At 37.4% G+C, this 65,482-nt stretch overlaps 4 protein-coding genes across 4 annotated transcripts; all 4 read left to right on the top strand.

Moving 5' to 3' along the window:
* Nucleotides 1–5,797: 5,797 nt before the first annotated feature.
* LOC142342283 (mitochondrial GTPase 1-like) lies at nucleotides 5,798–16,601 on the top strand. The gene is made up of 3 exons (XM_075393569.1): nucleotides 5,798–6,180; nucleotides 6,254–6,430; nucleotides 15,331–16,601. The coding sequence occupies exons 1-3, from the start codon at nucleotides 5,826–5,828 to the stop codon at nucleotides 15,909–15,911; spliced, it is 1,113 nt and encodes a 370-aa protein (XP_075249684.1). The 5' UTR covers nucleotides 5,798–5,825; the 3' UTR covers nucleotides 15,912–16,601.
* Nucleotides 16,602–26,359: 9,758 nt separating this feature from the next.
* On the top strand, nucleotides 26,360–30,879 carry LOC142342862 (uncharacterized). Its single transcript, XM_075394496.1, has 3 exons — nucleotides 26,360–27,027; nucleotides 27,408–29,170; nucleotides 29,633–30,879. The coding sequence occupies exons 1-3, from the start codon at nucleotides 26,865–26,867 to the stop codon at nucleotides 29,798–29,800; spliced, it is 2,094 nt and encodes a 697-aa protein (XP_075250611.1). The 5' UTR covers nucleotides 26,360–26,864; the 3' UTR covers nucleotides 29,801–30,879.
* Nucleotides 30,880–35,721: 4,842 nt separating this feature from the next.
* LOC142342282 (uncharacterized) lies at nucleotides 35,722–48,626 on the top strand. The gene is made up of 2 exons (XM_075393567.1): nucleotides 35,722–35,986; nucleotides 47,472–48,626. Exons 1-2 carry the CDS (start codon nucleotides 35,840–35,842, stop codon nucleotides 48,342–48,344), a joined length of 1,020 nt encoding a protein of 339 aa, XP_075249682.1. The 5' UTR covers nucleotides 35,722–35,839; the 3' UTR covers nucleotides 48,345–48,626.
* An 8,500-nt stretch (nucleotides 48,627–57,126) lies between these two features.
* Nucleotides 57,127–63,897, top strand: LOC142342281 (uncharacterized). The gene is made up of 2 exons (XM_075393566.1): nucleotides 57,127–57,440; nucleotides 62,878–63,897. The coding sequence occupies exons 1-2, from the start codon at nucleotides 57,306–57,308 to the stop codon at nucleotides 63,760–63,762; spliced, it is 1,020 nt and encodes a 339-aa protein (XP_075249681.1). The 5' UTR covers nucleotides 57,127–57,305; the 3' UTR covers nucleotides 63,763–63,897.
* Nucleotides 63,898–65,482: the final 1,585 nt, after the last annotated feature.

The raw sequence follows: 65,482 nt of genomic DNA, 5'->3' as shown, positions 1-65,482 counted from the left end.
CATTCCCTTGATTCAGTTCCTTTTCGGATGTGACTTACCTCACTCATAATGACCTTTTCAAATTTTAGTTCGAGGTGATAAAGTCACCTGACGGCTTGCCACTCTAATTGAAGGTTATTTGAGAGCGACTAATAGAAGCAGCAATAAGTTATTCAGATTCTTAATCAGATAATAGCACGGGAATTCTTTCTTTCGGTCTGTTTTATTATGCGGTTAAAACTTCAGATCTATTGCGGCTGTTTTATGACAATCTGCCTAATCTGTTTTTATATTCAATTTGCATGATCAGTTCCACTCAAAACGAAGTTTATTAAATCATTTGGCTTTTTATTTTTTGCAATGATATTGCCTCATGTTTGACTCCGATTTAAGTTTCAGATGACGTTAGTTTTTTATGCACTTTGAAATGATCATGCTGGTTGATTACAAAAACAGAGCAGTCCGATTGCCATACAACAGCCACAATAGATCAGAATTTTCAAAAAATAGTAGAACAGAACCAAAACAAATCTAGCTTTTTACTAAATGGTGAGATGCTATATTCTGATGGTAGGGGGTACATAGGTGCCCAGGGGGTAGACTTTGTGGCGAGTTGAGTAGGTGTAGGGGCTGAATGTACGGGGGTAGATGGCGGTATTGTTCGGGGGGTAGGTGGCGGTATTGTTCGGGGTTAAGTGGCGGTATTGATCGGGGGGTAGGTCGGTTGGTCTGCAGTTGAGATAGGTAGGAGGGACTTAAATGGTATCAAAAACTCCCAAAATACCCCAATTGTTGCTCAAGCAAAGCATTTCTGTATTGACGTAACTGACTAGAGGTCAGTATGTGTTCCATTTGAATATTTACTGAAGATTTCTCAGGCTCGTTTGATTTGAGAGGCTTGAGATGCCTAATTGAACTTTTTATTGCTCTTAAATGAAGTTTGTAGCAATTATATTAGTTCTAAGGTCTTTCTACGGCTCGAAAAGGATTATTGGTGTTAAACAGGTTTTGTTTTCAGCTGAATCAATTTTGTTAATGGCGTGAGTTTTGACTTCTTTCTTCTCGAACACGAAGTGAAGGTTCGAGAAGAAAGAAGTCAAAATTCAAATCATGAACAAATTTGCTTCATATGGAAAGAACCTGTTTAAAACCAATACTCATTTTCGAGTCGTAGAAAGAGCACAGAACTAATATCATTGCTACAAACTTTGCTAGAGAGCGATTAAGAAGTTCATTTAGGCAGATCAAGCCTCGTAAATGTTCGAGAAGAAAAATGTCAACATTCGAATCATGAACAAACTTGAAAAGGTTATTATGAGGGTATTGTACTCATTTTCAAAAATTGCAGGTTGACAAAAGGTGAGCTACTTTTAAAAATCATCAAAAGTCGAATGATTACATAAGGAAAAAACCGACATATTATGTAATGGCCAAACTTAGAAACCAAAAAAAAAATGAAGCTTGTGCAAATTCCAAAAAAAAAATTCTGCTGGGAGACGAAAACTCAACACCAAAATTCACGACTGGCATTAACTCCGCATCAGCTCAAACTCGTTCAACACATTTTCATCTCAAACGATGAGAGAAAGATAGCACTCAAAAAACATTGGCGATTCAACAAATCTACGCCACAACTACTGAATTTAATCGCTACCAACAGGAAAAGCTTTAAAAATGTATTTATAATTTCTGCTGAAAACGTTATAATTTACAAAACTTCGAAAAAGGAAGTAACACAAGCATTGACGCAGAAACTTAATAAAATCTGGGGGTTAAATTCTAAGAACCGCCCTTCACACTATAAATATATATCACTTCAACAGATTCAGTGAATCGCACATTACCTGTTTATCCCGTTCCTGAGGACGAAAAGTCTAATGTCGGGCAAAAATGACAGACGAAAAGTTACAAAAGAAAACCAGCTTGTGTGAACAACGCCATTTCACGGTCAATTCAAACCTGATTTTTGTTCATTCATTCATTCATGCGATTTTGACTGAATTGCGTGCGCGACGTCATTTGGTAGTCTGAAGGAGCGAGTTTTTATGTTCATTCCCTTTATTCAGTTTCTGGTCGGATGTGACTTACCTCACTCATAAGGACTTTTTCAAGTTTCTTCGATTTGAATGTTGACGTCCTTCTTCTTGAACATTTACGTCATATTCGAGGAGAATAAAGTCAAAATTCAAGCCATCAACAAAATTGGTTCAGCTGAAAAGAAAACCTGTTTAACACCAATAATACTTTTCGAGTCGTAGAAAGACCTTAGAACTAACTTAATTGCTACAAACTTTGTTTGAGAACGATAAAAAGTTCAATTAGGCGTCTCAAGCCTCTCAATCAAACATGCCTGAGAAATCTTCAGTAAATATTAAAATCTGATACACACTGACGGATAGTCAGTAACGTCAATACAGAAATGCTTTGTTTGTGTAACAATTGAGGTCATTTTGAGAGTTTTTGTTCCCATGTCAGTCCCTCCTTCCTATCTTAACTGCAGATCGACCGACCAACCCCCGAACAATCCCGCCACCTACCCCCGTTACCTTCACCCCTACACCTACTCAACTCGCCACAAAGTCTACCCCCCGGGCACCTATGTACCCCCTACCATCAGAATATAGCATCTCACCATTTAATAAAAAGCTAGATTTGTTTTGGTTCTGTTCTGCTATTTTTTGAAAATTCTGACCTATTGTGGCTGTTGTATGGCAATCGGACTGCTCTGTTTTTGTAATCAACCAGCATGATCATTTCAAAGAGCACAAAAAACTAACGTCATCTGAAACTTAAATCGGAGTCAAACATGAGGCAATATCTTTGCAAAAAATAAAAAGCCAAATGATTTAATAAACTTCGTTTTGAGTGGAACTGATCATGCAAATTGAATAAAAAAACAGATTAGGCAGATTGTCATAAAGCAGCCGCAATAGATCTGAAGTTTTAACATATTAAAACAGACCGGAAGAAAGAATTCTCGTGCTATTATCTGAGTAAGAATCTGAATAACTTATTGCTGCTTCTATGAGCCGCCCTCAAATAGCCTTCAATTAGAGCGACAAGCCCTCAGGTGACTTTATCTCCTCGATTTAAAGGTTGAAAAGGTCATTATGAGTGAGTTATTTCACATCCGACCAGAAACTGAATCAAGGGAATGAACATAAAAACTCGCTCCTTTAAGAGTACTAAATGACGTCGCGCACGCAATTCAGTCAAAATCGCATGAATTAATGAATAAAAATTAGGTTTGAGTTGACCGTGACATGGCTTTGTTCACACAAGCTGGTTTTCTTTTGTGACTTTTCGTCTGTTATTTTTGCCTGACATTGGACTTTTCGTCCTCAGGAACGGGATAAACAGGTAATGTGCGATTCACTGAATCTGTTTGAGTGACATATATTCTTAGTGTGAAGGGCGGTTCTTAGAATTTAACCCCCAGTTTTTAATAAATTTCTGAGTGAATGCTTGTGTTACTTCTTTTTTCGAAACTGTGTAAATTATAACGTTTTCAGCAGAAATTATAAATACATTTTTGAAGCTTTTCGTGTTGGCAGCGATTAAATTCAGTAGTTGTGGCGTAGATTTGTAGAACTGCCAATGTGGTTTTTTGCAGTTCCTCCTATCTCTCATCATTTGAGACTATAATGTGTGTTCAACGAGTTTAGGCTGATGCGGAGTTAATGCCAGTCGTGTATTTTGGTGTTTTAGAGTTTTCGTCTTCGAGCAGATTTTTTTTTGGAATTTGCACAAGCTTCATTCTTTTGGTTTTTATGTTTGGCCATTACATAATATGTCGGTTTTTTTCCTTATGTTGTAATTCGACAGTTGACGATTTTTAGAAGTAGCTCACCTTTTGTCTACCTGCAATTTTCGAAAATGAGTAAAATATCCCGTGCCTTTAATAAAAACTGAATTTCCATTTTAGTATAATTAAGCAGTGAACCTAAGATTTACTTGTGGCAGTGTAAGCAACAAAGTTATAAAATGTTAAAATATGAAAAGTTCAAGTTATGTTCGATGCATAACCATATTCATGGACCGATTGTGAAAACTTCAGGAGAACGTAAAGATCTTCACAGAAAAATAGGCGACGTTTTTTGCCAATTGTGTCTTCTTTAAATTATTGAAAGATTTTTTTCTGAAATAATGCTTTTCTAATAATGCTTTTTAGCTTATAATCATGATCTAGATTTCTCAAGCAAAAGAGCTGGAGTTAAATAAATTTTGTAAAACTTATAAATCTGCAGATAAGACCTGAAGGTCTTCTGAAAGCCGTTTTTAATCTAGAAGCAATTGTTACACACACAAATAAGTTCGGTATATTGACGTAACTGACTAACTGGCTGCATGTATCTTCTTTGAATATTCATTGACGATTTCTCAGGCTTGCTTGATTGAGAGGCTTGATCTGCCTAATTGAACTTCTTAATCGCTCTCTAGCAAAGTTTGTAGCAATGATATTATTTCTGTGGTCTTTCTACGACTCGAAAATGAGTATTGGTTTTAAACAGGTTTTTTCCAGCTGAAGCAAGTTTGTTCATGATTTGAATTTTGACTTCTTTCTCGAACATTCACTTCGTGTTCGAGGAGAAAGAAGTCAAAATTAGAGCCATGAACAAAATTGCTTCAGCTGAAAAGAAAACCTGTTTAACACCAATATTCCTTTTCGAGTCGTTGAAAGACCTTGGAACTAATATATTTGCTACAAACTTCGTTTGAGAACGATAAAAAGTTCAATTAGGCATCTTAAGCCTCTCACTCAAACGAGCCTGAGAAATCTTCAGTAAATATTAGAATCTGATACATACTGACAGCTATTCAGTTACGTCAATACAGAAATGCTTTGTTTGTGTAACAATTGAGGTCATTTTGGGAGTTTTCGATCCCATAACAGTCCCTCCTACCTATCTCAACTGCAGACCAACCGACCTACCCCGCGAACAATACCGCCACCTACCCCCGTTACCTTCACCCCCTACACCCACTCAACTCCCGCAAAATCTACCCCCTGGGCACCTATGTACCCCTACCCTCACCCCACATAACTACCCGCAACCCGGATAGGTCTATACGTTGAAACGCCGCTGTGACTTCTTTTTAACGAACTACTTTTAGCAATTTTTTTGCCCCTTGAATATTACGTCAACATTTTTTTTGATAAAGCGGGTGTAATAGAAAATGGCAAACAGCTCAAGGGGTTTTCGACTTCTTTTTGGGAAAGGAATAATATTGACAATGTTCAATTTTGAAGTAAATTTGTTTAGCTTTATACTTTAAACTTTTTACTCGTTGCAAACAATGTACGCTGTTTAAACATGCCCCTAGTAAATTGAATGCCCCATTTCATTTCTCATAGTCAAAGAACGACATCTTGTATTTCACGATGATCTCTTGATGGTTTCCAGATCACATGATGAAAGGTATGAACTGAAACATTTAAGACATGATAATTCAATTGTTGTCACTAATCTTCGGGATATTTAGTTTCTCAGACATAGTAACTTGAGTGGGGCTTCCTTTGGAATGATTTTACCAGTTTTCATCAATTTTTGCTAATTTTTTGATATTTGATATATGTTAAAATAGAATCAATGGAAATTTTAGTTAACGCTTTTGCTATCCCCAAGTTGAACACAAAACATGTCTTCTCCACGACAGATGTTGGGCATTGCGCAATGGACTGAGTTAGAATCATGAGATAAAAATTCTGGACAACGAGAAAATCCGAAAACAACTATTGTTCTTCTGACAAAGATAATTCGCACGGGCGCCACTTAATGTCTTCATTTTATTGAATGTGCTCATTTTGTTTTTATGCTGGATCTTTTAACTTATTTTAGTACGTGATGGCAGCAAAGGCATTTCGCTCCTCGTTTGTGTTTCCAAATCGGGATCAACTGTCCTGGTTTCCGGGGCACATGATGAGGGGCATGAACAAAATGCAACATGTACTGAAATACGTCGACTGTCTATTCGAAGTGCACGATGCCAGGATACCATTCACAGGTCGTAACAAGACATTCAAACACCGTATCGGAATCAAACCGAGGATTCTGTTGCTATGCAAGTCCGATTTGGCGTTGTGGAATTCAAGGCAGAGAAATGTGATAAAGGAGCAGTTAATGGCCGAGGAGGATTATAAAGACGTTTTATTTTGTAATGCCAAAATGGACAAAGACCCAGTATTAAAAGGCCTAGTAGGTACGTATTTTTGATAAGTTGTTTTTTTCGTTCCAACTTGAAATACCCTATTAGTTTGTTTGTATGTCTTCAGCTCGATCAATAGAGGTGGTGAACAATGAGGACCGCTACAACCGAGAATTCGTTCCCGACTACCGCCTGATGGTGTGTGGAATTCCCAATGTGGGGAAGAGCTCCATCATAAACGCTCTGCGGCGAATTTACATGGCTAGAAAGAAGCACAAAGTAGCAGAAGAGGGTGCCAGACCAGGTGAGAGTACAAATTTGCAACATCCCTTCTAACTGAAGTCAGGTGTTGTTTTTGTTTTGCCGTTGATTGCTAACTTCCGCACCTAATACTACTTATCATTCAACACTTTATTACCCTAAGCAGGTATAGCACAGAATATTAGAATAGCTATACTTCTGTTCAGCGAATGACGTTCAAATTTTGAATTATTAACTTTAGCTCCACCAAATTTATAATTTCGTTATATAGTTGAAGTTTTTAAAACTAACTGTAAACTTTGAACTATCGTCAGATTTTCGTTTAAGTTGGTCATAATAAAGGTAGTTCGAATCTAGTGACGACCTTTTCAGCCAGAAAGTGAAAGAATTAAAAAGTTTTTGAGCAAACTAACCATGCCAAACACAGTAAAACAAGTGAAAAGGTTGATTGGATTTCTGCAATTTTTGAGAGATTTTATCCCTAATTTAGGTGAGAAACTGCTGCCATTTTATAAACTGTTGAGAAAAAACGTGGAACACTTATTACTGATGAGCATGACAAAAATCTAGAGATCTTGAAAACAGATCTTCAAAAAGCTACAAATTTAACACTAAGATTAGCAAAACCAGGCTTACAGTATGTGTAATTATGTGATGCTAGCTATTACGGATCAGGCTTTGTCCTGATGATTGAAGATTATATCCTAGACCAAAAAAACAAAAAAACGAAAATTATATGCACCAGTAGCTTTCGGGACAAAACTTTTTAATGAATCTCAGTTGAAATTCTCGACATACTACAAGGCATTGTATTTCATACTACAAGGGATTGTACTACTTCTTGGGATTGTATTTCGCCCTTGATCATTTCTCGCATTTTATCTGGGGTACAGAAAAACCAGTTTTAGTCTTGACTAATAATAAAAATTTGACGCAATTTTTTCATTCAAAAGCAATTCCACCTTCGCTTTGGAATTTCTTGGACAGAATTTTGTCATTTAACCTTGTAATTGCACATATCCCCGGCAGAGCAAATTATGCCGCAGATTTTTTATCACGTGTCCAAACTGACCCTAGTCAGACAATTCAGCTCAAATTATCAGATCGCATACCTGTTAAGGAAATTGAGATAGAAACGGTTGCAAAATCACCTGATGTTTTCTTGAGTTGTTTGGAAACCTTCGAAAGTTTGTTTAGTTCAAATTCCTCACAAATAGGTCAAAATGTGATTTCTGAACTCAAACAAAAAGGAATTTCCGATGACCTTCTTATGCAATACAATTGCAAACAAAAACAAATACCGAAACAGATGACATTTCAGGCTTAATCCGACTCAAATATTGCAAAAATGAAATCAACGCAATTCTATGCGTGATCCATCTGATCAACTCAATGACCTTTTGGAAAAACTTAACCCATTAGATCTTAAAGTGGAACAAACAAAGGATGAGGTTATAAAAAGCGTTGTTCAGTGGAAGCTTCAAAACCATATTGATGATTTGCAATATGCATCCTTTGCTCTTAAAAAGTACAAAAAACAATTTGACCGCCTAGTACTAATTGAAAACATTCTCCACAGACAATTTTTTGATCACACCGGAAAAGTGAAATACTTACAATATTGTCTACCAAAGCACCTTTGGAAAGAGGTTATATTGCACAATTCGCCTACGGCAGGCCATGTCGGAATAGTTAGAACAGTGCAAGAGTTGCGAAAAGGATTTTACCTTCCAGGTTTTGTTGAGTAATTTGATCAAATGATCAAAAATTGTTTAACATGCATACAACAAAAAGCAATTTCAAACAAAGCCCTGCGAACCTTTTTGCAACCACTATCGTCATTGCAATCGTTTCCAGGCGACTTGCTTCAGATAGATATCGTTAGCCCATTGCCATCAACACTATATAAATACGTACTAACAGGCATTGATGTATTTTCAAAATGTTTGTTTGCCGTACCACTGACAAGAATCACAGCAACAGTAATTGCAACTGAACTCACAAAAATATTTTTTCAGCACAGCTATATTCCCCATACAATCATTTCAGATTTAGGTACAAACTAAGTAGCAGAACTCATGCATGAATTAGCAAAACTGTTAGAAATAAAAATTGGACATGCAACTTTAAAACACGCTGAGTGTAGGAGTAGTTGAGTGAGCTCATAGAGCACTGAAGCGCATTCTTAAGCCAGTGGTCCAATTGGCACATGTACCTCTTGCTACTTACATTCACAACACCTCATACTACACGTCAATTGGATGTTCTCCAACGGCAATATTCCATGGAAGAGAACCAGTAAAACCACTTGACGTTAGATTCAATAACAAAGCAATTAAAACGCTGGATCCCAAATCTGATTTTGTGATTGAATTACAGGATGCAATGCAACAAAAGTTTGCAGAAAAATCTTCACTCATTGAAAGCTACCACAAATATCGCACTTATTATGACGCTAAAGCAAACGCAAATCCATTAAAACTTCATACGTACTGTCTCATTTTAAATCCTAAATTATCCCATCAATCTGATTTTGGAAGCAAATCAATGCATGTCTGGATACCATTATACCGAGTGGAAAGTTTTAACGAATTCAAATTATCTAATTCGTAAAGTTGGAACAAACTTTACACAATGCCTTCATCGGATTACACTTAGACCTTACGAACCTACAGAAGCTCCAGTTGATTTAGAAGACATCAGCCCTGACAATTTTGTATCAGATCCAGTATTGGGAAAATATCGTCAAGAACCAGAAATGTTCGATGAGGAAATTGAGCAGAACTTTTATCAGTGATGTTCCAGAACAAATTGAGCAGGAAGAAAGTCAACCTGTCACAACTACACTGAACTATCATGAACAGTAGCTGCACCGGGACCAGTACCACTACCAGCTGTACTGCTTCCAACAGCGGTTGCTCAACCAAGACAACCAGCAGAACCGAAAGAACTTCTCAATTTTCCTGAACCTCCAGAAATCCTTTTGGAGTCAGACAGTGATTTTGAAATTGAAGTTCACGAAAACCGAGATCCAGCAGAAGATGTACATCCAATGGTCAATACAGGAGGAATGCAAGAAGAGTGAACAGAATTTCCTTTCGCCGACTTTCCGGAATCAATCAACAAATATCTCCGAGGATAAGACATGAATGTACACTCGAAACCCCTATTTCGCAGAAAAATGTGAATACAAGGGTTACATTTCATCCAGACTCCACAAAAATACCAAAACTAGCCGTAACTCAATCAAAAAGGAAAACGGTAAATATCTCGTTAGGAGATGGAGGAATATTGATTCCCGTCTCCAACTTGTCGAAAGAACAGAAACGCCAAAAAATTATAGAGTCATCGAGAGACAGCACGAAGAGATTAGCCTATTAACAAGGACCTTCACGCGCTACAAAACTTCAACAAAAACACAATCATCACATAAACAGTCGTCACCCTTGCATAATTTAGTTGTAGGAGCCAGGCGAAAAAGTAAGTTGAATAAAGAAAAAGCAAACAAGGTCATCTCAGTGCTATTATTGGACCTAATCCACAGATATTCTTTACAACACAGAAAATTTCTGACTCTACGTACTCAATTGCTCAAGCGGTAACGGCTGATAATCCCTATCAGAAATTAACTGACTTGAAGCTCTTACCTAGCAACGAGTCGAAAGGACACAAAATTCAAATAACTTTTCTTTCTTTTGAAGACAAAAAGAATTACAGATCTGTTTACAGCTTAGTCACAAAAATGTCAAAAAATCAACCATTCTCAAAAAATGTGATACTCACTTGTCTCTTAAGCTTACGTCGGCATGTTCAAAACAATAAAGTTAATCAATTATCCATCTCTCAAATCGACTGTGAAAGTGATAGTAGAAATTGGCCTATCGTTTGTAAAATGATTTTAGAAACCTTTCGAAATGTCAAATTAGATATTTACATACATATAAAAAGCGAATATAATATTAGTTTGATATTAAACGTAGTCAATCATAATAATATTTTATGTTTCCATTCGCATTGAGTTCCTGATGTATGTACCTGATACAATCTAATCAAAAAGCTAAAAGACAAGAATGAGGTTAAAAAAAAAGTTATATGCACACAAATAAATTTCCACGCACAATTGAGACCCCATAAACATTCAGAGCAAATTTCATCACCAGGGTACTAGTAGTTTTTGAGTTGTTGAAAAATTTTATTTTTCCCTATGTATTAAGATACGGGATAAAAAATTTTTTCTCTCTCCGGCGACAATTTTGAACTCTAAATTTTCAAAAATTTACTAGGCTCTCCTGACCGGACGTTAGTCTTTCCTACCAAGTTTCATCACCAGGGGACCCCCATTTACTATAAAGATCGGGAAAACTGAATTCCCCCATGTATTAAGATTGGGGATAAAAAATTTTTTCTCTCCCCGGGTGCAAAAATTAACTCTTGATTTTCCAAAAAATCTCTGGGCTCTCCTTGCATGATAGCTGACTCTACCACAGCCTTTACCACCAGTGGACCCATAGTAACCATAAAAACGGAAAAAACTCAATTCCCCCCACGTATTAAGATAGGGAATAAAAAAATTTTTTTCTCTTCCAGCCAAAAATATGCTGAAATTGCAATCGATATTTTCAATATGCATTTTTCTGCAATCAATAGTGCAGCTGTACAACGTTTCATCACTAGTACACTCATAGGAAATGAGTTCCCAGTACTGAATTGATTTCAACATGTTTTAACTTAATCAAGCACTGAAAAACTAAAAGAAATTACAAGCTATTCGGAAAAACTTTGCAGTAGTCATAATACGTCTTCAATTTAATGAAGCAGTAGAAGTAACTGGGCCAGCTTCTTTTACTATCTGTCTTCGCTTCCCTAGAGGCAGATTATTTGTAACCAATTTCCAAGTAGCGGAACGACGTTCTTCTGGGACTTTTAAACCAACTGATAGTAATGAGGTACAGCCTCCGATGTTGTTAACTGTAACTACACTGTGTAACCATCCATACGGGAGATAAACGGAATCCCCAACTCGTTGCTTACAAAAAGTGATTTTGTCACTATATTGTTCAGTACATTCTTTAAATTGATAAGCAAAAATGTATCCATCTTCGAGCTGTTTTGCAACAGACCCAGGAGGAGCAAAAAACCAAAATTTTTCACCTTGGCCGTACAGCGTAGTCAGGCAATCTGTAGCTTCAGTGAAATCCGAATGCCAACGTGTAAAATTTTTTCCTTGGGTGACCAGCAAGTAACCATAAGAAAGATTGGAAATTTGGGATTCTTTTGGCACTGTGACTTTGTAATCACATGGATTTTTTGGAAAAAGACCCATATAAACATAAGGGCCGAATTCTCCAGTTCTGGTTCCCGAAATGTCATAACTATTTTTCAATCGATCAACTGAGACCAATTTGTCAATAGTTCGCTAAAACAAAAGAGAAATTTTCTGGCTAATAAACTTATGAAAATTATGAGAACAGTTGATAATTTTTTACCTGAGTGTTGTCAGAAGTGTACTTAATACACTTAACAGACTCAACCAAAGCAGGTTTTGTTCGGTCAATAGCCTCCACATTACTGACAGATAAAACCTTGTGGAGATTCGATGTGTTTTGAACAACATCATGTAAAACGTTGACACCTTCTGGTCTAACACAACCACTCTTTAAAGTTCGCTTCATGAAAATTATCTGAAAAATTTTTAGCTCTGAAAGCGTTCACCAAATTCTCTGAGATGTGAAAGTTTAGAGTCGAAAGTCAAGTTATCCACAGAGTTCTAAGCAAAAACTAAAACACCAAAGCACAAATATCTAAAACAAAGCTGAAGTATTTCTAAAGTACACTAAGAATTAAGTCCAACGGTAATCAATAGTCAGTCTAGAAATGAGTATGGACTAAGTACACTAAATAGTGAAAAGTGAAGACAGAGAATTGACAGCAGCAAACAGCTGACACAATTATTGTGATGACTGACAACCAATTCACACTTGTGTTGTCAACAGCCGGCCCACACCTTTGTGTTGTCCATCTCAATGAATGAGCCGTTGTGACAGCAATTCAAGATGTGGCCTCGCCACTCGATAACAGTACAGCACAAGCTGACTGCTAAGAGAGCAGAGGCAAGAACAAATTTCAACATAACAAGGAACTGAAAACAGCAAGATTACTTACACAGGGAGAACACACACTTCCATCTTTTACCTGTTTCCACTCAACTCAATACAAGAGGAGCTAAATTTTACATCTAAAACACAAACACAGCAGTTAATTATAATAAAGAGAAGTTTGTTTAGACGAGGCTTGCTGACACCCTAACCCTCCTAACCTTAACCTTATTTGCCCTAACCCAAACTATTGTGACTGACTACGAACACGAATTCGACGATGTTTTAAAAAAAGGAATTCTATTTAATGAAGAGTCAAAAATTCTTTTGGCACAAAAATTTATTCCTGTACAGTTTCTGGTCCCATTTCCCTCATATAATTTCACGCTGAAACCAGAAATAGTGACAATGCTTGATAAACTAAATCACATGTGGAGTCTTCCATCTTCCCATTGTCCACTTGACTTTGCTTCTCATTTTCAATCAAATCACTCATCATTCAACGTGAACTGGATGTTTCATAAAATTGAACACGAAATGAACCAATCCAAACGGGATGTTTCGGTTATCCGAATGCCAACCGAGAAAAAGGGAGCCGTGTACGACGAGGCGCTCATATAGGAGCATTAGCAGTATCAGGAATCACTCAGATGCTCTTTTCGAATCAGCAAGTAAATTTTAACTTTGATACCATGGCATTTATACTGTCACTCCTATACTCTGATGTAAAAAGTTATCGATCTGCAATCTATACATACCGAATGAACGTCTTGAATGCTATACCAACTCTTCTTCAGCAACACCTCCCGATGTCCCTAGTTCCCAAAGAATCACTACTGGCAATTCTTCAATCAGTCGGAGACGAACTTGTTCTCTCAGGCAGCAGGCTCTCACTGGTAATACCGCCAAATTCAGACATTGTCCTATTATGATGCTAAGCTGTTGCGCGATGTTGTAACGGTCAATGAAGGATTGATATTAACCCTTACGATTCCACTTGCATCTCGCCAAACAGTATTTTCAACTTACAGTGCTCGAGTGGTACCAATGCCACTGACAGAACCTCGAATGGCAATTAAATGGGTTATAGAAGACCCATATCTTGCAATTTCCGAGGATCAAATGGAATCGATGACGATCTCTCAAGCACAGTACGACAGCTGCCTAGGATCCTCCTGGTACAAAATTTGCCACGAGCCGCTAGCATCTCAAGTAAATCACCCCTCATGTCTCGCGACACAATTTCTAAGCTCTTCCCTAAAAGCCGCTGAAACTTGCGATACAGAGGTATTCTACCTCCCGACACAAGTACAGGCAGACAACTTGGGATACGGCATATGGCTGCTCACCTCTGCAATCGACACCTACGAAATGCGAGAGTACAGCCTACAGGAGCAACACAAATCGCGGAATCGACTAATTCCCGGTTGCAAAATTTGTATAATTACTGTTGCCTGTGATTTCCAAGTGATAGTGGGAGACAACATCAAAATAAGATCTGATCTGGAGAGCTGCGATAAAATTCCTGCAAAATTCCTTGATGTACAACTGCCAGACCCGCTCGAACATCTGATAGGAGCAGTTCCGGATGTTAAAGACTTACCGTACTTTGAAACCCGAACAGAGGCAGGCGTAACACTTTTGAGGAAAGTGCGAGCAGAACTTCTGAGAAGCCCTAAGATAAAAACTAGTGAAGATCTCGTGAGGATTGCTCAACCTCTGACAATGGACATGTCCAAGTTGAAACCGACTTTTCGATCTGAATTAAAAGAATATGTTCCCATCAAACTGTCATTATCACTTACCATAATTGTTTTTGTTCTGAACCTATTCCTTCATATTGCCTTCATCTGGGCCTACCACAGATTTGACATCATACGAAAATACATGCCTTCGCTCCTCAAACATGATAATGTTCGCCATTGTCTTGTAGTCAAGTCTGATGATGTCACCGAAATTCATAATGTGTATCAGCAATGGAAGAACCAGTATGAAATTTTTCATTTCGAGGACAATAAGATGAAACTGTATAAGCCATCCCTGTCTCGCCGCAGTAGTATGAATGTGCCATCATCTAAAGTCAGTACGATGCTTTCACACTCGTATCCCCAGTTTAAGGTGCAGTGTTATTGTAAAACTAAAAAGCCCTTTCGACAAACTTCTTTCTGATCAACGGCTCCAACAACTGCCAACTCTCATTTGGATTACAATCTTGCTCTATTCCATACGCCCCCGACAAACAATGACTTCGAATGGATTCAATTTTCTACAGCCAGTATATATTCGCCAAAAGACATTATATAGTTGCCTCATCATATTTTCAATTTTTCTAACGATGCCATCATAATTCTATACACGGAACAATTACATTTGGGACTGGAGTCTTGTGGCCGAATTGTATCGAAATATTTTTGGACGTCGACCAATGAATGTCGACATTTTTGGACGTCGACCAAAATGTCGACATATTTTTTCAAGTCCGGAAGTTTCCCTGAGGAGGGGGGAGTGACGCCCTATTTCTTCACTAAACACATCTTTTTTGGCTTTATTATTGTAAAAAACATTATTTTGTTGAATACTTACCTAAAAGTTGTCGACCTCGTATCTGAAGAAAAAAGAAGAACTGCTTTGCCATCCATCCGCTTGTAGAAACCCACCTGAAAAACTTAGAAAAACTGTAGTGCATGCACACGCAACAAGCAAACTTTTTGATTAAAAAGTTATTAGTATTATACCAGAACACCTTGTTACTACACACCTTTGTACACGAGTAATCTTCAGATAGCAATTTAAGAGCACTAAATGGTGTATTGCTGTTGGATAAGATAATGATCAATGATACTTTCAGGTGTAACTCGCGCTTTAATGGAACGTGTCAAAATTGTGGACTACCCTCCTGTGTTTTTGTACGACACGCCAGGAATTTTGCCACCCTCTATATCATGCATAGATACAGGCATGAAACTCGCAATTTTCGACTACGTTAAACCCTCTCTTGAAAATGAATGTATTGCCGATTACTTACTCTACCAGTTAAACAGTTATGAAGTCTTCAATTATGTCAAGTTTTTTGGACTAAAAGAGCCGACTGATAACATCGGAGACCTGCTGACAAAAATAGCTGAAGATGGTCACATGCTTATTTCGAGTGGCTCATATTTGAGACGATACGATTGGTCAGGAGCCTCGCTGAGATTTTTGTCACAATTCCGAAAAGGATATCTAGGGAAAATTCCATTTGATGAAGTGAAACCGAAAACTAACGTTAGAGAATATGAAGTGAATGAAACGTATTTCCTTGGAAATATTGAAGTACAAAGTGAACTTAATGATAGCGGTGATGAGGTTACAACTTCAAATGAGCAGTCAAAAGAAGACAAACGACGACTTATAGGTGATGTGACTAATTTAATCAGCTCCACTGGATAGTTGTCGGATTAAAGTATTTGTACAGCTGTCCGAATTATGTGTGGAAGCAATGACAGCCTCATCGTTGGAAGCTCTAACAGGATAATCGTTCTCTCTTCTTGATGTTTTGCGCTGTTACAGAGCAAAGTTGAAATAGGACTTTATTTTTTCAAGAAAAATTAAAACATTTTTCTGGAAAGAGATTTTAAAAAAGGGTCATTGTGTGCCCGTTTTTGAAAGCTTTATCATGTCAATGGAAGTAGCTCTTTCAGATTTTATCTATTCGAATGTTGGGTAATGTTGTTATCATGCATGACTTATTTAGGCCAAAAATTATGTCTGTTCAATGATATGAATTCTATCTGAAGTTCAAGCCTCCGTATTTCGGGAAAAGTCTGGGTTGGCACATGATTCGTTTCAAAGGTTTCAATATTTAAGTGAAATCGAGGCCCACATTTTACGCGAGGCCTGTTTTTCTGGAAATATCTTATTTTTCTTGGCATTATAGAGGACGTTATGAGTGGGTCCATATAGGAACTGTTCAACCGTAGCTTATAATAGCATGTTTTTGGATTTTCAAGATTTCTTTGATATGAATTATGATGTCTGCCTATCGCGGGCCGATATAGGGGGAAGTCGAAAGCCTGACAACAATTTCATATCATTTAAATTAAATGTGCATTTGCAACAATTAAAATATTTTGTCGGAAATGAAGTTTTAAGTGTTTAAGTGTGAAGGGGTTTATTCCAAATTATGCTACACTGAAAAATTTGACGTATTGTTTAAGAAACTTTCAAGAAATTTTTACAAAATTTTTCATTACGTAACGTTTTTATGCTCAAATTCATTCTTGAAATGCTGCCGGAATTTACAAAAATTGCTTTCAATTGACTCTTAATCCTGAATACCCCTTTTCGCTTGAGTGTCCCCTACACAGTTATATCTTTTCATGAGAATGATAATAATTACTCCAAAGCTGTAAAAAATACATTTTTGTGGCAAAGGATTTGTGTGCCCGTTTTCGAAAGCTTTAACGCGTAACTTGAATTATAGCTTTCAGATTTGATATATTTGAATATTGGGAAGTATTCTGATCTTACATGGATTTTTCAGGCGTTAATTATGTCTGCCCAATGGTATAGATTCTATTTAAGATGTCGAATTGAAGTTCAAGGCATGGTAAAATTGGTAAAATCTGCCTTCGCACAGGATTCGTTTCATAAGTTTCATTATTTAGAGACTGTAAAGTTTTTTTGCAAGAAGCCTGTTTTTCTCCATCAAATGTCTGATTTTTCTGCATATCAGCGAACTTTTTAAGTGGGTACAAATTCAAGCTGTATCTTATAGGAGCATATATTAATTGCTCTTGAACGAAGTTCATAGCAATTGTTGTAAACGTGCGTGTCTTTTTGTATGCAAATTTTTCGCTTGACAATTCTGCACTTTTCTTCTAGAACATTCTTTGACTTATCAAGTGACTTTTTACGCTTTCGTTCATCATTTTGAGTGATCTCTATTGCTCTCACTCCGAAGTAAAGTTTGTTGCTAATATATAATTGGTTGCAGTATAGGTATAATAAGTGACTCTTAGCGCAGTGGTTAGTGCGGGTGCCTATGGATCGGGAGGTCAGAGGTGCGAATCCCGTTGGGGGCAAGCTTTTTTTGCACACATAAAGAACAATGGATATAGGCTACAGACCCTGAATTAAATTGCCTCGCCTGTCGTTCAAGAGCAATTCTTCCGACATTTGTCGGGTTATGTTTTAAAATTTTTGCAGGCTTCAAGGTTTTTGTGCTAGGAAGAATGGTTTCTGTCGATCGCGGAGTAAATTAGCATGGGATGGAGAGCTTGACAATTGCTGGTCACTTAAATTCAAATGCCAGTCTGCAGAATTTACTTTGTTCATGGCCAAAAAAATAGCGATTTAAGCATTGCTAAATAAAGGTCTGCAAAATCTGCCATTACTCAACGGAGCCGTGGTCGAAATGGTGCAATTAATGCTATCAGATTTTATCGGTATCGGGACAATTTACCAAATGAAATTATACCCAGTGCCATTATGCCCAATGTACTTTGATATTTTCGTTCAATAATCCGACAACAAATTAGCAGTCACTATTACCCGTATGTTTTAACATACTTAATGGCCATGCCTCAGTGGCCCGTGGGACTTGATATGAAAATATCAGAACCGAACAACTGATTAAAGTATTATGCTTAATGGTCATGGCCATGCCTCAGCGGCCCGTGGGACTTAATATGAAACTATCACAACCGAACATGGGATTAAATTATCTGCTTGTTAAATCATACGTTTAAGAACTATTTTCTGCTAGTTAGTACTCGGCTTATTGAACGAAAACATCCATGTGAATTGGGTATAATTGCATTGGGTATTTTCGCATTGGATATAATGGCATTAGGTAAATTGTCATGTAACCGATTCTATCAGATTGCTTTCAATTACCTTTTAATTGCTTTAATCCTTTATACTTTTATCGCTTGAATGTCCCTCACACAAAACATAAAATCTCATTTCCTATGAATCATAATAATTGCTCCAAAGCGGCAGAAATACATTTTGTGGAACACAATATTTTTTACGAAACGGGTCATTATCTGCCTGTTTTTGAAAGCTGTATTATGTCACTGCAAATAGATATTTTCATCGTACTTTAATAATTCAGGCCAAATTAATGTCTGCTTATTGATAAGAATTCTATTAAAGTCGTTGCACGTCCTGGTTTTTCAGTTAGAGCTGCTATCGCACGGGATTTGTTTCAACATTTTCAATATTTAGAAATGCTCATATTTTTACGCAGCGCCTCACTTTTCCCAAGAATTTATCCGATTTTTCTGCTTCTTGTAGGGCGTCATGAATGGGTCCATACTGGAGCTATTTAGTCGTATTTTATAGGAGCATATCTTTTGGGGTTTTTTTGGTTTTCTCATATTTCTCTGATGCGAATAATAATTTCTGCCGATTGCGGGATAAAATAGCAGGAGAGGGAGAGCGTGAGAACAGTTTCATGCCAATTAAAATTAAATATTCGTTTGCAGAAATTACATTTTTATGGAAAGAGTTAAACTGTTTCTGTCTGGACGGTATTGTTCTAAATTATGCTTCACTGAAACATATCTTTGAGACGTATGATTTAAGCATCTCCTTAATAAACTTCTACGAGACGTCGATGCTTGAACTCGCTTAATAAACTTCTCTAGTAACCTTGTTGCTTGAATATCCCTGGGTGAAGAGTTTTTGATTTTGTCTGCCTTCTTCGTCTGAAAAAGACGGCATATTTTTTGGTTCAAACAGCACAGGTAACTTTCTCCAATTCATATGCTTTTGGATACTCCCAACGGTTTCTCTGACAGAATTTAAAAGTAGTTTTTGCAAAATTAATTTTGAAATTAAATTTAGCAATACAATTGCCTCATTAAGTCCACATCTAGTTTTTCTTAGAAAAAAGACAAAAAAAGACAGAAGATCTATATGAAAAGTGACTAACCTTGAGTATTGACCCATTGTCAAAAAGAAAATCTTTCAAATGATGTTTTGGTGTTGTTGCTTTTGTGTTTGTGACAGAATTAAAAGTTGTTTTTGCAACCTTGAGTTGTATGTTGGAACATTCTGTACTATGCACAGACTCGCAGGAACCGTCTTGTAATTCTTACACCACGCTCTAATTTCTTGGAGAAATCCTGCGTAGAAGCCCGATAAGTCTTCTGTGACGAAATAATTGTAGCAAATAGTGAAGTATTACTTATTATATTGAACGCTCTTTTGTTTTTAGAAGCTTCAATATCTATCCCTTTACCTTTTTGAAATCTTCTTCCTGACATCTAATTGCCACTGACTTTTTATTTGTTGACTGTGTTTATGATGAGTTATTTGAAAAAAAAATTTAAAAACATTAACTCACTTCCATGGATATTTTTGAAAACTGTTTGAGCCTTTGTAATGGTAATCGACAAGCAATCTTGCCTTTTAAACGGATTCACACTCTTGAACTATGCTTTTGATGTTCTGCGATTGAAGCGTGCTCTTTTGAGGCCACCCGGAAGAGGTTGAGTTTTCCGGCTACTCTTGCTACCCTGCCATCGATCATCTGATGTCGAGTCATCTGATTCGATGGCGGCCGAGCGAGATGATCTATCAGCAATGGTTGAGTTCTTCGTTGTCATGTAGGTATTGGCAAGTCCTCACTTGAGCGATGCATTTCTCAATATACAATTTTCAATATAAGTGTAGCCACCCACAAAGGATGCCCGCTCAGCAAGTCCAGATTCTCATTAAGAAGGATCTGTGAGTATTTTGAGTAACAATAATAAATTGTTCGTAGTGCAATACCATACAATAGTCAAAATTAGATTCATTGTACAGATACAATTGATTACAATGTGTGACACTACAAGGTCGCCATTAAACCTATCTGGTTTGTTTTCAGGCGCCTCGCAGAAGATGTTCAATTTTAGTTGGAAAAAATTTTGGTTATAAAAATTTATCAAATCGAATACAGGTTAACTATTGAAAAAACGGCATTTTTAACGACCAAAATTTATTTATTTGCGCCAATGTATATGAACGAAATTGTTTAGCAACTCCTGGCTACCAATTATATAAGGATCCAAAAATGTATGGCAAAATCCTTTTACGTTTGATTTTTTTTATTGTTCTAACATCTTCAAAAAATGAATTGTTGTAATTCAGTGCCAATTTTAGCATCAGATGAACTCTTACTGTCAGAGAATTACTATCGAATCTTTGTCTACCAGCTTGTAAATACTCTCCACGTTTTCTCTCCATCATTTCATTCAAATCGGAGTCCGCTATTATGGCTGAAAACATTTGGCCTAGTGGACTCGTATTTGCTCAGTGGACTCGTGCTTACGTTTCCTCAAAATTACCTTAAGATTCTTTTTATCAACTCGTTGATTGGTTTTTAAAAAAAGTTTTGTTAGTAGATCTGTAGATTAAAATTTCATATTTTACATTTGGTTTGACATAAATTTTGAAATTCCTTAGAAGCTGTGTTCTCGTAAAAATAAGGCGCAATCTGTAAAATAGAGAGCAGAACTTTATAAGCTTCTTTTTGGCGTAATTTATTTAGTCTTTGAATTTCAACTAGTTGCCTTAAAATAAAAGAGATGGTTTCTTCGATTTCTGCTCGATCGATTTTTGGTTTGTGCTGGGTCACTTTTTCCGGACACCATGTATTGTGTTAATTTTTATTTAATTTTATGAAACCCATTCGCAACTGCGTCAAATGTGGCGTCGTGTTTTATCCCTACATTCTCAATACTATCTTTATTAAAAACAGCTTCATCGTCAGCATATAGTGTAGTCCTGCTTTCTTTTGATTTTTTGGTTGGAATGTCATTGAGGTAGACCACATCTGACGCTTTTCTTTGCAGATTCAACGTTGCCTTTTTTAATATATTGAAGTCGGTCTGTTAAATTCCGAGATCAGGATTGTTGAGTACCATTCCTCCAAGTCCGTAGTGTTCACACATTTTAAGAAATGGCTCATGATTCACTATCGAGAGCTTTTTTAGATCAATAAAAGTATTTAGTTAAGTTGTTGGAAGTAGTGAGATTGTTCAATAGTTTGTGGGGTCGCTACGATCGCTGTTTTTGAAAAAAAAAGCAAAATTCTGGCTACTTTCAGGCATTTAATTCCTGGTTTACATACCTATCCTGTTGTATATTAGGCTGTTGATTGTCATGGAATGTAATGCTTTCGCTACGCCTTGATGTATGTAGTGTCGAGGTCACGACACCTGGCTCCGAGAAACATCGATGCCTCTTGCGAAGGGTATTAGCTCCCCATTTTGATCGTGAAGCATAACCGAATCCTACAAATGGGTAGGATAGTTCTCACACATATCGGGCTAACAGAATGGAGCTGGTTGTGGCAGTATAATTGTTTCTCAATGCTAAGACATTTCTGTCCGGGCCTCTCGTCATTGCCTTAAAACTGGTTCAATATTTCCGCGATTTTCAGTCAGAGACCTAATTTGCTCACTGAGCACAGATTTTAATAGACATTATGCTCAATTCCAGCTTTCCTCGCTTCGAGTTAAGCTTTCCTTGACGTCTGTCCCGAATCCCTGTAGAAACAGGCTCCTCTAACCCATGTGGTGTATAATCGTTCCCTACTTTTGTGAAGAAAATATTACGGAGTATGACAAAATATTGATAGCCACTAAATTCACCCCTCATTCAGCGGACCAACTTTATCATCAGTAGAAAGTTCTTTGATTTAGGAGAGCAATTCGAAAGGATGGGTAACAAGATTGAAAGCTACTGCTTGCTCCCATCGCTTTGCCAGCTAGTAAACATTTTATCAGTTGAACGTCACCAGTCGAATATGGGAGGGCACTTCAAACGCATTAATGTCGAGTTTTATCCTAAGAGGTTACAAAAATGAATTTTAGAGGATAAAAGACAACTTCCGAGGCTAAGGTCAAATCGTAAGGAGAATAAAACATGCGCACAGACTACATCAATTCCCGTCTAACTCAAAATCTAAACTAAAAGAAATCAACTTGTACTTCATCTCAAAGCAGATGTGACCTTACCTTAACAATGCGTTGTAAGAAGAGCACGAATAAAAGGAAGAAAAGTCAACCATCAGCTGTCAACTGCAAATACTAGATAGTCTTATGTTATTCATCGGAGCCGATAAGAGCATTCGTTAGCAGCGAGAAAATGTTATAAATAATGCCACCTTGGAGAACCGATGATACTTGTCATTGTTGAAAATAGGAGACAAGTTAAACAACAAAATCAATTAAAAAACTTATTTGCGATCAAAAATTGATATCTAATGTTTTACAAAGGCGTAATGGAAAACTGGAATTGTCAACACATAATACCAGACAAAAGTCTAAAAAGTATCAACTAAGACATCAATTAACATTTGGCATCAGCAAAATGAAACTTACATGTTTCTTGGAACATGAAACTTACATTTCTTGTTGCGGCCGGTTCTTACTGGGACTATGTAACAAGAACACAGAAAGAGTACAAAAAGAGCAAAATTTGAAAATACGTTTTAAAAATAATTTCGAAGTAAAAAAAAAGCATTAGCTCTCAACTGAAAATACTGAATATCCGCTTTTATTCGTTTATACAGGGAACCATTTATTTGTCTCATCCAGCATTTGCCATAAGACTACAATAGAGACTGACAAATGCATCTAGAAATCCAGTATTCAGTTTAAACTTGCGAGAAAACGGTTTTGAAGTAGTTGAAACCATGTGATATTCATTAATGCCATTGTATATGATTAACAGTTCTCATCATCAAAGCTAATGGAAAACGTCATTTTTGTTGCAACAAAACAACAACATAAAAACAAAAAATAATTATTGTTTGCTCTGCCCAAAGTGGATGGGAGATGTCAATAATAAAACTAAGATACACGTAGTCAGAAAGAAAAACAGAAAGGGGCAGAGTTCAAAAGGTCGACCAAATTGTTCAAAACAAAAAATTTCAGGTCATTGGTTCCATAAGCAACCAACTTAGAGCATGAAATACGGTTGTTTATGTCTCCAGAAGACGCCGCTAAGACCTACCAGTATCCAGAATGTGAGATAGCTCGTTAAAGCCGTTAAAATCATACGCTATTCACTAAAAAAATCTATTTGTATACATGCGTTTTCTTGCAAACGTTATGTGATCTGTTATCAAAATGATAATTGGACAGGGCAGCAAAAAGGGCTTCCAAAACGGCGTCCAAAAGTCAAAAAAGTATTTAGAACCCGTGGTATCGAAGCAATTAAGCCAGTAGTTAAAAGTAATAGCCTCTAGAAAGACTTTACTTTCACTCACCAGAAGGAAGTGGCAGAATTTTGAGATTAGTGGAAAAGTTTAAAAAGACTTTCTAAAGCAAATATATTCAAAAACACAAGAGCCATTACGCGTCAACTGGAAGCATTATATAGGTTCAAGTTTACCATTTAGGGAAGCCAGCTCTGTCTTTATTTATTGATACTCAGTCTTGAGATTGTAAGAAAGGCGAGTAAAACAGAAGAATTTTATTCGAAAAGAAAAAAACATTGTTGAGGACATAGAAATCATTATATTCTCTCCATTAGTATTCTTCCATTAGTAACCAAGAGATACTTTGGCGACAAAATGTCAATATATCAAAATTCAAAGATTCAGTTAGGATAATGATTGTTTTAACTTTGCAAAAAACTGACCTTTTTTGAATTGATTCAAACGTTTGTCAGCAGTTTGAGGTTTGTACCTCCGGCAAATTTGAAAAAAGTTAGCCCAAGAAACTTTTAAGGCCATTTTGGATTAAACCAAGGCTAAATATTAGAAAAACCAGTTTGTAAGCTAAAATGGTCTGATCAAAAGTGTTAGCCACTCTCCTCTGTTTCTTTACGCGAAATGAAAAGCACCATTGTTAACAAAATTAACAAATTTTAGCAAAATTAACAAAAAATCGGCAAAAATTCCCTAAAATGTGAACAAAAACTAGGAATATCATTCCAATGTCCACAAATATTTGAAACTCGATAACTGCCTAGAAAAAACGAAATACAGAAAAATCTTTTCATTTCCGTTTTCTACGCTGTACGGGCTTTCTAATGATACCAATCACAACTTTCTACGATGAATATATCGATCGGTCAAAATTGACTGAACTAAAAACCCATTTGATTGTATAGTTCTCCCCCACCTAAGTGGGTTGGAATAATAAGGAATTAACTTTCCTGCTTAATTGTCTTAGCTAATTTTTATAACCATATAGTTTTAGTTTTACACTTCGCAATCCTATACTACTCTTTGTCGTTATTTAGCTTCTTCTATTGAATTTTCACTGTATATTTTCAGCGTGTCATCGACAATCAGTCGGATACCACAGACTGAGCTCATTGTTGACTTTGATCTGCTTTTTTTCGTTTTTTGCCTTTTATTGCTGATACGTACTTATTCCTTTTTGTGGTGCGAATATGTGCAATTCAGCTGTTCAACATTAGTCGATATTGTATAGGTAAGCAGGACCTATCTTTTGGGTCAGTTCTTAAGAAAGTATTCGTTCAGCATCGCTCACAATGCGAAGTGAAATTCATAAGTTATTTGGCAGTGCTCTGTAGAACCGAATGAATAGTATCAACGTCCTCTCAACGTCATCTGAAATCTGAAGATGGTGCACGGTAATGAGATCAGTATGCCAAATTTTGTTTTATTGATGTAAAAGATTTGCGCATCTTCTTTTATGCGCCCTAGGCAGCTGTTACTGCTTGCTACGGTTGCTCACAATAAATGGACAATAATTTTAGCGCCATTTTTGGTGTGTCTGAACAGGCGTGGAAGTATGCTGCAGGTACACCTATTCACAGAAAAGTGATCGCGTGCGGGTAATGAGAAATGTCAACCAATTTGAATTCTTGTAAGTTCATCTTTAATTTTGGGAGAAGTGTTCTTCTTCTACATATATTTAAAGTAGAATATTGGATAAGCATTCGGCAAGGTCGATTTTGGTCAGGGCATTCAACGATTACCCAAACTGCTAATTTTGTACGGGATGCTTTTGCAGTTTAGGGAGAAGATGGAACAAATAATTGTTCAGTTGGGGTGGTACCGAGGCTTTTGACTCAGTGGATCACACATCACTGTTGTGTAAAAATAAGCCATTTTGGTTATGAACAAGATTCGTGGCTCTTATACAACGCTTACCTATCGGTTGGAACCCAATTTGTAAAAGTTGTTTAAAACGCAATGTGTTATTTGCTAGGAGCGGTTTTGGTTTTAGTATATTCTAACAATATTGTTTATGTTCTGTGCCCCCAGTAAATATTGCTCTTCTAATCTATGATTGGAAGAAATTTAGAATGATTTAAGTGCCCTCATACTATGGTCTTGTTCTAATTACTTGACTCTTGGTTAGGGAATACGTAAACAATGGGGAATACGTGACTCAAGAAATAGGGAATATGTAAATTTCGGCAGAACATCATGCGACTCATCACGCAAATGTTACACAAACACTGATTTTTTCATGTGTCAATGTGGAATGTACGACAAACTATGCGACCGATCAGCTAACGTAAGCATCACGCTGTTCAGGTGTAGAAGAAAATCAAAATGTGTTATTTGCAGTTTTTAGCCTTCAGTTTCCTTAAACCAAATTGAATTAAGTTCAAGCTCAATAATTTTTTTTCTAGTAGTCTGGTGTTATCACTTTTAGTTTGAGGTTTTTATCCGGCTATTGAACTATAAAGCATCTTGTCTGCCGTAGCAACTGGTTCTGTAGCTCTATTATGGAAGTCATGTAATGTTTGTTCTATTTTTGCTGAGCTCAAAAGTATTTGTTGTATCTCCTTAGTTGCGTTGGAACAAGTATGCGTTGCAAAATGTGAAAATGTGCAGAATTTATGCATAATGTATTGAATGGAGTTAAACATGTGTTAGTCGCTGCTGTCGCTAAATTGTGTCACTTTAATTTGGTGCGATTAGAATTCCTTCATCCGTCACAATTTTATACCATTCTTACCATACTTAGCTGGAAGCATTGCTTCCTATGGAAATAATGAGTTCAATTCCCGTGGAATTTTGATTTTTTTTCCATTTTTTTTCTAATTTTGCTTTCTCTACGAGGCTTTTTTAAAAGCTTTTGTCAAAAGTTCATGACGTTTTATTGAAAGGATTCGCTCGGTGACTGTTGAATAGATTGCCTTCAAAATGTCTTTTGTTTTTAAAGCAGCAATGAAAGCGTGTCTAATTGTCTAAATGCTTTACTAACGAGCCATTTATTACCTTTCGTTTGTGCTTATTGACCTGCTTTACGTTTTTTTACTGCGTGGATGAATTGTTTTGCAAATCATGAAGCAACTGCGCGATTCCCTATTTTTAGATGAGGCTGTTTTTTATTTCCTTCGTATGTCTTTTCGCTAGTTGCCAAGACATCCTATTCAGCCACAGCGTAACAGTAGCAAATCGTTGTGACCAAAATGGCTGATACGACACAAATTGTGTTCCCTCCTGCTGATGAACAGGAAACACCCGTACCTCCGGATGACAACAGCGGAAACCCGTCACCTGGAGCGGTCGGACACGGGTTGCAAAGTGCAGCAAATGAGTCATCAGCGTCACCTGCAGGAACATTATCTACAGGTTATAAGGATTTCGATTTTTTGATCAAGGCAGCGGTACATCAACTATCTAATATAGAAGTAATGCTACAATTTTTTGGAGCTTCAAATTTTGCTTCCAAAGATTATTGGTTCTGGCCTATGTTTTTGTTGGTCAATTTTTTGTTTAGATGATCTAGATTAGATAATGCTTTTGTTTTCAACAGTTACTGGGATCTAGTGTTTTGTCTTCACCTTGTTATTTATGGCACCCTGTATCCAGTTTGAACAGAAATGGGGAATTAACTGATCCATTCGAACTTAGTGGAGGCCGGGTGCAGTTATACACTAAAATTGACTTCAAAGGAGTCTGATGATTTATAATACAGGAAGCTTTACATAAAACGGTTTTTTATGTACTAGGTGTGACATCAGGAATCTACTCTCTCACAAGTGGATCCCTGTCTCCGAGGTCCCATGGTTCCAGCTACCCTCAGACTCCACCCAACAGTTACTCGGTTGATAGTGCATTCTCCCGGTTCTCTGTTCCTCCATCCACGGGTGCAACTCTTTTGGACACCCAAGAACTTCTCTCCAAGTTAGACAATAACTTAACTGTGGAGGATGATGGCGAAGAAAATGTCGTATCGGAGAACATTGAACAAGACAGTTTAGAAGATGATCAAGTCGAGAGGAATCGAGGGACATTACCAGAACTTGATAATGACGACGATCTGGGACGTATAGGCTATGACAGAACCGATTTACCGGGAACCGAAGAGGCTTTTGAATTATTCAGGAAACAGAATGAAGAATTTATCCAGCATATGGACTCGATAGTTGATGCTGATGAAGAATTAACCTCGAATGAAATTCCAACCGAAGTGACTAAAGCGCAGCCAGGTGTCAACATTAATGTGGATGATTACCTTTTTGATTTGCACAACGAAAATGTAGTAGCCTCAAATCTCTGCCAGGAAATGATAGCTGATGGCGTCGATTCCTCTAAATATCATGCGTACATTTCAGAGTTACCTAATTCACGTGAAGAGTATCACAAGATGGTGACAAAATTTGTGAAGCACCAAACTTTCCATACATCCAGGCTGAACCACTTAAGGAGCCAGGCACTTAGAGGGACCTCGACCAAGGGTGCTCAAGAGTGCATTACAGATCCTTTGACCACTGCAATGTTAACAGCTAGCTTAGGCCACAATTCATCTGAAACAGGAAAACCAAGAATCGAACCCCAAACCCGCAATACAAAACGCCAGATAGTTGACTTTGAAATACCGAGATTTATGCCGACAGATATCGATTACAGAGAACCTTTACTCGCGTCACAACGTGAATGCCAAGAACGTAATAGGTATCTGAAACTGGTCCAACCAACGCCTAAAATTAACCAGCCAAAAACTAGATTAATTCCATCAGAAAGCGAACAGAACATTAAACTATTTGACGAATGGCAAGATGATGAAATCTCAGATCTTGCCAAGAACTCTTCAGTTCTTTTTAGTGATTCAGAAGATGTTGATGTAGATGAAATGCGGGAAACTTTTGCAGAACAAAAGAGACGGTTAGAGGAAGAGTACGGAATTGACCTTGAGGATTCCCAGATCGCCCACACTCCAGGGGCCTCCGGAGGGTACGAGTTCGAGTGGGATGACCAGGAGCTGGGAGGAGGGTTTGGAGGAGTTGACGATGTTAGGCGCCGTGACTCGTCCGTGAATGAAGACCTATTTGACGATAAACTAATTGATACCTCAATCAATATCCAAGCAACTAGACGGTGGCGTGTAACCTACATCAATGGAACCGAGAAGCGAATTGACATGAAAGTTTTAGATCCTTTCAAAAAGGTTTTGTCTCATGGAGGATTTACGCATACTGGCCAGATGATTTTAGTATTCTCAGCTTGCTACATGCCTGAGAAGAAACGACCAGATTACAAATATATTCTAGAAAATTTGTTTTTGTATGTTATCAGTTCCATACAGTTGTTAATAACGGGCGACTACGTGTTGGTGTATTTACATGGGGGTGCTGATGACTCGGTGACGCCTAGCTTGAATTGGCTGAAGAAGTGCTTTTCTCATATCGATCACAGAGTGCGTAAACATCTTCAGGCCCTCTATTTGGTACATCCGGATTTCTGGGTGAAGACTGGAATGAAACTTGCCAAGGTGAGGAGTGGTAGAGGTATTCGTAACGCTTTCCCCTATATACCGCATTCATTACCTCACGCACTAACTTTTAAGCACAAAAGAATTAACCCCGAAACAGCACAACTACGATGCTGCATGTCTTTTCTTTTTGCTTTTATTGCGTAAAAAGGGGATTGTATTTAATTTCAGTATTTAGCCAATTGACATAGTTTGGGATTTTTAAGGCATGATGGGTCGTTCCAATTTTGACACCCCACTCCCCAAGCTTAGTGTTCATATAATGTATAGCCCCATCCCCCAATTATTATCGTAAATATACCATAGTGATGGGCTGATATCGTTGGGGGGTATATTTATATATTTGAAAGAACCAAAATTAATAAGATTTCGTCACCCTCGCGATCGATTTTAGCGTCTATTCAGTGTGAGTTAGTTTTTGGGCTGCGCTGATTCAGTTTTTATATTGATTGACTTTTTTAGGTTTTCACCAGCAACAAATTTGAGAAGAAGCTTAAGTTTGTGTCGTGTCTGACATCTCTTACTCGACACGTGCCGACTGAATATATCTACGTTCCAGACTGTGTCAAACTGCTCGATTCTCAACTGGCCACAGAAAGAACCGAACGGTCACTCGAGGGACTCATGTAATATGTACCACAAACTTATTCCGAGTGATAAAATATAGAATGCGCGAGAGAAGTTTTTACAACTAATAACGCGATACAATTCAGTGGTCTAAGAGAATAAACTATATATGCCAAAAAATGTTTTAAAAATAATTGGGAGAAGGTAACTCTGTAATATGACTTTTCCAATATTACGGTATATTATGATCATGCTAATCAAAAGGTGTCAGTTTTAAAACTGACTCTTGTAATGTTAAAGCTGTCACACATTTCCTGTAGTACAAGACTAATATTAAAGATATCTGACTAGTTTCCTGATCAGTTTTTTCTTTTGCCGATAATTACCGCTGAGGAACCACATGACCTGTTTTAAGTTTTTGAAAGCACCTGAAAATCATGATCCCCTTACTACCCCTGTTTAGCCGTAAGTGGGACTAAGATATCACGTGAATTTAAGCATCGCCTAACTTTATGACTGTAGAAAAAATTTTCAACTGAAAGATTTTCTCAACTGAAGTACTGTCAAATCTTTACACGATATATATGGCTGTTGAACTAAGTTGAGAAACTTAAATTTTCTTAAAATGAAAAGTTATTTGAAGCAAATTTGGGTTTAAATTTGGTACCGGATGTAAGTCTACAAATATGATACGAGTATGTGGTGCGATAAATAAGTTATATCATTATCAAGCTTTGTAATGCAATAACAGATGCATATTAGTATGTTGCTTGCCTTCTTATTCTGTCCTTACTATTACTTTTGTTCTATTTCACCATTTTGCTGCTATCAATTAAATTATTTATAATTAGTCATAGTTCAGGGGCTGAAAGCATTTTTTCAACATGTAATGTGAACGTCAAATCTGGCTACTGACGTTAAAAGCTAGTTTAACTTCATTGTGATGAGAATTTGTCCCGCTACAAACCGATGGATATTGTTGAACAAATTGCGCTTTTTCCCCTGATGATATTCTTAGATGTTTCTTGGAAAAATTTACCAAACAGTTTCCAAATACTTCATGTAATTTGAAGTCATTTTTGTTCTAATTTGTAGATTTGTAGAACATATTAGAAGTTATCCTAATTTAAATTTAATCTATGTTTTTTATTATCTCAAAGTATTTACAGGACAGCAAACGCGAATGCCATTTAAGTTTGGTCCCAAAATTATGATGAGAAGTTAGAATTTTTGGAACTTCCTCATTTTGAGCTTCCTCTGGATGACGTATGATAGTTGCAATCAAAAAATGTTATCCAGACAAATCCGGCGAAGAACTCATAAATTGAAGGAAAAAGCTCATAGCAAATTTTGTTTCCTGAATATTGCCGTGATAAAATCAAAAGTTGTTTCCAAATCGGAAACATGTGTCACATGTTTTTAGCTCCATTTGTTGAATGACTGGCATCACCATTCGAAGAGCACACCCTAAATGCGAGCAAAATTTGTTTAGAAAACAGCTGGGTAAGTCTAAGCACCCAACACCATTAAGAACTATGATGAAGCAAACAGACAATGGCTTTAAAGCCAAGTCGCTATTATCAGCTTTTCGGTTTAATGATGTATGGAGATGAGCTTGCGGAAAATTCTGGTCAAAACTTTAGTTTCATTGGTTATTGATAATACCTGATTGTGGATAATATGTTGCTGTCTTAAACAGATTTGCATTCGACTTGAAAATGCGTTTCCTAATTTTTCAGTACATATAGTTCTACTTCCATTTTTGAAGGGATTTGTCAAGAATATATACATTAATCAGCTGTTGGTGTTAAATAGCGAGCATCGTAAGCGTGTTTTTAAACCAGAGGAGTCGAATTGTGTTGTGTTAAATATACTATCACGTGGTATAGGAACATTCGTTTTTTTAAAAAAAATTCTAAGTATTGATATTTGATTTGAAGGCATATTTCGATTTTGTTCGAAAGTACTATTATTCGATCAAGCTAGAATGGCTTTAGTAAGCCGGATGATTTTAGTTCCTTTTTTTCTGTTTGCTCGAAAATGCAAGTTTGGTAAACAGGGGTAAAGGAGAGCAAGGTTTAATGGATTTTGTTCGTACTTGACTTTACATCAAGAATTTTTGAACAGAAAATCTATTCGAGACCTGCCCCTATACACATACGAACTAGTTTGTAATTGTATCGCCAATGAAGTCACTTTTAGCCAACTCAGCTGAAATTTTTCTGTAATTTTTTTTCAATGAAGTGAAAGTCAGATTACAATAGCTTTAGCAGCAAAACTTTGGGATTAAGCACAACAAAAGCAAAAACAGATAGCCAAATTAGCATAACATTGGATTATTGGATTTAAAACTGCCTTAGGTGACGAAAAAAACTCATTAAACTTGCAGGGCTTCGAGGAAAAAAACATAAACTAAACAACACTTTGTTCATGCAGCATTCCAGAGCTTCTATTTTAACGATTGCAGAGAAGAATTAATCAGTATCGCAGCGGCTTGCGTTTCTTAATTTCTTTAACTTCTTAGTTCGTACAACTTTCAAAAGCTTTGAAGTTTTCTTTCCTTAAAAAACAAAAAGCGTTGAAAAATGGTCTAAAACTGATCAATCCAAAAATAGTCCGAAAACGTGCAAAAAATAACAAAAATTGTCGACTATGTACAATATTCGCCCTTCATCTGTTGTCTTTGAAGTTCTAAGACTCCCGGATAAATGAACAGTAAAACAACAAAGTTGAAAATTGTTGCATTGCCATCAAAAAAGATGTGAAGAAGTGAAAGTTTCTGTGAGGCTGCAGTTGTCTTCCGCTGTTTTACATTATACGAAAAGCAAACTTTTCATTAATAGCCGCACAGCGATAGCTGGGGCTATTATTGGCCTTCTCTTGGTTTTTACAATTCAAAGAATTTGAATTGTATTGGGGCGCTGTTTTTTTTAAGATCTGTTCACACATTTTCATGATTTTTGAAGTCAAATTGGAGTAGTGATTTTGGTCACGCCGAAACAGGAAATGGAGCGAAAAAGCGAGTGGTTTTGCGGCGTGAATTTTTTTCGCTCTAATTTTAAAGTAGAGTGAGAAAATGGTGTTTGAACAAAAATTCGGTTTCTCGGTAGTGGTTTTTTGTTCACATGCGGCAATTTCACTCTGCTTTTTACTGTTTTTCGATTTTTTGGATCAGATTTTTTCTAAATGGTTTTCCCAATCCATTCACAGCTCATTCTATGCTTAGTTTTTTGTTTGAAATGAATTTTCATTTCTCCCTAGTGATTTTTTTGTTCACATTCGTCATTTTGACATTGATTTTCTGTTTTTTTTTCTTATTTTTTGATCTGATTTTTTTGAAATGGTTTTCTCAATTCACTCATAGTCCATTATTGGTCTAGTTTTCCTGTTTAGTCAATGAAAATTCTTAGAATTGTACGTCAGGACTTGTCCTGCTATGTTTTTTTTATTTCGTCGTCATGATTTTTGTTACGATCATATGACGTCACAGCCACTTTTTGTTCATTCGTTCATGCAATTTTAACTGAATTGCATGTGTCACGTCATTTTTCGCTCTTAGTGGAGCCAGTTTTTTTGTTCATGCGCGTGATTAAATTTTTGGTCACACTTGACTTACCTCACTCTCAAAAATGACTTCCTCACATTGAAATTGACTTTTATTTACTTTAATTCAAAGAGATAAGGTCAAATGGGTATGTGTCACTCTAAATGAAGGTTATTTGAGATCAGCTAATAGAAGCAGCAATAACTTATACAGATTTTTAATCAAAATATAACAGATGAGCCTTCAATGAAAAGACGAATTTGTTTGGTCTGTCTTTTTTACTGTTTTTTAGACTGCCGATCTACGAATCTATTGCGGCTATTTTCTGGCAATCTGCCAGCTATGTTAATCATTTTGTCTGACAAACAAATTTGCATAAATCACCGTCTTGTTCATCAATCTATACATTGAAACAAATACTAAGTTCGTATTTTTGTAAACGAACAGATGTCTCATACAGTAAAATCTCATTTTTCCATTTTCTTAGCTCTTATATTTCTTTCGTTGCTAAAACCTAAAATGAGGCTGTACAGATTAAAGTTATCCCACATATATTCCATCTCATATCGTTGGAGCTAAAGTTTGTAGCAACATCTGTCGGTAATTGTTCCAATCCAACTTTGTGAGGGATGAACTATATGCCCATTTAAAACTTTTGGGCAGTCAGTTTTGGTCGATTGTATATTCATCATAGAGAGTTGTGACTCTCTATGATAAAGAGTGATTCTCTATGATCATCTGAGAGAATATCTAAAACTCCAAAGAAAACTAATTTTACTGCTGCCTCCTATGAGAGCGTCCTGGCGGGTTTTTTGATTCATCTTACGCTATAATTATTCAAAATAGTCAAATAAATTTGAACTATTGAATTTTTTGCCAAATCATCTATATTGCTAATATTTGGAAAAATTGCGTGTTTGTGATACACAATCCGCAAAACGAGGCTATTTTTGGACGAATAATGAACTTTTACGATCCAAAAGTTAGTCGGTTTAAATTGGGTCGCTTTTATTCTTCCTTTTTGTCATTTCGCTAATTACACACCAGAATGAAATCAAATCAAGGTTCAACTATTCACAGATCCCATTTATACACAAATGAGCAAATGAAGTCCAATGAGTATACATTGAATTTTACATTAGAATATATGTGAAAGGCGCATGGCTTTTTTGCTTCAATGCTGTCTATGCTTAAAAATGTAAGTGAGATTTTGAGTTCTGCCTGTATTTGTTGTAGTTTTAAATTTTTGACACAGTTTCCCTACTGATGGGTTCAACTGACTTCCTTAAGGAGTTCAACTGGCTTCCTTAAGAAGAAGTTTTTCATTTTTAAAGTTGAAGGCTTTTTTTTGTTTTGACTTTCAACCTTACTTTTTAAATTTTAATTTTATTCGTTTTTCTGTCAACTGGTAGCATGGTTTTGGCAAACAGACATCTCATCCATTTTCTGATGAACTAAATTTGGTTGCAATAGTTAACCGAGATTTTGAAATTTGCCTGGATTTTTCGTTCTTTTGTAGTCGTATGAGATATTATGGATAAAAAAGAAGTCTCATGGGCTACCCTTTGATGTATGATTGTTTTCCGCTGACAGCTAATTCTTTTCATTGCATCGAAATGAAATTTTTTCAAAAACTTTAAACGTATCTTTGAACTTCGATCTTTTTGTTTTTTGTCTATTTTTTGCCCAGTTTCAATAAAGGCATATCTTTTATCTTTTATAGTGGAAGACGGATCATTTTTCAAATTTAGATTTAATCTGACGCCATTCTGCTTTTTTGCACTTTTGAATTTTGTTAGTAAAAAGTTTATTGAAGAAAAAAACATTGATTTTTGGTCATTTAATATTCGATGGTACTTGATTTTCTTTTTGGTTTGTATCGCGGTCTGGATAATGATAGGTCTCATCATCGGCTCTCTGATGCTCTCCTCATTTATTTTTTTAATTGTTTTAGTTTAGGGCAATTATTTTTATTCGTACTCCAATTTTATTCGGACATTATGTGAAATTTTGATTTTTTCTATCTCCTCATTGGATAGACATTTCGGTCAATAATGTGGATGATTGGGTTAGTAACATTTTGTGCAAATTCACATTTCCGAGCCTTCTGGTCGAATCACTTCCAAAACATTTTTGTTTCTCTTTTCTATATTGAGTTTAACTGGCTCAAGTAACGTAAGAGACAAAAAAATGCCTTTTATCTTAAAATTTATTGCACCTAAATAAGGTTTCACGTTAAAACTGAAACTAACTTGCCCAGTATATTTCCCTCTCTTATCTTTTTCTTCATATTCAGATGTTTTATAGTATTATATTTTTTGGATTCTCTTTTTTTGCGAAAACGATAGTTTTTTGGCTTTAGAAGTATCGCATATGAGATATTTTATGAATGCGTTCTTTCATAGTGATTGTGCTGAGTTATGTGGTGCGTTTCGTTTTATTACTGCTGACAACTGATGCAGCATGTTCACTAATAAACAATGTAAAGCATACGTTTAAAGTTGTAGAAGACTAAAAAGATTTATAATCTTTGTAGTTCGTCGTTTTTGGAGTGCAGAATGCAATCTGGCCTTGGTAGCAATGAAATTATTAAGGATATCAATGAGAAGTTAGCGACAAGGAAACTAACAACTAGACCTATTCTGGGTAAACTATTGGCTCTGATTGGTTGTCTTTGTCTAGCCTCACTGGATGTCGTATTCAAGGTTTGCTAGTTTAAATTCTGTTAAAGGCTTTGGGACAAGAAACTCCAAAAAATTATAAGAAAGCGTTTTTCGATTATTTATCCCGGGAGTTGGCTGTTCTGGATTATTTGATTTTTGGCTTCCAAAGTAAATAAAAAATCGAAAGCAGATCCATAAGAATTTTGAGGAGATCCAACGTTCTTTTATGATTCTCAGTTTTTAAGGACAAAAGTGCGCATTTATTAACCATCGTTTTGTCGAGAACTTTACCTTTATATAGGCATTCTCAATTGGTTCAAATTCACTGCTAATTTGTCGACTACTACTGCGTAAACTCAAGCTTTTTAACCAGCAAAAGTTTTTTGAATAATAATCGTGAGTTGCGATCATTTTTCATTAGGTACAGTGTATAACTCAGCCTAGCTGACTCTAATAAATATCAATTGAGTTTTTATGACCAAATGAAATGAAAGCAAATTGTTTTCCATCAGTTTTTTTCTACTTGAACGATTTTGAGGACATATTCGAATCGTTACACCTTGAAATAATCAACAAATCTGAAATAATTAACGAAACCGTTGAGTTGGCAATCCGTTATGTTTGCAGCAATGCCATGTCCTTTTCAGATTTTCTAAAAATTATTGTTTTTCGGCAGAAAATAAACCTTATTTGAGACAGCCTCTTGAATTTTTTAGTGCGTTTAGTTCAAAGTCTTGCTTTATGTGGTTTTTAAGAGAGAATTCTTATTATTCTTTATCAATATCAGTTTGCCTTGTCTTCAAGTGCTTAGCGGGCCCCAGAAGTTAAATTGGCAGAAGTTCCTAGCCAGAAGTTAACTTCCGTTGACTTCCCTCATTTTATAACGTGTGCGTTTTGTGTTTTAAGCATGGTTACGTGACTCATTTTGAAATTCTGACTTAATATCTCAAACCGCTTCGCGGTTCTCGATCAACGCCAGAAGTTCTCAGTGAATTAAAACAAGTCACAAAACCATTACTTAACTAATTATTAAAATCTATCTTTGCGTGACTTAAGGTTTTCTTGAAATATCGGTTGTAATGCAATTTCTCAATTTGAGTTTTTTGTGCAGTTATGTCTGTCTGTTTGTACTCAAAATATAAATTTTGTGCGCATAATCAAAAAATTAACGACTTTACAATTTTGATATTGTCTCTAACTGCTAGTTTCATTACCAACATCTCAGAAAAATCAGTGTTCACAATTTTTTGTTTAGCGAATAATACAATGCGAAGAGTTCAAAAAGGTGGGTTTCAATGCAAACTATACGTGTTTTCCAAAATATAAATTTTGGTCACCTTTTGAAAAATTCACAACATCCAGAACAATTGAAGATGTGTTTTCATTTACTTTAGTCACTTCGTCAACTTTTTCAAATGTTTTGCTTGCTTTTAAGATTTATGCACTTTATGGGCGCTCACATTTGTTCTGCCTACATTAGGTACGTCAGAAACTGCTGCCAATTGCGTTATGCGCAAATTTATAATGCGCATAATTTTTTTAAAAATGCTTGAGGAAAATGTGTGAGATAATAGTGAAACAAATCCAATTTAAATTGCTATCAAATTTTGAAAAAATTAGCATCAAAATTTACTACATTTTGACTTCAGCAAAAGCAAAACGGAAGGGTTTCGAAGCAAAGAAAATGCTTTCAGGTAACACTCGTTACTAAGATAGAATCTTTGCAGAGGCAAAAACCATTCTGAATTTCCCGAAGTTTTTGTTCATGTCATATTTTATAAGTTTTCTGCATAGATTTTTATGACAGTTATTGATAAAATTGTCAAAGAAAGTCAAATATTAGTAAGAATGGGATTGACATTTTCAGCAAAACAAAAATCAAATAAAACAGTTTTTCATGCAGTGTTCATCCTTAATTCTGATACAATTTTTTCAGCACTTATTATCTCAACTCTTACTGAGTAAAGCGAGAGATTATTAGCTAATCAGAATCGAGTATTTAAATACGTATTTGCATAAACATTCCAATTGAATAAAATACGTTACAATTTACGTATAAAGCTCAGAAAAAGTGGAAATAACATAATTCCAAGTAAATCTAATCATAAGACCTATCAAATAAGACATGATTCGGCTATATAATTTTCGGGTTTCTGGATTCATCGGTGCAAAATGGTGACCGGCATTGAACTGATCCGTGATAAGACAAAATACCGGCCAAATGAGCATCAAAAAACATTGCCGTCTAAAACCATTTGTTGTCTCGATCGTACCAATGCTTATATGTGGCCTATATAGGTTGATGAGAATACTTTGCTTCTATGTACGCACTAAAGCTTATATACGTTTGAGTGAATTGAATTTTTGAAAGTCCGATTTGGTCGGCTTTATTTTGGCCTCGCTCCCGGTTTATGAAGGCTTCACTGATTATTTTTTAGCCTAATTATTGTGATAAACGTAACAAAAAGTTATGAGCTAGTATGATTGATGATCAAATTACTCAATCATTACTGCCGCTCTTTATTCATGTCCAATAATAAGTTGTCACCGCGTGACCTCCAGTGAATTACAACTGCGTTGGTTATATCTGATTGTTCTTCTCTTCTTCCCTCAATGAGCACAGTGACCTATTCGCACACGACACCACCATCAGCCAAAATTCTCCATCAAACGGATCTACAACCCAGTCCCGAACAGAGTCTCAAGACAATGAACTGACTTGATGCATGGGATGTTTGGTGCATCGTCGAATGAGCAAAGAAATCTTTATCGAGTCATTACGCTCTAAAAGGATGAAATGTGACATCCAAGAAGTGTTGTTTGACATTGAGCAAGGTGTTACGTATCCGGTACATGGCTCAGTGGAAGCTTTGTACCGACTTGGCGAGTGGCCTGTTAGATGTCAGTCTGGATCAGATATTCGTCACAGCTCCTGCAGCTTACATAATTGTATCTTAGAAGACATTGAAACCCTAATGTGGACAGTACGTGTAAGTGCACAAGAATGTGGAATCATACTTTAACGTTTTAGACTGGACTGAACCCAATTGTGTTCTTTTTGACGGAAAAAGAACTGTAAGGCTCTTCCAAAACGAAAATTAATTTGATGTCTGTAATTTATACAGTCAGCTAGCCAGCAAGTCTAGAACAACCACCCTTGGCCTTTGATATTTTATGGGGTGCTAAAACCAAGCAATTGCTGCGAAAAATATTCGTAACAGGTTAACATTAACCCACAACAAACATAATTTTGAAAAGAAAAAACATGAATTTGAAAATTTTTGGTCTAATTGTCAAAAAATCGAAAAAATGGATATAGCGGGTTCGTCAATCAAAAATAACCTCCGATATAGAGAAATTTGAGTGAACATTATTCTAAACTGTTCAATTTTCAAAATTTTTGGTCAATTCTGATGAAATTCGAAAAACATAGAAAGTCAATATCGAAAACTCATAAACCGTATCTTTAAGCATAAAACCGTCCAGTTTACTGGATTTCCGTTCCTTATTCAAAATTTTCCGAAAAAATTGACCACAAATAGAAAAAAATGGACAAAAGCTCAAAATTTTGACAAATTTGTCAAAAAACTGATTACAGAAAAGGCTGATTACTTTTTCAGCTTTCATAGTCTACAGAAACACTGCATATTATGAACTTTTGCTATAGTTTGTTTAAAATTGTTTATATGCTGATCGGTTGTTTAGGTTTGAATATTGCTAGGGTGTGACTTAAGTTTATTCTGGAGTTACGGCTAGTATATTTCTTGCTGTTTTCATCCTTTTTGTATACTACTGCTTTGCCATAAATTGGTTTGCTAATTGTATATTAAGGCCTATATTGATTTTTGTTGGCTTTTTGTCTTGCAGTAGCATCTCGCCTCCTTCCTAGGGCGTGACTTAAGTTTGTTCTGGAGTTACGGCTAGTTTATTTGGTTGAGTTTGTTGCTGTGGTCTGCTAGCATAGTATTTCTCCACGTCCCCGCTAGTTGCTTGCTCGTTTCCCGCGCGTTCTTTCCCGGCTCTCCGTTTTGTAGTGCTCTACCCACTCGAAGTTTCCGTTCCGTTCGTCTTGTTCAATGCTTCGTCATGCGCAATTCAACCGACGTTTCGGTGCCGACCGTACCGCTTCCCCGCTTCGTCGCAGACCGTCCGTCCGACGTTTCCTAGGGTGTACCGTCCGACGTTTCCGTCCCGACTGTACAGTTTTCCCGCTTCTTCGTGAGACCGTCGCCCGACATTTCCGTTCCGTCCGTCTCGTTTCCCGTTTTTTCGTGCGTCGCTCGTTCACCGTTTCCGTCCCAACCGTTGTGTTGTCCGTTTCCTACCCGCGTTTTTGCCAGTTCCGTTCCGTTTCCTGGTTCGTTACGCACCCTTTGCCCGTCCGTTTCTTTTCCCGTTTCGTCGTGCTACTTCCACCCGGTCCTCTTCCGCCGGTTGCCTGTCTTCCTGTTTAGTCTCACGATGCTTAGAAGCACGTTAAACGCCCTCTTCTCTTTATTACTCACTTCCGCCGATTAATTCGTTACTCGGTAACTTCTTTCCTGCTTGTCGATGTCTTGATTATCAAGCCGTCATCATTTGGGTTCCGTTTAACCCACATTCCGCGCGTTTAGTTGAAAGTTGCTCTTCATTGATAAATTAGCCATTTCAATATCAGAAATTGAAAACGTTCTTTATTAGGATTTTGAAATTGAAAAAGTTCTTTCCATAAAGATATTACAGATGGCATAGATCGTCATGACAGGAGGGTTAAAGTTGAACGCTTAATTTCTAAATTGAAGGTTGTTTTCAGTAAACTGGTGCAGAAGAATGAAGAACTATTTGACTTGGCCAATAAAGCCGAGAACCCAGATTCAATTTATCCTGTCCTTGAGCAATGTTTGGATGATGTAACTAAGAACAATGATAAAATTTTGATTGCGGCGAGAAACTATATTGACTCAGTTGCCGACCGAGACACCGTATACGAGGGCGTTAATCCTCATGGGCAGTCTAAGAGAAGTTCACACCGAACAACAACATCAATGAGTAGCTAGCGTAAACATCACTTTGTCATGGCAAAACTAAAATGCGAAGAGGCTAAGAAACAAGAACAAGCTGCTATCCGCCTCGCTAAACAAAAACACGAAATTTCCATGAGAAAAAAGGAGCTTGAAATACAAATGGAGCAGATGGTACTTCAAGAATTGGAGGGAAATTTGCAGCTACATTAGACGTGGCCGAATTAATGGATAATTGTTCACTGTTTAGTCACCACTCAAGTGAACAAAATTTTTTTAAAGATAGGGGATCAGAGAGAAGTCAGAAACTTGTTCAAGATTGGGTAAACTCGTTTCCACCCGGTAATTTATTGAAAGCTGCCAGTTATTTAAATTTTTCTCGTCCTGGTTCAGCAACCGCTGACCATCCCGTTCAAGAAACTGCCGGTTATAATCCACTAGAACAGCAAGAAATCACAACACAGATATTGAATCAAGCTGCGCAGATACCTTCAGACTTGAATGCTTTCAGGGTTAGCGGTTAGAGTAATATAATTGTTGTACAGACAGAAAACTTAGGTAATGTTGCAGGTAAATTGAACCGTCTTGAAATGCTATCTCGGTACACGGTGCCGGGAGTTGCCATTTCTATTGCTCAACAGGAGGCGTTGTCTCAAGAATACCTCCTTGCTCAAATGCAGCATTATGGCAATGACCAAGGGGTGGGTCAGGCAAATAGTAAATCAGGCAGTGGTGTTGAGAACCCAGGGAACCAAAGTCAGACCACCGTGCAAAATGTCGCACCTCCACCACTTCTGCCACCTTTGCAAATCCCCCGGCCATCGAATCATGTACTGGCACCAACAAACTCCATTTTTGTTCCTGATTGTCTAACAAACCCACAATAAATCAGTTCTTGGGTCCAAAAAGCTCCAGTGTGCCTGGTCCATTACATCTGTCTATCCCTCATGTTCCACAACAGATTCCGCCTCAAAGTAACACTCCAAATGCAACACAACTCATTAACACCCACCTCCCGCTTAAACTCTCTCCATTTCTGAACCCACACGTGGTACAGACACCCATAATCCCGCCGCATCATCTAATTAACTTCCAAGTTCCTGTAATCCCACCCAGTATAGCACCGCAAGTACCCACCTTAAATAAGACACAGTGAAACTCCGTCTATTTCCGTCCAGCCCACCAATTGCCGTGTCCCAACGCACCAAAGATTCTCCTTAACCGTAACCCCGATTTAATTTTGTGGCATTTTCCTCAGAATACCCTCCTGCAAACTCAAAACGAGGTGACAAAAAATGCAGCCGTTTCCGATAACTTTGAACCAATACTTCCCTCAAGCACTGCTAGCTCTTCCAGCAGTCATGCCATCTCACAATGGACTGCACCACAAAATGTTAATAGCAACCACGAAGCAAGCTGTAGCAACCAAGTAAACCCATTCAGTACGGCCAGTAGCATCGATCCACTTTTTTCACGTCAATTATTCCTCCCATATACGGTCATACAGCACCTGCACGGTTGTGTTGGGGTGGCCCACTGCATCGCACGCTTCCGGCAACAGCAGCCGAAAACGCAAACCTCGTTAAGGCGTTAGATGACGCCCTAACGATCAAGAGGAATGAGCCTGTACCTGAATGGAAATTGTCCCAATACGGTGGTGATCCCCTACAGTGGCACGATTGGTATGGTCAATTTAAAAGCGCAATTGAATCTCAGTCCTTAACTGATGATGTAAAATTGACATGACTTAAGACCCTCGTAACGGGTAAAACTAAAACAGCAATAGCTGAGTTCCCCTACTGCGGCGCAAAGAGACAAAGATGCACTGAGGACCTTAGAAAGTCAATTTGGATAGTCACAGGCGGTCGTAATTGCACATTTGGATAGACTCAACAACTTTCCACCATTGAAGATGCAAAATAGCGATAACATCATTATTTACTCGGGGTGCCTTTCAAGTCTTGTCGGGGTTTTTAAATCGCTCTCATATGATTCGGATTTAAAGAGTGCTGCGCTTCTCAACACTGCCGTACAATAGAAACCACCCAATAAGAAGGAGTCGGTCACTCTTCACCGTCAAAAAGCATTGGATGAAACCAAATTTTCTCGATTTCAATGACTGGATAAAGGAGAAGGCCAATCCAGCGCACGGTTTAATGAAAAACGCCAACTAAAGCGAGGACTGATGATACCAACAACTCTGTAACAAAAACAAAAGTTGCTTCGAAAGCATTTGCTGCAAATACGCAACAAAAGAGTAATCTTAAGCCGCGACCGAGTTCTTCGTCATCATCAATCTCTAGTTGCATTGTATGCAAAGGCAGCCACCGGCTGTGTGATTGCCGTGTCTTTGAGGAAAAGACCCGCACGCAGAGAGCCAATGTCGTGGCTGAGGCAGGCAAAGCTCTGTTTTTCTTGTTTGCGTGATAAACATATGTTCAGGCAGTGTAAAAGTCCCCGTAAATGTAAAAAAGATGGTTGCAACAGCTCAACTACACCATAACACCTTACTTCACGGAGCCGAAAGGGTTTTTCCAGTAAAACCCTCAACAAACAATAGCATCAATAATTCGAAGTACGATGCAGGTACTAGAAGGCCACCTAACGGTCAACAGCAACCAAGCAAAACAAGCACTTTGTATTCTGTGGCGGATATCAAAGGCCTCCTTCAGGTCACGGAATTGAAACTGACTAATTCTTCTAGTGCTAATAATACGGCGTTAGTTTTATGCGACACCGCTTGCAGTAAATCCTGGGTGTCCGATAGTCTTTCAGATAGGCTCGTTTTGCAGTGTACAGCATTAAAAGTGACCGCCGAGGTTATAAACAAAAAAGAACTCATCGAGACAAAGGTCGTTCAAATGACTGTGACAGCTCATAAAGATCAAGACTTCCAAGCATTCACTGCACGTCCCAATGTGAGGGAAACATTAAACGTAGGTTCCAACATCATTGACGTTAAGTCCATGCAAGAATGTTACCCACATCTGGCCGTCCTAGATCCAGTAAAGTATAGCTATGGGAACATTGAGAAAATACTTGGACAGGATGTTTATCATGCCATCCGCCCGTTAAATTAATTTGCAGTCGACAAAAAGTGCACAACGTTTGCAGTTCGGCTCCTCAGAGGTTGGGTTTCAAGCGGCCCACTTCCGTCAATTCATGTCAAGTCTCAACGTGTTTCAAAGCCAATGTCGAACAACATTATGAATTAGCTTGTCATGTTAAGTCAAGGTATGATATGGAATCGTACGGCGCGTACAAGCATGTTGACCCACGATCCGCAGCAGGCGCTCGCGCGCAGGAAATACTTGGAACAGTTTTTCATAACGGCCAAAGATATGATGTCGGTATGTTATGTGCTGATGACAACATCCAAATCCCGAATAGCTATTTTCGTCACTGGTACAGCTCAAGTATTTCAAAAAGCAGCTCTCGAGAGACACAGAAAAAAAATACGCTAAGACTATCAGTGAAGACCTGCAAAAAGGTTACGTAATTCAAATCCCTGATGCTCACATGGTCGAACAGCGGTAGGATAAAGAGTGGATTCCGATTACTTGGATTCGGTGGACTCGTCTGAGAGGGCTCTCAAAAGATCGAAAGAGTTGGTGCATCTTCTCCATCTAGGTAAGTTCAAGCTTACTATGTTTGTAATCAATGTACTAAATCTGGCTGATCGATTTGATGGGTCACCTCAGTCCACCGAACCAAAAGTAATCGCCTTATGTAAGGAGGATTCTTCGCATGTGCTTGGGTTGAAATGGGATCACAACAACGATACTCTAGTTATGAGTCGGGGTACCACCAGTACAGTTACTAAGTCTTTAACACAACGCTTGGTATTGTGCCTAGTGTCTAGGGTATTTGATCCCATCAGCCTTGTGGCACCATTTACCGTTGGTGCTCAACTGTTACTAAAGAACATCTGGCGTGTCAGCGGGCAGCACTGAGATGAAGAATTACGAAAAGACACTGTTGAAAAGTTCCTCGAATGGAGTGTTGAACTACCCAAGCTTTCCGAAATCACTGTACAAGGAGCCACTTTTCTGGAAACTTTGAACACCTGGAACTACACATGTTTGGCGATTGTTCTCAAGAGGTCTTCAGTGCTGTCGGATTTCTCCGAGCCCAGGTAAATACTTCAAGTTGGCCCCAAACAGAGCTTGCATTTGTCCTGGGTAAGGCTCGCTTAGCACCTATGAAGGTGATGACAGTCCCAAAGTTAGAGCTGCAAGCTGCTCTACTAGCCACTCGGTTGAAACGAGATATCTGTCAAGCCCTTACAGTGCATGTTGACAAATTATTTTTGTGGACCAACAGCGCTACTGTCCTGCAGTGGTTTAACTCTAAGAGCAAGCGCCGAATGTTTATTGCAAACCGTGTATGTGCGATACTGGAACACACTAGCGTCGACGAATGGAACCACGTTGCCTCATGCCATAATCCTGCAAACGCTGGTATTCGTGGTATCTCCGTTGAGGTTTTGCAATCAAGTAGCTGGGTGTTGGGTCCAGAATTCTTAAGAACGAAGCAATTCCCGTTCGAACCAAGCAATGAAGTAGTTAAAAACATTAAACTTGTTATAGTAACTAAGGAAATTGATAAAACCAATACATCATTGGCCGCATCCGTAACCAAGTCAACTAAGAAACCTCCCCCGCAACTAATTCCCTTCGATAACTATACTTCTTATCAAAAGTTGCTGCTGATAACAGCGTACACACTCTTCCTGTTACCTTCTCTCGCGAATGTTACCGTAATGCCGATGGTAGCATCATAGACCCCACGGAGCTTGACAAAGCCGAGCGTCATCTCCAGTACCTTGTGCAAGGGGAATCATTTAATGCGGAGAGAAAAGATCTCCTCGAAAATAAATCCGTTAAACGGAGTAGCCATTTTGCTCCGTTTTCCCCTTTGTCGGGCCAAATCGTCTAATCGATCGGCCTGCCGCATCAAATGGTTGGTCGATGTTGACTTTGATGTAAAACATCCTATCGTTCTCGACTTACAACATGCGTTTGTAAAGTTGTTCCTAAAGCACACCCACGTTAAACATCATCATCAGGGTTTTGACTACCTGCGGGCTAAAGTACAAGAACGTTATACCACACTCAAATTACGATCCTCACTGCGTTCAATTAAATCCAACTGCGTGACGTGCAGAATTTTCCGCGCTGCCCCTATTCAATCCATCATGGCTGACCTCCCGGTAGAAAATTCGCATATTCGTCCATGAACGACAGTTAGTGTGTAATGGGAGTGGCGTGTAATTTAATGGCGGTACGTCTCGCGTTGGGGCACATCTGCCAATATTTGGTCAGACAATGGCACTAACTTTGTCGAGAATATCGAAAGGTAGAACGCCATCAACACCGCCGTCTAACCTGCCCACGGAGGCATTAATTGGAGGTTGAATCTGTCCAGTGCGCCACACCAATGTGGCATCTGGGAGAGGTTGGTACGTAGTTTTAAGCGAATACTTTACACAATCCTCGGTACCCGTCGCCTAACTGACGATGTTTTGAACACTATTTTTGTCTCGTCGAATATGCACTTAAATCACGCCCGTTAAAGCCCGTAAGCGCCGACCCGTCCGACCTAGGCGCAATAACACCTAATCATTTCCTAAGCCGTAACCAAGCAACAGCAATTCCGTCAATCGTTGGCGTAGACGAGTTTGATCATCGTAAACGGTACGCGCGCACAGTCGTATGCTCACACTATTTGGTCACGTTGGATCAAAGAGTACGTACCGGCGCTGAACCGGCGTTCTAAATGGCAGACGCCTGCCGAGCAACACATTAAGACCGGTGATTTGGTTTGGGTAGTTGAAGAGACCAACCCAAGGGGTTACTACCCCACTGCTCGGACCACTGAACTCCGTTAGGGTTTCGACAGCGTTGCGCGCTCCGCCGTCCTGCGCACGTCTAGCGGATCGCTCGTACGCCCGCTTGTGAAATTCGTACCGATTCTCCCAACATGTTCTTCTGGGCCGGAGGATGTTACTGAGTAAAGCGAGAGATTGTTAGCCAATCAGAATCGAGTATTTAAATACGTATTTAAATAAACATTCCAATTGAATAAAATACGTTACAATTTACGTATAAAGCTCAGAAAAAGTGCAAATAACAAAATTCCAAGTAAATCTAATCATAAGACCTATCAAATAAGACATGATTCGGCTATATAATTTTCGGGTTTTTGGATTCATCGGTGCAAAATGGTGACCGGCATTGAACTGATCCGTGATCAGACAAAATACCGGCCAAATGAGCATCAAAAAACATTGCGGTCTAAAACCATTTGTTGTCTTGATCGTACCAATGCTTATACGTGGCCTATATAGGTTGATGAGAACACGTTGCTTCTATGTACGCACTAAAGTTTTTATACGCTTGAATGAATTGATACTTCGAAGGTCTGATTTGGTCAGCTTTATCAATTTCGTAGTCTATGAATATTGACTGCCTTTTTAAACATTTTTTTACTTTGGGGTTCTACTAATCCGATTAACTTGCTTTTAGAAATCGGCAATTGATGTCCAAACATTACAGTTCTTCCGAGGAGGCACTCAAGCTTTTCTATTCGGGGCCGTACAGCTGATAGAAGTCAAAGTTAGTATCTGGACAGTATACGCCAACAACTGGAAACTCCTCCTAGCGAGGTCTGTTTGTGTTGCCGTTGCCTCAATCGCTATGATCATCAGCGTCCAGAAATTACCTTTGACTGTATACGCAGTTATCGAACAAACTGGACCTCTTTTTGCTTTGATAGCCAGTGTTTTTATTCTCAAAGAATGGATTTCAGCTGTTGAAACTTTACTGGGTTTTGTTGCATTTTTTGGCGTAGTATTGGTTATCCAACCCCCATTGGCAGTATTTGATCTTGTGAATGGTAATAATTCTGCAACTCTTACTACACGTCAGTATTTGATGACAGTTGTAGCGGTGTTTGCGCCTTTGATGTTCAGCACGTCCAAAGTTTTGGTCCGAAAAATGAGCACCAAAGGACAACCCACGCCATTATCTGTAGCGACCTTTTCTATGGCGACGGTTTCGTTAATATCCGGATTCATAATCCAGTTTTTAGACTCTGGATTTAACTACCTCAATTGTTTGTCGACAACTCAGGTTTATTACTTGTTTGCAGCTCTAATGTTATCCACGTGCAACCAAATAGTAACGTATTACGCCACCAAATTTGAAAAGGCGACTATTATAATGATAATTATTACGTTAAAAATTCCCATTTTGTTCATTGCTGATGTTATATTGTACCCTGAACAAGTTGAAAATTACAACTTCTTACAATACATTGGAGGTGCTATTGTATTTTGTTCTGTGTTTGCTATGATGGGCTACAATTATCTTCGACAAACTGCCAAAGCCGGGCGTTAATGATTAAAATTTCAATTGCAATACTAAGAATATAAAAAAGTTTCCGTTTTCTCAGCAAGGATCTGAATGTCTAGTGGTTATAACACAGCCAACACTAGCTAGGTACTCGAAAAAATCCACCCTGATGCAATATGTAATCTGATCACAAACAAAAAAGTACAAACTGCATTCAACGGAACAGAAATGAGCAAAATCAAAATTAGACAACTTAAACGCAAGTAAGTAAAGTGAAGAAAAGGGAACATGAAAAAGTTAATGTCTATATGATAAACTAATCATTTGAAAATACCAATCATTTAAATTTCGTAAATCTAATAAAAAAGGAGATTTTATAACGGACAGCTGAATTCGCGTCTAACACGCAATAGAGATACAAGAGTATGATTCACAAAAGAACTTTTAGTTTTCCAATACAAAATTTGAAAAGGTTACGCGTATTACGTAACCAAGAGAGAGTGAAAATAGATGATAGAATGGCATACAGGTACAAAATACACTACTATTAAATTCATGCAAACTTGAGCCGCAGATCAACTGTATTCAATGTACCACATTTCCCTGATCGAACAAAGTTTTGGTGGCATACAAGGTAACTAAGTTTATATGAGCCAACTGAGAAAATTTTGTTAACAATCGAATTTGAAAGAAAAGTTAAATAACGATATGCGAAGTAGCACGTAGAAAAACTTTTAATAACATGTTAGAACATGTAGTGCAATTGCTAGAATACAATAATATCAATAAAAACTGCCGACCGTCTATTAAGGTTCTTTTCGATATTCCATACCAGTTTACTCACTCTGTTACCAGATCTGCTCGCCGGCTCAGCAGTGTCTGATCAAATACGCGGCAATTTCCGGTTCGTGGGCTACAGTACCTACTGTCCGTTAACAAAATTTTAGCGTTCAAGTTATCTATAGCATTGTACACCGTTTCTATGACGATTTTACTAGTTGATGATGGTGGAGTTTGTGTCCAGGTGGTTTTCTTTTCCAAGAGAGGTTTCCTCTCGAGAAAAATCTGCTCTTGTTTTTGCGAATTGGTCTGCTGGAATGATTTCAGCGTCAGCTTTGATGTTGGCGAAAAATGTCTTTTATTATTTTTGTCTACTTTACCTGGATCCGTTTAATCTTGTATTGTTCTATTCGAATCTTTGGATTTCAAAATTTTGCATTTTTTCGCTTATCGTCTTTCTCGAATTACGTGTAGTTTGGACTGGCTTTATATGCTGCCTGTTGGTCCCGTTCTAGATTGACATTTAAAGCTTGTGTTTGGTCTTTGAGTTCTCCCTAATGAATTTTTATCAACTGTCCGCTTGCTTCTGTAAATTTTTGTCATCCGCGTCTGTAAAACTGTCAAATAATTTTATTTGCAGTCTCAGTATGTGTGAGACGTGTTGGTTCCAGTAGACGTGTCTTCAAGGTTTTAAAAAGATCTCGCCCAATATTCTCCTTTGTAGTTTGCTTGCCGCGTGTTGCAGTTTATCTTCCGTCGAATTTCTAATTTGAGCGCCGTGTCATCTACTAGCGTGTGTTTGAAGTGCGGTGGAGACTCTTCTCGCTTACCGATTTCTGCTGGCTCAATTTTTTTGTATGTACCTCAGCGAGACAGTGTCGGAAAATATTGAAGAAGTTGCTGTCGCCTAGATTCTAGTTGCAGGTGCGAGGACCTGAAAGTGGTCATCTAAAAAGTTCTTCGACCGCTTTTGCTGGCAGTTGCAACTCTGGTGGACAGTTCATTATATGGTACCGATTGCCCCTCAATGACAACTATTCATATCGCTTCACGATGGTTGGATATGTGTTATAATCCCAGTATCAATTCCCTAGTTTCTTGTTTCTCCTGTAGTCAGTATCATTCATTATTCCATGCTTTATATAGTTAGCTGTGAAAGTTTCACTGACTCATGATATAAACGCAAACCTTTCATCGTTCACTTACTGCGTGACACTCGGTGTTTTACCAGTATGTTTTGCGTTCGGTGGCGGTCAAGCAAGCCAAAAGGCAAGCAAGCCGAATTTTGTAAATGAGGTCAAGTAAGCCGAAAAATTTTCGGATACCCGTATTTTAAGTTGCCCCTTGGGGGGGGGGGGGGGGTGGTGGGTGGTGGGCTTCGCCGCGATAACCGGACCGCTATTTCCGGATTACATCCCACAGCGGATGAGAGGCATGGCCATGGACAGCGGTCTGCTGAGGCCCGTACCCACTGGTGACGTTCAACTATGCCGACGTAATACTATGCCGATTATAAGAGTGCCGAAAATTATTCAATTTTTCACCCGATAAATTTCTAAACCAATCAAATCACTTTAACTGAAATGAGCGCAAAATTTCTTAACCAATCAAAATGAAGTTGTGAGATTTTGGATTTTATTATTTATTAGGACAAGATAATTTGAGGGAGAAATATTTAAAACAAACAATGATAATTGCGGACCACGGCCATGCCTCAGCGGCCCGTGGGACTTGATATAAATCTATCACAACCGAATACTGACCAGCGTGCCCTAGTTGCATTGAAAACAACATTCGGTTAGCATTAATTGATAATTAATTGGTAATAGCAGTTTCGGCACTTTTATAAACAATTTCAGTTTCGGCACTCTTAAACGTCGGCATAGTATTACGTCGGCATAGTATTACGTCGGCATAGTTGTACGTAATCGTACCCACTAGATGTCTAAAAATTGACGCATTTTTGTTTCTTTGGTGCATTGGAATACATTATGCACTATAATACTACGCGCAGTATTGATTGTAACGGCTGACAATGTATTATTTCTGATAGATTACATAACTATTACATAACTTTCGGCTTGCTTTTCTGTCGGCTTGCTTGCCTATCGGCTTACTTTGCATACGCCTTTGCGTTCTTACAAAGATTTCGGGGAATGGTAGTTCTTTTTATCGACCGTTGCGTATAGATTCTTAATTGAAAATTAATGGATTATATGACGTTCTTAAGAGGTGCTGTTATGCTTGTCAGGACACTCTGTCGTTTATTACAAGCTAAGCTACGTTCTGTCTCAATCATAAACTTTCACCTAAAACAGGTATTGATGGTTGTTTATAGCGGCTGCAAAAATTTTAATATTGTGATAATCACGAAATAGTTTCATTTGATTACTTGAAAGGCTTTTTTTGTTCCTATCATATTTTTCTGGTAACAGTCGTTTAGCATGAATCCAGAAAAATCTAATTGTACGTTTTCTTTTGCCTCCTGGCGTTTTGGAAAGGAATGAAAAATGAGATTTAACAATTACAGCTTCCAAATTTTAACTGACAGAAGTGCACTCGAAGGTCCCATGCGCTAGCAAACATTTTTTGCTATGCCCTATCTTGCGAATCGCGCTGGGTGCAAGGGTTCGATCGTGATAAAACATTCTTTCGTGGTGTTTTCTGGGATGTGCAGGGTCGCACCTTTACCGTCAATATGTATATATCCATTTTTAGGATTGATTTTTTTCCATTTATAGTTAATACTCTTTGACAACGTCTTGTACCGCTCTCTGTCCTTCGCGCCCATAGAGTCAGATATTGCGTCACGTATTTTTAAGAGTGAACTTTTCGATTAAAAGTAAATGTTCTTTGATAACGTCTTGTACCGCTCCCTGTCCTTCGCACCCATACAGTCACGTTTCGAAAACTGCGTCTTTTGATGTTAATCTGGCCATTGATCCTTGGCCAACCAAGGTATTTCTAAGGAGTGGATCTTGGTTCACTATAAACCAGAGAGGGGTTGTCGTTACCTAAAAATGGACAGAAATGAGATAAAAGAGAAAAAAATCAAAAGTCCAGTGATTTTTTCAACTTAAAACACAAACAGATTAGTTAGCAACTGCGCAGGAAACCAATTTTGCTTGTCATTAGTGAGACCAGATCATATGACTGCGAAAAAACAACAAACACGGAGAGAAGTCAAAGTTTTGAGAAATATTTAATGGTAACAAGTATTGAAGCCATTGAATCTAGATGACATTGAAAGCCATTGAAACCTTTAAACACATAAAAAAATATTTCTTGTGTGGGTCTTATTTGATATTAAATATGTTTTATTTGCAAAAGATCTTTGTGATAAAGGCAAAAAAGAACCCCTAACTTTGATCAGAACAGATCTGAAAACTAACGAAGCTCCTATGAAAACAGATTTCTAAGCTGTTAAGGCGTCAGTTAAAACCAAACCAACACCACAAATTTTGTTGGGAGCAACCGAATTATGACGATTATTCTCAATAATGAGATGACGTTACTTGTTGACCACAATGAGAACAAAAATAGCGAAGTAAAAAGTAATTTCTTTGAAAAAAATTAATTGAAGTCCGTTAAAACCGTTAGCTATAAACTGAAATCAAACAAGGGATACATTTAAGCATCCAAAGAAGCATTAAAAGCTTTGGTTGTCAAGACTATGCTGTACACCAAAGAAACAAAACTTAAAAAAACCTGATAAATTTCGCGAGAGACTGTTTTGCAGTCGTTAGAAGTGTAAGCATTTCACTGAAATCTCTCAAATGCTCTTTTGCAAATACTTTCCCTGCAAATTGAAGCTATCAATGTGATAATTTGAAAGAAGAAAAATCAAAGCTGCAACTATAGGCTATTTTGCAAAAAACTCAAAAACTTTTTGAAATTTCGAAAGTATTAGTTAAGACTTAAAACTTTTATACACATAGCTGCGAAGCTGACTGCAAGTAGCTTCCACTGTTTTAACCGCCTTTAGAATTTAAAAAGATAAACTTTAGCAAGGAGGCTCGGAAATGTTCGTTCGCACATACGGTTCCGATCCCGCTCGACTGTCAAATGAGGAAGAGATAGAAAACTTCCCAAAATTTTTATTATGTTTAACAAACAACTAAATGAAAAAATTATTGCTGGTTTAGAGAGCCTATGAGATTTTTCCATCTAGGAGAGTACTAGACCAGGCAAACAAAAAAAAATAATTAAAAAGAAAACATTAGTTACGACCAAAAATTGTCTATTTTTAAAAAACACTTAATAACAAAAGAAAATGGAATCAGATAAAAATTGGACAAAACAAATTAACCTTTTTTCCGTAGATAAGATATAGGACCTGTCAGAAACGGCATTTGGTAAGAGGTTGACAACGAAGTGCAAAAAAGGCAAAGTTCAAAAATAAACTCTATTTTTGAAAACATCCAATTTCAAATCAAAATTAAATTACATCTCATTAAAAAATACTTGAATGATTAGAAAGTTAGTTGTTATCTCATATAAAGCTATTGAGACTTGTCATCATCCCCAGTACGTCAGACGACTATAAGAAGAACAGCAAAAACGAAAGAAAGTCAAGTATATTTGACAAGAATGTGGTGTCGCAACCGATAAAATCATAAACTAATTGTTGAAAACTTTAAACATCTTCAATTGCACATTTTTTAACGCCAATTTGGCTTACTTATTTGTATAATAATGTGGTAAAGAACGAAAAAGACTAAAGTAGTCAAAAATCTAAAAATAACAGCTTATGAAAGTGCGTAGTATCAAAGCCAAAAAACACTTGGTTGAATATAAAAGAGGTATTTAAAAAGATTGGATCTTGTTTCACTAAAAATCAGATGCGAAGGGATAAGAGCTCAAAAGTTCAATGTTTTTGCAAAAAATATTTTCAAATTTTCAAACAAACCACAAAATTTCAAGTTAGAACACAAACAGGTTATTTTGCAACTTCAGAGGAAACCAGTTTTGCTTTTTATTAGTGGGACCAAATCATGTGACGGCGAAAACAACAGAGACGGACAGAAATTAAAATTTTCGAAATATTTCGGCGGAACCATAGTGCTGAAGCCGTCAAATCTATAAGAAATTGAAGACCTTTGAAAGCTATAGACAGATGAAAGGGTGCTAAACTTTCGCATTGGTCTTTTTGATTTTTTTAAGCTTTTTTTTGCAAAGGGTTCTTGTAAAAAAGGCATAAAAAAGAATCCCAAACTTTGATCGGTAAGGAGAACTAACGAAGCTCCTATGAAAACACATTTCTAAGCGGTTAAGGCGTCAGTTAAAACATAACCAACACCACGAGGAACGGAAACAAGACAACCCTTGTCAAAATTGGGACGTTTTGGTTGACAATAATATGCCGCCAAAAAACGACAAATAGACGCAAAATATTTGAAAATCTGATAGGTTTTGTGAGAGAAGGATTTGCAGCCGTAAAAATGTAAGCTATATACCGAAACCTTTAAAATGCTGATTTGCAAATTCTTTGCCTGCTAATTGCAGCTATCAATGTGATAATTACAGCTTCAAATATAGGCTATTATGCAAAAATCATAAAACTTTTTTTACGTTTTTTCTTACGTCACCTGGAATAAGTTTATAAGTTTTGCCCTGTATGAGTTGAGAGTAAGCGACATGTGCACTAAAATAAGATAAAAATAGGCAAAACTCAAAATTTCAATGACATTTTCATAAAACAAATAAATTCAAAGTCCTAAAATGCATTAGATAACAGTTGAAATCAGTGCATAGATTCCCTAATAGCTCTCAACGAACCCAATTGGACCTTTAATCACAAATTGTCATAAAAAATGAGTTTAACGCAGAAAAAATCAATTGAAATTTCCAAAATACATGATCAAATCTATAAAAACAACGAGCTTTTCTCTATAAACCAATATTTTTATTTGGCTTTTTTTGTAGGCAGGATCCGTCAATAATTGGGTCTTGATATTAAAGTTTTGACAGTAATGAACATAAAAATAACAAAACCGCAAAATTTGTTCGAAAAAGAACGCGATTTAATATAATCCGCATAATTATTGATTGTTAGAATCCAATATGAGTCCAAACCTAGTTCCAATTTTCATTCGCGTCCAAAAAAAAAACGCATAGTTTTTCCATGCCTTTACAAAAATTTAATTAGCAATTTAAATCTTTCAATTCGCCAAAAAAATGATGCATTTTGTAAAAAATATTGGTTTAATTTTTCGAAAAAATGGCAAAATTACAGAAAAATTCTATAAGAAACGAAAGTGCAACCATCTCGCTTCGGAGTTTTGAAAATAGCATCACTGAATGTTAGACCTCCACTTGAAATAAAGCCAAGTTGAAAAAAGCATACCAAGAGACCTTTTTGATTAAGAAGGAGGCTAAAATTCGAGAAATTTAGCTAAAATTTTTACCAAAGTCTTGAATTAAACTAATGTGCAAGCCTCCTCTATCTTTAAAAGTAAAGCCAATAACATCTTTATTAACAGTTTTAACAAGTTTTAGCAAAATTGACATTTTTTTAAAACAAAATACGGAAAATGTGATTAAAATTAACGGAAATACGTTTATCATTCGCAAAATTTTAAACCTTGATAACTCCCTCTAAAAAAGAAAATCAAAAAATTTTTTTAAAATCCATATTCTACGCTGGACGGGCTTTCTAATAATACCACTGGTAACCCTATATGATGAATATATCGATGGGCCAAAATTGACTGAACAAAACCCATTTGAGTATATAGTACCTCCCCTCCCCCCAAGTGTGTCGGGACAGCAAGAAGCTAACTCCAAAAATTTGGGATAACGACTGGTTACCTCACTCACTCTTTAGCCAGCTGCTGGTGTTTTTGTACAATTTGACATGCAATAGTGAGAAAACAACACGTAATTACAGATTATTACTCGATGTTAAGATTTTAATGGACTGGTTACTGGTTGAACTTAATAGTACTAAATCAGAAAAAAAGCTGCTTAAAATTGACAATAAATTTAAATTGAGCTGATTTTGAAACACTCATCACAAAGTTAGCTCAAATCTGATTGGTTTGTGCCGTTTTGTTATTTTTGTGAGAGAGTTTTTGTTGAGTTCTAGATCTATACTGCGTGAAAAAACTCAAAACGACTCCAAGGAGGGATGATATTGACGCAAAATAATGACTCATGGGTCTCCTCATGGTTTTCTTGCAGATGAATTGGCTCAAGGTCATTGTCTCTATTGTTCGATTCATGCATCTATTGTAGTGATGCAAATTCTTTTGCTGCAACAATTTGAAGTGTTTTCATATTTCATCGTAGCGAAAACTGTTTTTCAAAGCGCGTCAGTACATAGTTTTTATCTAAGTCAAGTTATTAGAAAAATATTTCAATGCGCCGTTACAGGTCCTGTCATCAGTCAATGTATTCAACAATTTTTTTAATGTGCGTCCATTCTTATTTTGCAACAAAGTAACTCTCTTAACCGGGTTTTTTGAAAACCAATAGGCAAAATACCCAGTGTTGTTTTTTATTAGTTGAAAAAAGACAACAAAGAGTCTTGCAAAACAATCATTCGATTGCGACTTGCGTATTAAAAGAAAAAAATTCCAAAGACCTATAATTGTTTACAACTATGAGGTGGGCTTATAATGACATAGGCTTCATTGTTATCTTCGAATGTCTCCCATAAGTGCAACCTCAACGCAATTTTTTAAGTATTTCTGCATTTTAATACACTCGAAAAGTGCAAAATTTTTTGCGTACTAGATCACTTTCCGTACCATTTAGAGTTACAATACCCGTTATAATGACGATTGTCATTTTTGACAGATATAACTTTTTGCTGAACAATTAAAAAAAATTACAAGCTCTTGATATATAGAGTCCCACTAAACTAAGTAACGTGCTATAATAATTCGTAACCAATGATTATAGCTCTTTGAGCAAATCTATAACGAACTTCGCTTTACATATTTTTACGAGCAATGATGAAACAATGATGAAATGCACTAAAAATAAATACGCTCTCGGCCAATCTCCATCGAAACAGGCTTGTAATAAAGCAAAGTCATATGAGCTCAAAAAGACTTGTAATGTAGATTTTAACCATTAGAATCTCAGTAAAAAACAAGCGTAAAACGGTTCAAAAACCTCTGATATCTCTCGTTCATCGAGCAAAACTGATTGTCCAGAATTTAAAAAAAAACATAGCCTTATGCTACTTGTATTTAACTCCAGATAATGCCATCATATTAAATGACTTCACAATCAACCTTAGGTCAACAACCTGAACAACCACAGCCTCAAAGGAGTGCGGCATCTCTTCTCATTGGGAAGCTACTGGCATTTGGGTTTTGTTTATCCGTCAGCCTGACTGATGTTGTTTTCAAAGTTAGTTCACTGAAATGTCATTTGCAAAAAACACATAATTACTCCAAAGACTAAGGTAAGTGTATAAAAATGAACTGTGGCAAAAGAAATTAGGAAAATAAATCATCATGTAATATTAGTAGATCACTAAAAATGCGTTTTATCTGAAAATGTCGGAGGAGTCAAGATGCGGTGAGATGCGGTTTCGCATTATTTGTTCAAAATTAAAAGGTTTTAATTTAAAATCAATTTAAAAGTCGCTGTGAGTTAATGCTTCGTGATGGCAATTTTCCAGATTGAGTGTACATATATGTACAAAATTTAGCCATATTAATTAAAATAGCAAGAAACAAAGTCTTCGAAAAATGTAATTGTAAAACTTTTTTGTGTCTATTTAACCATTTTTTTCAAATTTATGAACCTACGTTTTATCAAAATTTTTCTATATGGCTTCATCGAACAATAAAAGTTTCGTATTTAGCTGACAAAGAAAAACATGTTCCTGTAAGAATTCAATTTTTGCTTCAAATCATTGCATGAAATACACACAGGGCCTCCCGGGCCGAGGATTTTCCCCAAAAATAACGGGGAAAAGAGTGTCAAGAGTGTGAAAAAAATTACACCCCATAGGAATATGTGGCATTAAATCTAAGCCAAAAGAACGATCAAGGAATAATTTTAAACGGATCAAACGGCACAAATTGTGTGTGTGAGCGAGTAATTTTGCATTACTGTATGAAGATGTCAGCTAAAAATCTACCTCCACATATTACAAAAACGTTTTACAGGGTAGTTTTCTGTTATGGCAATTGTGCGAGATGATCATCTTAGTGGGATTATGTGAAACATATCTGCTCTTTTTGTTCCATCAGTGTTGGGACAAGACTTTTTCCAGAGATTGGCCGTATTATCTGATAGTCGGAGCAATCTTTTTAGGGGGAATATAAGTAACCTATAAAATTGTAGCAATTGTTGCCAACAGTTATAATCAAGGGCTCTCCTTTAGTGATTTTAGCTTGCTCGATTTGACCAGATTTAATTACGAATCTATAATCAGAAGAGTCAAATTTGGTCATTTTGTGGTGAACAATTGATAAGCAAACGGGAGTCTTGTTCTGACCGCTTTTCAGTAACCGTAGTTTTCAAATCATGCACTGAGTGTGAAGGGAATTTTAAAGTTGCTGCTGGGTTAGAGAGGAAAGCACACGAACTAACAATCCGCGAGATAAGATTCAACTTTTGACACAGTTAATTGTTTGAAAACACGGCCTATTTTTGCTCTAACACGGCCCTTTTTTTAAAAATAAGTTTAACATACATTGCGAGGAAAGCTAATTAATTTTGTTTTCTATTGGTGAATAAATTGAATAAATTGGTCGCTTAAAGACTTCAAATGTCACCCTTTGCAAAAGGAAAGTAAGAATTGGATTGTAAAAAGTTTCAGAAAATTTTCCTCGTTTTCCTTGATCAGTGTTTGAAATTTTCGCGAGAACCATTCAGTCAAGGTTGTTTTGAAAATACCGATTATTATGCAGAGAGTGCAAAGTGACCTTATTAAGCATTGGTTATAGACGGGCTAAGTTGCAAATTTAAACAATTTTTTCCTGTTTAAAGACAAATTTGAACAACAACCGTTTTCAGCTTAAAGTTGAGCAGGTTAAATATTGCGCGAGTTTAGCAAAAAAAATTGTATAATATTCATCCACAAACACAGAATATTGAAGGTATCTCCTCTGTTTTTCACGAAGTGGTGAGAAAATTTGGAATTAAAGTTTATGACTCACTAGCTTTTGTATTCTTGTTCAGAATAAAATTGGCTACCTGCCCCGATAAACTTTTCAATCAAAATTTTTTATATTCGGGAAATTAACGTCGAAAGAAATTGTATGGTGCCTGTGTCTTTAAAATTTAATACGTTTTCTCGAATAACAGGTAGCATATTGAGTTCGCAGAAACTTAACGAAGGAGTATCGCTCTTTGGCCTCTATTTTAAACCTTTAAGTAAGTTGAAAAGAATCTCCAAGGAACTATCAGACAAAATTGATGATCTGCTAATTAATGCCGAGAGCGCACTCTATGTAGACGAAGCATTAACCGGTTTGAACACCGAAAGAGTTAGAACAGATGGTAACCTTCCAGATATAAAATAGTTGCTTCACACTAATGTCCCGACTATCCGCTATGTCCCTATCAATGTACGGTACAAATGGTCAGAGCTTTTCTCTGACGTCATTACTGATTGCATTGAAGATCCTAATACAGAACTAAACTGGAGAAAACTCTTCGGATTGTCTAAATGCATTTTACGTGCCAGTAACAGAGGAGGGCAAAAAAACAGGCGGAACAACGACCAAAGAATTCTAGAAAGAATTAATCGCTGGAACAGCGTTGACTTTGGAGGGCTAAGGAACGAAGCTTGCTCTTTGAAACAATCAAAACGATACAAAATCCGAAGAGATTATCAAACGTGCAAAAAATTTGTGTTTCCAGGGCCAATTTGGCAGAGCAGAAAAAGTTTTGGCTTCTGATGGTTTTGCACCAGTCAACAAGGCAACTCTCGATAGTTTGAAAAAATTGCATCCCCCCTGACAAAAAGCCTATTGTAGTCCAAAATTTTTCATCACAAGCCTATCAATTCAGTGAGGAAAATGTTTCGGAACAGCTGAACTCGTTTTCAAGAATTACAGCAGCTGGTCTTTCAAAAATGTTTCTCGAACATCTTTTGCATGCTGTACAGTGTACCGCTTCAGATCAGTCAAAAGTCACCTTGAGAGTACTGACTAAGCTTGTAAACATAAGCTGTTGTGGGGAACTTCCCGAATTTGTTTCACAAGCTCTATGTAGTGCCTCTTTATCAGCCTTGCTGAAAAAGAAAGGCGGTATTCGCCCTATTGCAGTCGGAGAAGTCTTGAGAAGGCTAATAGCTAAATGTTTAGCCAAGGAAGCAAATTTAGAAGCAAAGGAACTTTTCCAGAGCCTGCAATGGGGTGTGGGAGTGAAGGGAGGAGCGAAAGCCATCATACATTCAACTAAGATTTCGTATGAAAAAATACTCACTTCGTCCACTACCTCGGGTATTTTGCAAATTGACTTTTGCAATGCTTTCAATTCGATAAAACCCAGTGAAATGCTGAATGCCGTTGCAAATTCAATGCCAGGCCTTACTGCTTTTACCAGTTCCTGTTATTCACAACACAGCCAATTATTCTATGTCAAATTTGTTGTTAGCAGTGAAAGCGGTATCCAACAAGGCGACCCATTAGGCCCTTTGCTTTTCTCTCTGACGCTCTGGCCCATTATAGAGAAAATTCAGGAAACTGCGCCAGAGCTTCAACAACATTCCTGGTATCTAGATGACGGTGTCTTGGTGGGCTCAGAGGACGATCTCATTAGATCTTGGGATCTTCTATGCCAGCTCGGACCTGATCGCGGCCTCCACATCAGGGTCGATAAGTGCGAACTGTGGTCCACGGTAGATTTACACAGACTGGATATAAGAATAAAACGAAATGATATTTCGGGCCTTGAGGTTCTTGGAGCTGCGTTAGGAACCCCAGAGTTTGTCTGCATGAAACTTAACGAAAGGATAGGGAAAATAGGGGTACTTTTCGAAAAGTTGGACTATCTTGATGACCCTCAGTGCGCCCTAGGTATCCTACGCCACTGTATTGGGTCCCCCAAAATGGTGTATTCTTTGCGTTGTCAAACGCTCACAAGTCCAGTTATTAAATCCTTAAAAGAATTTGATGCCCAACAGCGCAAAAAACTTGAGAATATCCTTGGAACTGTTCTTCCAGAAGAATCCTGGACTCAAGCAACCCTGCCCATAACCCTTTCAGGGTTGGGTGTTCGCCAATGCCAAGACCAGTATAAAGCATCATACGTTGGTTCTGTTCCCTCCTCTGAAGATCTTGTTTCGAAAACAACCGGTGAAAGCCCAAAAAAACTGCCAAGTTTTTCAGGATCTTTATTCCAGTATAGCACAACTGGACATTTCAAACCTCTCACAAAAGACGACTCAGCATTCTCTTGATAATGAAAAAATTCATGTTCTCAAAGAGAATCTAGCTTGTGAGAGAGAATCCGCCCGACTTCTCGCATTGTCTGTTCGACATGCCGGAGCTTGGTTGTCTGCTCCCCCCATTCCAGCTCATGGGCTTCATATGGCACCAAATGAGTTTAGAATTAGTGCAAAGTACAGGTTGGGTGTCCCTGTCTACGACGCCAAAAGGAAGTGCCCGTTCTGTAAAGCAGGAGTTCTTGACATCTATGGGGATCATGCCATTGCGTGTCACGGTCGAGGAGACGCAATTGCAAGACATGACCGTATTCGAGATAAATTAGTGTCTGCTTGCTCATCTGCGAATCTCTCACCAGTAGTGGAAAAAAAGAACCTAATTCCAGAAAGCCAGTCACGCCCTGGAGACATCTTTGTCCCTACTTGGAAAGCGGGGAAACCTGCTGCATTTGATGTAACTGTTACTTCGTCGCTGCAATCCAACTCTCTCACTAATGCGGCTACAGAGGCAGGATACGCACTTGATGCAGCAGATGAAAGAAAATATTGTCTCCACGACGATAACTGCGCAAAGATGGGAATCACATTTGTTCCCCTTGCAATTGAAGTACTTGGCGGGATATCGGCAACCTTCAAGAAAACACTCAAGCGGTTGGCTGTGTTAAGTGACAATCGTTCCTTCCAAGCGCAGGGGTTGTCTGTAGCTTTCTGTAAACTAATGCAATCCTTGTCAATCACCGCTATTCGGGGATCAGCGGAAATGTTGCTGGCACGGGCTCCCTAGTAGACTATTTTGCTTTTTGGGTGCTCGAATGCTCGGAGGGGAGATGGTTGATCCAGTACTGTTGCAATCATTGTCGACAGATATTATCAAAGGGTCTGCCTCAATGATTTTGACACGCTCTTTTTGGCCAGATTTAACAAATTCAGAATCGGAAGAGTCGAGATTGGTCCTTTAATGATAAGTCGCCAAAACGATTGCAACAAACGGGAGACTTATCAATGTGCAGTTCTAGTATTTTTATTCTTACCTGACCAAAGTGGGGAGAATAAAAACATACATTTTACATGTGAAAAATGAAAAAATGCCGACTAAATGAGATTCATAAACTGTTGATCTGTTGTATTGACAACCACCGTTTTGTTAACCAAGTTAATTTTTATAATCTTGCATTTAGAACCTTTGATTTTCCTTTTCATTGCAGTATACTTTAAGAAATATTGTTTTCATAGAACAAAACATGCCAATTTTGCGGGCGATGAAGGGGAATTTTTTGACGAATAAAATATTGGCACTCAGCTTCGTTCTGGCTGAATATATCCAGTTTCTGAAAAAGACATGTTCAACAAGAGACAGAAGTTAGTGTCATAGTTGATAGTCACTTGAATAGATTGCTACAGAACATTCACCACTTCATTAGCGCAATGCTGTTGTTTCAGAAATCAGAGGCTCCAGCTGAAACATTGATGATATTTCGTGGCTCAGGTATCTTCCTTCTGTTTAACGCAATCCAATGCCACGAAGTAAAACAGTCTTTTCTAAAAACTTATCAACGAAACTGGAAAATACTATTCGGAAGATCTGCATGTCACTCAACAGCCGTTTTATTTCTCATAGTAAGTGTACAAAAACTACCTCTATCAATTTACGCCGTCATCGAAGAATTGGGACCTCTGTTTGCGTTGATTATGAGTGGAATTCTGCTGAGAGAATGCATCAAACCTCTGGAGATGTTTCTGGGAGCAGTTGTGTTTCTAGGTGTTATTCTGGTCATCCAACCACCAATTCCGATTTTGGCGTTATGGCAAACTGAAGAGAGTAGTATTAATAAAGGAGATTATGTGTACGTTTTAGTTGCAATTATAGCTGTATTTTTGCTAAGCTCTTCGAAAGTTCTCCTTCGAAAAATGAGCACGAAAAATCAACCGGTACCTGTCTCGGTAACCGCTTGCTCAATGGCTGTGGCTAACTTTGTCATTGGAATTATTGTTCATGTTTATTATTCTGGTTTATCGTGGCTAATTTGCGTAACGAGTAAGCAAACAGTTTACCTGGTTTTGACTGTAGTTTTGGCGACAACTAATCAGTATTTCGGCTATTTCGCGAACAAACTTGAGAAGACGCCGATTGTAGCTCTGATTGCAACTATGAAGGTGCCAATTTTATTTGTTTTCGATATTTTCATGTACCCTGAAGTTGTTCAGGATTACAACATACTTCAATACATTGGTGGCGTTACTGTGTTCTTGTCTATTTTATTTCTGATAGCCAACAACTACTTCAGAATGAACCAAAAACGGTCAAAAAACACCAGAACTGACTAGTTTAAAAAACTTTTCTCCGTAATTCGTAATTATTTGTTGAAATTTCATTAAAATGAGCTGAACATCGCAGTTAAAAAGCCTTTATATTTTATGTAGACTTCTTTTATTCAGGGTGAAATTGACATTTGTTCGTTCTGCCTTGAGTCGCAATATCAAGTGGGTCTATGAAACCTGACGAGAAATTAATTACCATAATTTTGTATATTTGAAGACAGTCAAATATTTCAAGGCTGTTAAAACACAAACAAAAAACAATCAAACTCTGTCTAGCGTATGTGCAGAGATCAACTTCATTTTATTTGATAAAAGCTCTTGTTCTCAATTTTGGATTTCTTTTTAAAACTTCTGAAAAATGAAATCTAAAAAGCCCATATTTTTTACTGTTACATTCTGATATTTTAAATCAACGTAACATTGTTTCCCTTAGAGAAAAAACAAGCTTGAGTTTCCTTTCAAAATCATGGGGAACAAGATGAATATACAGTCTGTAATTACCTGCCTTTCAGGCCGCGGAAGCGGTGTTAGGGTGTCTAAGCAGGTGCAACTACTGTGAAAATGGACCAGTACGGGATTCGAACCAACATCTTTCACTTGCAAGCCTGGTATGCTACCCCCAATTACACCAACTGGTCTTAAGCTGTCGAACGTGGTCATCTCTTATAACCCGTCCCCACGTTCTTTCTTGTTACTCAAGGCTTCATTTCTCTAGCCAATATAGGTTGAACAAGTAGAGTTTCTTGTCGAGCTATGCCAAGCTTATTTTATGCACAATTTACATTAGGTCGTTCTCTCTCGACCTTCTAGCATTCTATTACTTTGCTAATCAACTTAACAATGTTTTCCTAAGAGAAAAAACTAGCTAATGTTTCCTTTAAAATCATGAGGAACAAGATATATATATATATATATATATATATATATATATATATATACAGTCTTTAATTACCTGCTTTTGGTACGCTACGCGTTCATGCCGCGTAACCGGTTCTCTGTGTTTTGTTTAAGTTTTTTTGAGCAAAAGTTCGTGTAATAAGCCAATCGGAAATTTTCTTTTTTTCTGGAAAGATATCTCAATACCGAAATTTCACTGCATTCTCTCTTCAGAATGAATATAGATTTGTATTTTATAACTTATACAGACTTGAATTATTCACTTTATATTTTATATAGACTTGTAATATTCAGAGGGAAACTGACATTTGTGCGTTCTGCCTTGAGTCGCAATATCAATTGGGTCTATGAAACCTGACGAGAAATTAATTAACATAATTTTGTATATTTCAAGCCAGTCAAATGTTTCAGGGCTGTTGAAACACAAACAAAAAACAATCAAAATATGGCTAGAGTTTGTGCAGAGATCAACTTCAGTTTATTTGCTAAAAACTCTTGTTTTCAATTTTCGATTTCTTTTTTTAACGTTCTGAAAAATGAAATCTATAAAGGCCGTATTTTTCACTGTTGCATTCTGATACTTTTTAAATCAACGTAACATTGTTTTCCTTTGAGAAAAAGACAAGCTAGAGTTTCCTTTCAAAATTATGAGGAACAAGATGTATATACAGTCTGTAGTTACGTGCCTTTCAGGCCGCGTAACTAGTGTTAGGGGGTTTAAGTTGGTGAAACTATTGTGAAAATGGACCAGTACGAGATTCGGACCAACATTTCTTACTTGCAAGCCTGGTATGCTAACCCCAATTACAACAACTGGTCTTAAGCTGTC

Source organism: Convolutriloba macropyga, chromosome 7, assembly GCF_964194025.1.
Source record: "Convolutriloba macropyga chromosome 7, txConMacr16.3, whole genome shotgun sequence".
Taxonomy (NCBI): domain Eukaryota; kingdom Metazoa; phylum Xenacoelomorpha; order Acoela; family Convolutidae; genus Convolutriloba; species Convolutriloba macropyga.
This window is presented reverse-complemented; position numbering and strand designations above follow the sequence as displayed.

Coding starts and splice junctions, on each gene's coding strand:
- LOC142342282 (XM_075393567.1), top strand. CDS start 35,840: ATGCAATCTGGCCTTGGTAGCAATGAAATTATTAAGGATATCAATGAG. Junction 35,987..47,471: donor CACTGGATGTCGTATTCAAG/GTTTGCTAGTTT, acceptor ACTTGCTTTTAG/AAATCGGCAATTGATGTCCA.
- LOC142342862 (XM_075394496.1), top strand. CDS start 26,865: ATGGCTGATACGACACAAATTGTGTTCCCTCCTGCTGATGAACAGGAA. Junction 27,028..27,407: donor TGCAGGAACATTATCTACAG/GTTATAAGGATT, acceptor TTTATGTACTAG/GTGTGACATCAGGAATCTAC. Junction 29,171..29,632: donor CTGGAATGAAACTTGCCAAG/GTGAGGAGTGGT, acceptor TGACTTTTTTAG/GTTTTCACCAGCAACAAATT.
- LOC142342281 (XM_075393566.1), top strand. CDS start 57,306: ATGACTTCACAATCAACCTTAGGTCAACAACCTGAACAACCACAGCCT. Junction 57,441..62,877: donor TGACTGATGTTGTTTTCAAA/GTTAGTTCACTG, acceptor CTGTTGTTTCAG/AAATCAGAGGCTCCAGCTGA.
- LOC142342283 (XM_075393569.1), top strand. CDS start 5,826: ATGGCAGCAAAGGCATTTCGCTCCTCGTTTGTGTTTCCAAATCGGGAT. Junction 6,181..6,253: donor AGTATTAAAAGGCCTAGTAG/GTACGTATTTTT, acceptor GTATGTCTTCAG/CTCGATCAATAGAGGTGGTG. Junction 6,431..15,330: donor AGAAGAGGGTGCCAGACCAG/GTGAGAGTACAA, acceptor TGATACTTTCAG/GTGTAACTCGCGCTTTAATG.